The sequence below is a fragment of the Bidens hawaiensis genome, unplaced genomic scaffold, assembly GCF_021521415.1.
Source record: "Bidens hawaiensis isolate Kalapana, Puna unplaced genomic scaffold, B.hawaiensis_p1.1 tig00025350_1, whole genome shotgun sequence".
Taxonomy (NCBI): domain Eukaryota; kingdom Viridiplantae; phylum Streptophyta; class Magnoliopsida; order Asterales; family Asteraceae; genus Bidens; species Bidens hawaiensis.
Genome location: NW_027505053.1, coordinates 4930 through 77018, shown reverse-complemented (window position 1 = coordinate 77018; position 72089 = coordinate 4930). Strand labels below are relative to the sequence as shown.

The following is a 72089-nucleotide window of genomic DNA, read 5'->3' as shown; positions in this document are numbered from 1 at the left end:
GGGACGTCTGCGCAATAACCAACTGCTCCAGCAGGGCCCACCATGCTCAGAGAACCTTACGCGCAGTACGCCAGCTGTACCCGCAGGGAAAGCCTCCCAATGGCGAAGTACCCCGCCTGTTCCCGCAGCTGCGGATACAAGCCATCAGGGAAGGCTACCCGCACTAACAGCAAGGCTACACGCACAAGGCATTCGCTACTTCAGTAGTCACATGAAGGAATGAGCAAGGCGGGAATACTCCCGCCTAAATGAGCCAGTCCGTATGCTTCTGGAAGGTCTTTCGTACTATACCTACTAAGGTATGGGCGGAACAGACAATTTGACCAGAGCAGCCCATGAACCAATCACAGGGTGACAGCTCACCGACAACAATACGAGGAGGAGCACCCTCTAGTACTGTTTGTCACTATTAGCCGCTGCCTACTCACCAACCCTTACGATGGGACGTGCGCAGCCTACAGTTGGTGGAACAGTGCGTAGCCGGCAGTAAAGGAACAGTATACAGCCGACCTTTACTGTTGGCCGTAGCCTATCCACCAACCAGCATGGCCTGTGCGTAGTCCACTGTTGGTAGAACAGGAATACTATTCAGCCGGCTGTACCTTCTAGGAAACCTACCTTCGGCTATAAATGCTCCAACACCTTGGAATGGTAAGGACATCATCTGATATCTCAATCTTATCTAGCAATCTCTTAATATACACTTATATTCAGAGCAATCTAGTCTGATTCTCACGCCGGAGGGTGGTCACAAGGAGGAACCCCCCATTCTCAGTGACGAGCTTACGGTGTCTGTTTTGCAGGTCCCCTGAAGAACAACCTTCTCTGCTGGACCTCATCCTCGTGGGAAACATTACTTAACCCCCAGATTATCTGTAATCTGCCCGTGGGTTCACTTAGTGTTTCTTCATTGGCGCCATCCGTGCATAAAAGCTAGAACTAATTTAGTTTTTTCAAAATTTCTGAAGAAATGGTTAACGTTACTCCGGTCCCAAGGCCAGTAACCGACCAAGAAACCCCGGTAACCACAACCCCAGCAACTGGGGGGAACACCGGCGGTTATACAAATCTTACGAACACTACCCCGACTACCCAAGCCGGGGCAAGTGCAGTAAATATTCCACTGGGGTTCACTGATGCCCAGTTGGAAAAACGAACGAGGGCCCCTCGCCAAACACTAGATCAAGTGAAGGCGTGGGCCGAAGCACGTCAGAGAGAGTTCCAAGCTGAATTGGATGAACGCTTGCGTTCAGTTCAACAGGCTGACGAATTCGGCAGTACTCGCCAACAGCTCAATATGAACAGCGAGTGCGAGTACTCAGACGAGGAGAGAGAAGAATCCGATACCGACGCAAACCCTCGCCATAAGGCGAAAGGGAAGCGTAAGGAAACGGACTTCCAGCCGAAAAGGAATTTTGGGGAAGCTTTTAAACCAACGAATGCGGAGAGAAACCCGCGTGACTTCTCCAAAACCTTTAGGCCAACTGCTACAAATGCAGGAAAGTCAAAGTTCGCAAGGGACATTGCGGAAGCAATCGCCCCGAGAAGTGCCAAACAAATGTCCAACATTGGCACTTATGATGGTCTATCCGACCCAGACGACCACTTGAACAGATTCATTGCGGGGGCAACCGTCAGTAACTGGACGGAACCCACGTGGTGTTATATGTTCCAGATGACTCTGGTTGGAGCGGCCAGGGCATGGTTTGATCGTTTACCGGTCCACCACATATATGACTGGGCGGACTTTCAGAACAAGTTCAGCCAGCACTTCAGCCAACAGAGGAAATATACTGAAGAACAGTGGACGATCCTCAACTGCGTTAGAGAGGAGGATGAATCTTTATTAGACTTCATCACCCGCTTCAACTCCAAAAAGCTAAGTCTCGGCAACATAAGTGAAGATCTTGTTCGCGCCGCTTTCATCCAAGGCGCCGAATACCCGGAGCTTATCCGCACATTGACGGGTAAGGATGGCATGCCATCAACATGGGATGCCATCATGACGGCGGCCAAGCGCTTTGCCGAGACGGAGAAGCAACTGGGAAGGGATCTTCCCCAGAGTACACACCTCTACACGCAGAGGACAAGAGAGAACAATGTCCGGATCGCCCGGCAAAACAAAAAGAGGAAGCTAGGTATCTGGCAGTCAAGGGTAAACTTTGACACCTCATCCAGCTCTCACCCTCTTGTTGGCGGAAGAAATCACACACACCCTTCAAGCCAAAAACACCGGTGGACGCCACTCACCAAAAGCGTCACGGAGATATTTGCCACTGAAAAACTACCGTGGCCAAAAGCTCCAATGATCCGGCACCGACCTAATGCGGATCAGAGTAAATCCTGTGACTTCCACGGGACAAAAGGTCATGGTACGGAAGAGTGTACATCCTTGAAGGATATTGTTGAAGCATTCGTCAAGGATGGAAGACTGGCACACCTGGTGGTATCAATCAAGAAGGGAGGACGGAACGACAACCGGTACCGAGGCAACGGACGAAAGCCCGTTGACATCAGCATCAACATGGTTCATGGTAATATCAGAGGAAGAAAAAGGCGAACGATAGAACCATGTGCGTGGAAGGAAGCTGAGGTGCGCTTCCCGCGAGTGCCAGGAGGACCCAGCAAAGAAGGCCCTATCGTCATCAAAAGCCAGCTGGGGCACTACATCACCTCCCGCACTCTTGCTGACAACGGCGCCTCGTCAACGGTGATGTACAGGCAGTTCTTCGACAAGTTAGATGACGAAGACAAGGAACGCCTGGAAACGATCTGCGCCTCGATGGAAGGGTTTGATGGCAGCACAAACACCCCCTGGGTATCCTATCTTTCCCCGTCACTCTTACGGATGGGAAACACTCCCGCACAGAAGATGTGGACTTTGTCGTGATGAGGAAGCCACACCACACATACGACATTCTCTTCGGGAGAGACGGGATGGCAAGATTCAACGCCGTGGTATCCTCAGTCCACGGCATGATGGGATGGCCAACAGCTGAGGGTGTAGCGATGATCACCGGCATTCCCCAGGTATGCATCGCATCTGTCTCATCTAAACCCAAATCAAAGATGGCTAAACCAACCATCACCGAACCAGAAAGATGGGCCTTCAACGGCAAATACCCGGACCAGGCCGTCTCCATTGGCCCAACAATTGTTTATCCCATACGCACCAAGCGCTTATTACAAAAGAACGCTGACATCTTCGCGTGGACACCAGCTGACATGACTGGTGTACCCCGAAGTAAGGCAGAGCATAAGCTCAAATGCGATCCGGCTGTTACGCCGATCGTACAAAAGCGCAGAGTAATGGGGCCAGAACAAACTAACGCGTGTAGAACCCAAGTCAAGGAACTCCTTGACGCAGGCATCGTACGCGTTAGTAGATATCAAACTTGGGTTGCAAATCCCGTTATGGTACCGAAGAATAACAAACAATGGCGCATGTGCATAGATTTCAAAGACTTGAACAAAGCATGCCCCAAAGATTGTTATCCGTTACCTGAAATTGATCTTAAGGTGGACTCGTTGGCACCATTCCGCCTTAAATGCTTCCTGGACGCGTATAAGGGGTACCATCAAATCCACATGGCCGTTGATGATCAGGACAATACCGCTTTTCGGACGCCCGATGGCACATTTTGTTACCAAATGATGCCATTCGGACTTAAGAATGCCGGGTCCACATACCAACGCCTGATGGACAGCCAGTTTCATGCCCAAATTGGGAGGAACTTGGAAGTCTACATGGATGACTTGGTCATCAAAAGCCCTGACCCAGAAGCGATGTTGAAAGACATCGAAGAAACTTTCAACACGCTCAGGAAGATAAACATGAAGCTCAACCCGAGCAAGTGTGCCTTTGGAATGGAAGAAGGGAAGTTCTTGGGGGTCATCGTCACTAAAGATGGCTTCAGAGCGAACCCTGAAAAGGTCGAAGCCATTATCAAAATGGAATCACCTACCACCATCAAACAGGCTCAGACACTGAATGGACGACTAGTGGCACTTAATCGCTTTTTGGCAAACCACGCGGATAAGTCGTTTCCCTTCGTGTCAACATTGAGAAACTGTTTAAAGAAAACGCACTTCCGCTGGACACCAGAAGCGGAAGCAGCTTTTCAGGAGATTCGGTCACGCTTGATCGAACTCCCAACGCTGACAGCACCAAAAGCGGGAGAGGAGTTAATCCTATACCTTTCCGCAACTGATAGAGCAACCGGGGCAGTCCTGCTAGTAGAACGAAAAGGCGTCCAGATGCCAATCTATTATGTCAGCCGTATCCTAACAGACGTAGAAACCCGGTACTCTACCCTCGAAAAATTAGTCTTAGCACTTATACACGCTTCACGCAGGCTAAGACGATATTTCCAGGGTCACCCAATCACCATTCTCTCCAACTTCAAACTTGCAAACGTTCTAGGCAAACCCGAGTTATCGGGATGCCTAGCCAAATGGGCAATTGAGTTGGGGGAATACGCGATAAAATATAAGCCAAGACCAGCCATAAAAGGCCAGGTTCTGGCCGACTTTATTGCAGAAGTGCCTGTATCGCGGGAAAAGAGTGCCAGGAAGAGGCTCAACCCTCTCCAGCACAAGACATCAATGATGTCTGGCGACTCTACACTGATGGAGCAGCCAGTAACGAGGGTTCAGGCGCAGGGCTAAAACTAACCAACCCAGCGGGCCAAGAATACACTTACGCTATTCGACTGGATTTTCCAAGTACGAATAACGAAGCCGAGTATGAGGCATTCTTGGCTGGGCTGAGAATTGCGCGTAAGATGGGAGTGAAAAACTTGGAAGCCCACGCGGATTCCATGTTAGTAGCCAATCAAATCAACGGGACGTACACGGCCGTGAACGACACAATGGCCCTGTACCTCGCACAAGCAAAATCCCTTATGCGCGATTTCAACGACTGCAAAGTCATACACGTCAAGCGAAGTGAAAACAAATCTTCGGATGCGTTAAGCAAGCTTGCATCATTAGCCTTCACCCACTTAGGAAAGGATATCCGCATTGAACTCCTCGAGACACCTTCGGTCCCGCACAAGGAAATTTGTGTCATCCAAACCGGCATGGAAACGTGGATGACACCAATAATAAAATACCTTGCGGCAGGTACACTACCAGAATCCAAAACACAGGCAAGAAAACTACGCTGTAAAGCACTGAACTATCAACTCATCGATGACATCCTTTACAGACGTAACTTTCTTGGCCCACTCTTAAGATGCGTGGACAACCAAGATGCTGACTACCTCCTAAGGGAAGTACACGAAGGCATCTGTGGAGTACACGCAGGTCCCCGCACTGTTGTAGCTAAGCTAAACAACGCGGGATACTTTTGGCCGGGGATGCATACGGATGCACTGGCATACATCAGAAAATGCAGGTCTTGCCAGCTTTACGCACCCAACACGCACCGCCCGAAGAATGAACTTGTTCCAGTCACTTCTTCATGGCCATTTCAGAAGTGGGCCATCGATGTGACAGGCCCATTTCCTACAGCAGCAGGAAATGTTCAGTTCCTAGTGGTAGCCATCGACTACTTCACCAAGTGGATAGAAGCAAAACCTTTAGCCCAAACAACCGCGAAACATATCAAAAAATTTATTTGGGAATTTATTATTTGTCGTTTTGGACTTCCACGGAATTTGGTGAGCGATAACGGCACCAACTTTGCTGACAAGAAGCTACAACAGTGGCTGAAAGAACTTCAAATCACCCACACCTTTACCTCAGTGGCACACCCGCAAGGTAATGGTGAGGTGGAAAGAGCAAATAAGAGCATCGTCGAAGGCATAAAGAAAAGACTCTTGGAACACAGATCCGGCTGGGTGGACGAGCTTCCGCACGTCCTTTGGGCAAACAGAACGCTGAAGAAGGCCAGTACGGGAGAAACCCCGTTCAGTCTCACTTATGGCACTGAAGCCATGGTCCCGGTCGAAATTGGTTTACCCTCACCAAGGGTCTTGATTCAGCCAGAAGACAATGATGTGGAAAGACGGTTGGACCTTATGCTAACCGAGGAACGCAGAGACTTAGCCGCAGTGCGTGAAGAGAACTACAAGCGACAAATGCAAAAGTACTACAACACGCGGGTAAAACTCTGCAACTTCAATGTAGGAGACTACATACTGCGTAACAACGAGGCTTCGAACCAAGAACGCCCAGGAAAGCTGGCCCCGGTCTGGGAAGGGCCATACATTATCAAAGAAGTCCTGGGAAAGGGCGCATACCGGCTCGAAAGGCTCGATGGCACTCCCATCCCAAGAACATGGAATGGAGCTCAATTACGCAAATGTTATATGTAGATCAATTCCAAACTTGTAAAGAAAAGGCCTAGAGCCACTTCTAATGGAGATGATTCTCCTTTCACAATGTGTTGATAGCCTTACCTTTATACTTATGAACTTCCCACACTGGTGCCGGTATTCACCGCATAAATGGGGGAAGAAGTAAGTCGTTACGTGTGGAAGGCGGCGAAACCCGCATAAACACAACGCTAAAAATAAGGAAAACCTACACGCAGGTCAGATGTAAGTAAAGTTTAGCCATCCTTGTAAGTGCAAGTGACGGTCTTACCCGCACAATCACGAACAAGGAAGCAAAACTTCAACCTATCATCTACCACGTTCAAAGGTTAACTTATTCTGAACACTTAGAAAATTTCAAAGGAAAAGATGAGGAAAACTTCCACGCAGGTCAGATATAAGTAAAGTTAAGCCATCCTACTAAGTGTAAGTGACGGTCATACCCGCACAATCATGAAAGAAGAAGCGAAACAAACTTATAATTTACCACGTTAAAAAGTTAACTTATCTAAGTACTAAAGAAATTACTAAGTTAGATCAAAACATGCGTAAAATAAACAAGGCAAAGAACAAACACAATCTTTATTTCATCAAATTCAAATATTACAAAGATAGCTATACAAAAGCAAAAATCTACGCTAATGGTGGAAAGGGATCTTCAGAATCAAGCTTCAGGACCACTTCCACTTGGACCCGCTCCATCAGTAGAGCGTGATGGTTCAAGGAAGGCTTTAAGTATAGCTAGCCCATCATCAGCAGCAGCAACTTCGTTTACCTTCTCCACCACCGGATGCGGGAAGGCGGCATACTGGTTCACTGCCTGGTCGTAAATAGCTTCAGTATCCACATCATACAAAGGGAAGTTGGAAGGTGGGATGCCTTTCTCAACGAACCCTAGACCAAGCAGGAAGCCGGCATTTTCCCCATCCTCATGAGAAGCGTTGAGGGCTGTGCTCATAGCATCGTTATAAGACGTCTCTGAGAAGACTCGATGCACAACATACAAAGAAAAAAATACAAGTATCAGAACCTTTTCTATTTACAAAGAAAAGCGTGAGGACATGAAGTTAAACATACCTGAGATAACGCTTCTCGAAGAAGCCATTCCTTGGCAACCAGAGCTTCTTGGAGGGCAGCTTGAGCTTCGTTACGGGCACGTTCGGCTTCACTCTTGTTGAGGTTGGCAAGCAACACATCTTTAGCCGCAGCCTCTTCGACGCCCTTTAGCTTACGCTCGGTATGGTCAAGCACCCCCCTCTGGTCCAAGATTTCTTGAAGCTTCTTAGCGTCCTCCATCGCCAAGGCATCATGAGCCTGCTGGAGAGCCTCTAATTTGACTCTAAGCTCTTCATTATCCAGGCGTAGAGGCTCAGCAACAGCTTCAGCCTTGGTGGCCCTTTCAGTCGCGTTCCTAGCAGTCTCCTTAGCCAGCCGAAGCTGTTCATTAACAGCTTGGGCAGCCTTGGAGCGAGCCTCGAGACGGGCCTGAACCTCGACTTCAAGGGCCTTGAACGCCTTCTCCTTCTCCACCGCCGCGGCGGAAAGCCTCCTATTCTCCTCCCGGACAGCCCGCGCCTGAGCTACTTCCTGAAGGCGAGCTACTTTTAACTTGTCGTTTTCACGACAAAGCAGCTCGACGCGCGGCTGCATCCGGGCTAGGAGAACCCGAAGCTCATTGCTTAGCCTACCCTCCTGGTAGCTAGCCATGGCTTCCCCCAACGCACCACTGGGAGCAGCGTGACGAGCCCACTCCACGCACTCCACAGGTGTGCGAAGGGTTGTTCCTCGGCGAATGTTCCATCGTGGAACATACACTTCATTGGAATCCGACACTGCAAAAAACAAAGAGCAGTTAGGAAAAGATGATTGAAAAATATAAAATAGGCCAAAAGAACCCTACGCACCTATAGGGTCAATAACAGGCCGATAGCCGCCAAACCCATCACCTGAACCCAAGGGAAATCCATCCAAGAGGTCAGGCAGATGGGAAGGTGGCAGAGTTTGGCGATACGCCCCATGCATACCTGAAGGATCGGCCGTCGTTGCCGATGACGGAGGAGGCATGGTGGCGGCCGCCGCGGTGGCCGCTGCAGAATCCGCAGCAATATTAACCGCCGGCTCGGTGAAAGATGCTGTAAAAATAGCACTCACAGCCGGCGGTGAACTCATCACAGCTGGAACAGTCGGCTCAAAGGAGTGAGCGACTGAACCAGCGGATGCAGGCGCAGGCGCCTGGGTCGACGCCTCAGGTAGGCTGACCAAGCCTACCGTCATTGGCGGAGAGGTACTCCTCTGCGCTCCACCCTGGAATGCGTCAATGTCACACCCGGCCCTGAGCGGCGGAAACAGCCGGGCGCGCGCGAGTGGGGATTGATAATTAAGCACGGGCCATTGCAAACATTCAAAGTAAGATTTTCATTGCGCATGAAATGTTTAATACAAATACATTACATTGTTTAAAAATTACATAAAAACATCCAAGTATGAAAACTGTTGAAGATTTCCACGCCATATCCCCTTGCGCGGCGGGAACAACCGCGCGCATCGAAGGGATAGAACTAAAATCTTCCAAAAAGCTAGTTTTAGATGTTCAGCGTGAGGTGCTCTAAGTGTGACTCCATGCGTTACCTAGTTATCTCCTGAAAGACACGTAAAACATTTGAATCAGTATAAACTGAGTGAGTTCACAAGTTTTAGTAACTTGATAATTCGTATTGCATCACAGTCTTGATAAAAATCATTCTGAAACATAATTCTGATAGCATCATTGAAACACATGCTTAGTAAAACATAGTTCTGATAACGTATTCTGATAAAATCGTTCCGCGGGCTACGCGCGAACATTTCTGGGAACCGTGCTCGTCTGTGTAAGTGGCGCTGCCACTACGAGCGAAATAAGTAATACCGTCCCGCGGGTTACGCGCGGACACTTCTGAAAAACCGTGCTCGTCTGTGTAAGTGGCGCTGCCACTACGAGCGAAATAATACCGTCCCGCGGGTTACGCGCGGACGTTGTGCCGGAAAACAAGGCGCTCGTCTGCGTAAGAGGAGCGACCTCTACGAGCGGGCTCAATCCCATAGTACTGCCCCGTGACATGCTAGGCACTCGTCTGTGTAAGAGGTGCGACCCCTACGAGTGGGTGGATCAAACCAGCAGTCCCTACCCTTAGAGTTCCAATGGTAAAGTGATCACTTACTCGAATCGCACTCTCATCGAAAACCATAGATAACCGTTTGCATTGCTCGTAAATATACCATAATGAAACATTATTTAAACACATAATTGCTTGCATTGCTTGTAAGAGTATCATGATAAAACATAATTTAGGTACGTGTCCCTCGCCCCGAAAACAGTTTAAAAATAGTGAAAACAGTGAAAAATAGGGGCTGTGAGACTCACCTGTGGTTCTTGTTAAGGGATTAATCGAGATTCGGGTTTTCTTGGTGTTGGCCTCGGAATTGAAGGTCTAGAATACGATTAAATAACAAGTATATATATTAAGATCAAGAAATAGGAGAATATAAGGGTTGGAAAGTAGATCTCAGGGTTATAATCTCGGCTTACCTAGTAACAGGAACGGAATTGAAAAATCAAACGGATGCTTGGACGATGATTAGTGCAATTTGCAGTTTTAAGAGAGAAGTTTGAAGTGTGTTTGGGTGATAATTTGGGTTACATATTTATAGGCAAGATTTAGGGGAACACAATCCCTTGCTTTAGGGGATTGTAATCTTTTCATATCTAGGTGTAATGATGATAAAGTATGGAAATTATTATTATTTATTTAAAAGTGGGGGAGTGGATAAAAGATTCTGATTTGATTTGGACAGGGCATGCAGGTCTGTGGTTGGTGGGAGTAGGGTGGCTGACAGTTGACTTTTCATGTTACAGTGTGCTTTTTCAGGTGCTTTTGTCAGTGTACAGTTAAAAAGTAGAAATCTCTGAAACACGCAACTGTTTCCTTTTTGGGCGGGAATAATCCCTTATATCCGGAGATTAGGCTAAGTGTTCTGCGCGTATAGCTTTGTGCGCATAGCTTTCTGCGTGAAGGACATTTCTTTGCTGCGGGTAGGTACGTAACCTTCTCGCAGTCAGAGTCATTGAGTTTCATTCGTAGATTCTCCAGGTGGTCTTGGTATTTCAACATAGTGATCAGTTATGTTGAAGTCAATTCCATCTTGGAGCTTCAGACAAACTAACTCTCAATGTTCCCGCCATGCGGGGAGGTTAGTTCTCCTTCCGCACGCGCATAAACGATTTAGGATGCACCCGCCTTAGCATCATGCGGGACGGTCAACCCATTAGACAACATAAAGTTAAGTTACATGAAAACATAAAGCCAAAACATTCGCGCATGGCGCATATAACATATGCCCACGCTGGTTCTTACATCGCGCGCTCGCGCAGGGCGCACATAACGTGCCCGCGCTGACTCTAACATAGCGCGCTCGCGCAGGGCGCACATAACACATGCCCGCGCTGATTCTAATATAGCGCGCATAATATTCACAATCACCTAATTATTAGGTTGATTACTTAGTTTATAGGGTTGGGAGATTACCGGGTGTCACATTTTCCCCCTGTTAAGAGAATTTCGTCCCGAAATTTAGGAAACGTCGCTGGCAGAAGCCATGCTCTGAAAGAGGTGTGGGTATTTCTTGCGTATTTGATCTTCTCTTTCCCAAGTGAATTCAGGCCCACGCCTTGAGTTCCATTGAACCTTTACTAACTTGATTCTGCTTCTGCGTAACTTTTGTTCTTTCCAATCGGTTACTGCTATAGGTTCTTCTACGAAGTGCAGTTGTTTGTCGATGTGAATCTCTTCCAACGGCAAAATCAACGTTTCGTCAGATAAGCACTTTTTGAGGTTGGATACATGGAACGTATCATGAACTCCACTGAGTTCGGCGGGTAAACGGAGTTTATAAGCAACCGGACCGATCCTTTCCAGGATCTCAAATGGTCCAATGTAGCGCGGATTCAACTTTCCTCGCTTGCCGAAACGGGGGACTCCTTTCCATGGAGAGACTTTCAAAAGTACTCTATCCCCTACTTGAAACTCCAACGGTTTCCTTCGCACATCTGCGTAGCTCTTCTGTCTGTCGCGCGCTGTCTTAAGGCGATCCCGTATCTGAAAAATCTTGTCTGTTGTTTCTTGGATCAATTCTAGACCAGTCATTTGCTTGTCACCCACTTCAGCCCAGCACAGTGGGGATCTACACTTGCGCCCATACAAAGCTTCAAACGGCGCAGCCTTGAGGCTTGTGTGATAACTGTTGTTGTAAGAAAATTCAACCAATGGGAGGTGAGTATCCCAGCTACCTCCGAAATCGATTGCGCACGCGCGCAGCATATCTTCCAATGTCTGGATTGTTCGCTCGCTTTGCCCATCCTTTTGGGGATGATATGCCGTACTCATGTCAAGACGAGTACCTAAAGCCCCTTGTAACGATCTCCAAAACCTTGAGGTAAACCGACTATCTCTATCAGAAATGATGGACACTGGGACTCCATGTTTTGAAACTACTTCTCGAATATACAATCGGGCTAACTTTTCCATCTTATCGGTTTCCTTGATCGGCAGGAAGTGCGCTGACTTAGTTAGCCGATCTACAATAACCCAGATCGTGTCATAACCCCCAGGTGTCCTTGGCAGTTTGGTGATGAAGTCCATAGAGATTTGTTCCCACTTCCACATGGGAATTTCTGGCTGCTGAAGTAACCCCGACGGCTTCTGGTATTCAGCCTTTACCTTCGAACACGTCAGGCACTTACTGACATACGTCGCGATGGCGCCTTTAAGATTGGGCCACCAATACAGCACTTTAACATCTTGGTACATCTTGTCTGCGCCAGGATGTACGGAATACCGCGTCTTGTGAGCTTCGTTTAATACTTGCTCGCGCAATCCTCCCTTGAGAGGGACCCATATGCGGTTAGCAAAATATCGAGTGTCGTTCTCTTTGAGCTCCAAATCCTTAATCATACCCCCAAGGGATTCGTTTTTAACAAACTCTGGTTTCAAGGCTTCTTGCTGAGCGTCTCGGATGCGGGTAGAGAGATCTGCGCGAATGGTCAACCTTAGAGCCTTGACTCGTAGCGTTTTTATTCACTCCTTCCTACTTAGCGCGTCTACTACCACATTCGCCTTTCCAGGGTGGTACTTAATTTCACAATCATAATCATTCAACAACTCCACCCATCTTCGTTGCCTCATGTTTAAATCCTTTTGATCAAATATATGTTGAAGGCTCTTGTGATCCGTAAAGATTATACACTTTGTACCATAGAGGTAATGGCGCCAAATCTTTAGCGCGAAGACAACCGCTCCAAGTTCCAGATCATGCGTTGTGTAGTTCTTTTCATTGGCCTTGAGTTGGCGCGAGGCATACGCTATGACTTTGTCTCGCTGCATAAGGACACATCCGAGTCCCTGATGTGAAGCGTCGCAGTAAACGACGATGTCATCCGTCCCCTCGGGCAGAGACAAAATTGGCGCACTACATAACTTCTGTTTCAACATTTGAAATGCCGCTTCCTGATTTTCGCCCCAAACATTCTTCTTGTCTTTCTGAGTTAGCGCGGTCAGAGGTAGAGCTATCTTGGAGAAGTTCTCAATGAAGCGTCGATAGTAGCCAGCTAGTCCTAGGAATTGCCTCACCTCAGTTGGGGTTTTTGGCGCTTCCCAGTTTTCGATGGCCTTGACCTTGGAAGGATCGACGTGTATTCCTTTCTCGTTTACAACGTGACCGAGAAAGTAAACTTCTCTAAGCCAAAACTCACACTTGGAAAACTTCGCGTACAACTTTTCCTTCCTCAACAATTCCAAAATCAATCTCAGGTGTCACTCATGCTCGGCCTTGGTCCGAGAGTAAATCAGAATATCATCTATAAACACAATCACAAACTTGTCCAAGTATGGTTTGCACACGCGGTTCATCAGATCCATGAATACAGCCAGCGCATTAGTTAGCCCGAAAGGCATCACTAAGAACTCATAATGGCCGTATCTAGTTCGGAAGGCTGTTTTCGGCACATCTTCCTCATGGACCCTAAGTTGGTGGTATCCGGACCGTAGATCTATCTTCGAATAATAACTGGATCCCTGCAACTGGTCAAATAAGTCGTCAATCCTCGGTAAGGGGTACCGATTCTTAACTGTCAGCTTGTTCAGCTCCCTATAGTCAATACACATTCTGAACGAACCATCCTTCTTCTTAACAAACAGTACTGGAGCTCCCCAAGGTGAAAAGCTTGGGCATATGAAACCCTTATCCAATAGTTCCTGTAACTGATTGGATAGCTCTTGCATCTCAGATGGAGCTAATCGATAAGGCGCTCGAGCTACTGGCGCAGCTCCTGGGACTAAATCAATAGGAAATTCGACTTGTCGCGGCGGCGGTAATCCGGGCAAATCTTTAGGAAAAACTTCTGGAAATTCGCGCACTACTGGTAAGTCTTCAATTCTTCGCTCATCTCCTTTCTTCTCTACTACATGCGCCAGGAAGGCGTAGCACCCTTTCCTTAGGCACTTGCGCGCCTTTAGGCACGAAATCAGTTTTGTCGCAACTCCCCTTCTTTCCCCTTGAATTACCAAGGTTTCTCCGTTCAACAGTGGGACCCGAACCTGCTTCTCATGGCAGATAACCTCCGCGTGGTTCTCGACTAACCAATCCATACCTACCACCATGTCAAAACTTCCCAAGTCTATTGGCAACAAGTTAATATTGAACCCGTGACCTCCCATGACTATTACACATTGTTCAGTTCTTTCGTTCGCGCATAACTGCCTACCATTGGCTAGTTCTATAGTATAAGGTGTGTCTAGCCTACTGGTTGCTAGGCCTAGGGAGTCTTTAAACTCAGCGGATATAAAACTTAGGTCAGCGCCAGTATCAAATAAGACAGATGCAAAATGGCCGTTAAGCAAAAACGTACCGGTTACCACATTCGGCTCTTCTTTAGCTTCACCCGCGCCGATCACAAAAGCTCTCCCGCGAGCTTGGTTTCCCCTTTGCGGGCAATCCCGACTGAAATGCCCTGGCTTTCCGCATGCGTAGCAGTTGTCACTGGCTCCAGCTTCCTTAGCACGGCAATTCACCGTCTTGTGCCCTGACCTGTTACACTTGGCGCACATGACGCTCGCGCATTCACCCTCGTGGTGAAACTTGCATTTGTTGCACCATGGGTAAGGCCCGCTGTATCCTTTCCTTGATGGCTCCGCGGCTTGGATCGCGTAAACCCTTGCGCTCTCCTGCTTCTTGAATGGTGGCTGCTTGGAGTCGGACCCTCGGTGGTGAGAGTTCCATTTCCTCTTGGAGTCAGAGGTTCGCTGCTCGTTTCCGCGCGTAGTCAACATACCCGCACGGACCGTATCCCTTGTAAGGGTGATGGCCCGCGCTACCGCCTCATCAAAGGTTGGAGGCGCTGCGGCGTTGAGCGGAACCCTAACAACAGGAGGTAACCCAAAGATATATCTCTCGATCTTCTTTTCCTCCGTGTTTGCCATGTCTGGCACCAACTGGCAAAGCTCGTTGAACCGGTTGTTGTAGGCATCGATATCCGTTCCTACCATGGTGTGGTTCCAGAATTCCTGCTGCAGACTCTGAATTTCTGCGCGAGAGCAGAACTTTCTCATCATCATTTCCTTCAGTTCTTCCCAGGTCTTGTGAAGAGCAACTTCTCGCCCCAAAGTCTTCACTTGAAGCTTCCACCAAGACGAAGCTGCTTCTTGGAACATGCAGGTCGCGTAAAGGACCTTCTGGTTCTCACTACATCCGCTAATGGAGAAAACTGTCTCCATCTTGTCAATCCAGTTGTAGAGCCCAATGGCCCCTTCTGTGCCCTTGAATGGCCAAGGCCTACAGGCCATAAATGTCTTATAGGAGCACCCTTTGTCCAAGTCTCCTGATTCGGGTTCTGGGGTCTCGTTCTGACGACCCTGACTAGATTCGGCCTTGCTGGCCTCATGTGTCGCGATCGCCTGCGCGATTATTTCCGCGAGTTCCTCGGGTGTCATGGTAATTCCCTTGGCTCTAGTTGGAGGCATTCTCGCTTTAAAAGAGTGAAAATATATCAAACTTAGCGCATGTACTCTGAGCACATAATGTTCTTATCTTTATTCACTAGACACTGTGTGACCCGTGTTCCTAAGTGTGTGTATAGTTTCTTTTGAAAATATTTTCTTTGAAAATATTTCATGCGATTCCCCAACGGTTATAGTCTAGGTTAAAACTTCTTTTCCTAGTTCGCTATAACCAGTGCTCTGATACCAATCTGTCACACCCGGCCCTGAGCGGCGGAAACAGCCGGGCGCGCGCGAGTGGGGATTGATAATTAAGCACGGGCCATTGCAAACATTCAAAGTAAGATTTTCATTGCGCATGAAATGTTTAATACAAATACATTACATTGTTTAAAAATTACATAAAAACATCCAAGTATGAAAACTGTTGAAGATTTCCACGCCATATCCCCTTGCGCGGCGGGAACAACCGCGCGCATCGAAGGGATAGAACTAAAATCTTCCAAAAAGCTAGTTTTAGATGTTCAGCGTGAGGTGCTCTAAGTGTGACTCCATGCGTTACCTAGTTATCTCCTGAAAGACACGTAAAACATTTGAATCAGTATAAACTGAGTGAGTTCACAAGTTTTAGTAACTTGATAATTCGTATTGCATCACAGTCTTGATAAAAATCATTCTGAAACATAATTCTGATAGCATCATTGAAACACATGCTTAGTAAAACATAGTTCTGATAACGTATTCTGATAAAATCGTTCCGCGGGCTACGCGCGAACATTTCTGGGAACCGTGCTCGTCTGTGTAAGTGGCGCTGCCACTACGAGCGAAATAAGTAATACCGTCCCGCGGGTTACGCGCGGACACTTCTGAAAAATCGTGCTCGTCTGTGTAAGTGGCGCTGCCACTACGAGCGAAATAATACCGTCCCGCGGGTTACGCGCGGACGTTGTGCCGGAAAACAAGGCGCTCGTCTGCGTAAGAGGAGCGACCTCTACGAGCGGGCTCAATCCCATAGTACTGCCCCGTGACATGCTAGGCACTCGTCTGTGTAAGAGGTGCGACCCCTACGAGTGGGTGGATCAAACCAGCAGTCCCTACCCTTAGAGTTCCAATGGTAAAGTGATCACTTACTCGAATCGCACTCTCATCGAAAACCATAGATAACCGTTAGCATTGCTCGTAAATATACCATAATGAAACATTATTTAAACACATAATTGCTTGCATTGCTTGTAAGAGTATCATGATAAAACATAATTTAGGTACGTGTCCCTCGCCCCGAAAACAGTTTAAAAATAGTGAAAACAGTGAAAAATAGGGGCTGTGAGACTCACCTGTGGTTCTTGTTAAGGGATTAATCGAGATTCGGGTTTTCTTGGTGTTGGCCTCGGAATTGAAGGTCTAGAATACGATTAAATAACAAGTATATATATTAAGATCAAGAAATAGAAGAATATAAGGGTTGGAAAGTAGATCTCAGGGTTATAATCTCGGCTTACCTAGTAACAGGAACGGAATTGAAAAATCAAACGGATGCTTGGACGATGATTAGTGCAATTTGCAGTTTTAAGAGAGAAGTTTGAAGTGTGTTTGGGTGATAATTTGGGTTACATATTTATAGGCAAGATTTAGGGGAACACAATCCCTTGCTTTAGGGGATTGTAATCTTTTCATATCTAGGTGTAATGATGATAAAGTATGGAAATTATTATTATTTATTTAAAAGTGGGGGAGTGGATAAAAGATTCTGATTTGATTTGGACAGGGCATGCAGGTCTGTGGTTGGTGGGAGTAGGGTGGCTGACAGTTGACTTTTCATGTTACAGTGTGCTTTTTCAGGTGCTTTTGTCAGTGTACAGTTAAAAAGTAGAAATCTCTGAAACACGCAACTGTTTCCTTTTTGGGCGGGAATAATCCCTTATATCCGGAGATTAGGCTAAGTGTTCTGCGCGTATAGCTTTGTGCGCATAGCTTTCTGCGTGAAGGACATTTCTTTGCTGCGGGTAGGTACGTAACCTTCTCGCAGTCAGAGACATTGAGTTTCATTTGTAGATTCTCCAGGTGGTCTTGGTATTTCAACATAGTGATCAGTTATGTTGAAGTCAATTCCATCTTGGAGCTTCAGACAAACTAACTCTCAATGTTCCCGCCATGCGGGGAGGTTAGTTCTCCTTCCGCACGCGCATAAACGATTTAGGATGCACCCGCCTTAGCATCATGCGGGACGGTCAACCCATTAGACAACATAAAGTTAAGTTACATGAAAACATAAAGCCAAAACATTCGCGCATGGCGCATATAACATATGCCCACGCTGGTTCTTACATATAGCGCTCGCGCAGGGCGCACATAACGTGCCCGCGCTGACTCTAACATAGCGCGCTCGCGCAGGGCGCACATAACACATGCCCGCGCTGATTCTAATATAGCGCGCATAATATTCACAATCACCTAATTATTAGGTTGATTACTTAGTTTATAGGGTTGGGAGATTACCGGGTGTCACAGTCAACATCCACGCCTGCGTAAAGAAGATAAGTGTTAAAAGGACATTAAACTATGAAGCTAAAGATGAAGGAAGTTTGTACTTACGGGTTTTCTTGAGCCTAAAGGTACGGAGAGGCTGGGACGAACCCGATGGAGCCGGCCTCTTCACGCCGGTCACCGTCGTCATCCTGGGCTCTTCGGTGAGAGTTGTCACAGCCTTCGGAATGGTGATCTTATCACCACCGGGATTCCCCGCCACATCTTCGCTCTCGGTCTCCGAGTCAGACCGAGGCGCTGGATCGGCTGTGGAGGCCACCTTCTCCTTCCCCTTCCCGCCGGCAGCCTTCTTCTTCCGCACCAACGGAGGACCATCTGCGGATTCCTCATCAGAACATACGATTAGAGGAATTCCAGCAGAGGTTTCAACATTGAGGGGTCGAGGGTCGAATAGCGCCTTACCTGGCCGACGGGAGCTAAGGATCTCATGGCCTTGCGGATAGACCTCCACGAACCGATCCGCCGTTTGTTCTAGGATGGGCAACTCGTTCTCGTCCAGAGCACGAGTACCCATCCGAGCGGGACCGTCAGCCTCCCGCGGGTTCAGGAGCGACTGCAAGTCGTTCCCCTCTGAAATAAACAGGAAAGAAGTTAGAAGAAATTCAGAATCAACAAAAAGAAATAAAGCATACCGTAAGGAACAGAGTTCGAACCGTATTCGAGGACGATCGGAATCTTTCGCGCATCCGCCTCCTTCCACACCCGGCTCATCCCCAACATCACCATCCCGGACTCCGCAAACCGGTAAACCGGAGATTGGACCCGGGATATCTTCGAAACCATTCCGCCTCCTCGTAGTTGGAGGCGTGAAGGCTGGGAAGTACTTGCCCGTTCTTGAATTTCATGGCAATGGGGATGGCGCGAGCGGATATGAAGAAGAACTCCCGCTTCCACGCGCGAAGACTGCGCTCGTTTCGCAAATCTTCAAACCCTTGATCCGGGTTATCAACGTGTACCACCCCTGGATGCACCTCCAAGTGTAGAAGGTCATCAGGCGGTCAACATAGGGCTCAATGCCCAAAATCCGGCACACCCACTCGAAATGGCGAATCTTGGCGATCGCCATGGGGTGCAACTCGGTCAAATGAACACCGTGCCTCTCAAGGACACGGTAAACAAACTTTGTCAATGGGAACCTAAGATTCCCATAAACAAAGAATGCAGCATAAACCCCGATCTTGCCTCTGGGGGCATCGTACACCGTCTGATGGGGTTCAGGAAACTAAGGCTCGAGAGACTCGAGCATGAACTTCCTGACGACGTACCGATACAGATCGCCAGGTAGAGCACACTGGCACTCGCCAGCAGTACTCTTGTCGTCAGCTGTAGACTCGAGATCACGAGACATCTTGAAAAAGAAGAAAACGATTTCGGGAGAATGCTTGCCTGAAAAGGTGAGTATTCGCCGGAAATCGCAAAGAAGATGAAGAGAAGAGTGAAAGTGTAGATTACAAAGAACCCTCTCCCCCTTTATATACTAATCGCAATTAATGCGATGAAATTAATGCGGAAGAGAGAGAAAACGAAGGTGCAATGAAACTATGACACGTGGCAAAAAGCAAGCTGGCAACAGCTGTTGACAGGACGCATACCATTAATTTCGCGGCCACGCGCCCGAAAAATCGCGCCCACGCGCCTGAAAAAGCGTCTGGAATGACCATGTACTGTCACGTCACCATAACTTCCTGCACGTCCTGACACAGTCAGAAGAAACCGTTGCACGACGTGTCAGAGGTTTGGACTGTTCTTATCCTTCCACCAACTCTTCGAATTTCAAAATTCAAAATTCAAAAAGATTCAAAAGTAAGCGGGAAAATACCCCTTACCTTGGCAACCAAGTAACTGTAAGACAGGTGCGGGTACAGTGTTAAGGCAAAACCCTTCACATACTTAGCACCTGCAAGGAATTGAAGCCAAGAATTCCTCGGCAACCAAGTAACCGTAAGACGGATGCGGGTACAGTGTTAAGGCAAAACCCTTCACATACTTAGCACCCGCAGGGAATTGACGCCAGGAATACCTTGGAAGTAAAGTAACCGTAAGACAAGTGCGGGTACAGTGTCAAGGCAAAACCCTTCACATACTTAGCACTCTGCAGGGAATTCAAACCAAGAAGGATCTTCTGGGCCATGCTGGCGGGAACGAGAATAACATCCCCGCATGACGGGAACGTTGAGAACTATATTGTTCGAAACTCCATGATGGGATTGGTGGTTTTAGCATAATTGATCAGTATGTTGAAAACTACCAAAACCCCACGGAGAATCCACACAAGTGGGACTCAACGCTCCTGACGTACGAGGAGGTTACAAACCTACCCGCTTCACACCCAAAGATCAAGCAGAAAAGTCAGGAATTTCTGCGTGACATCAGGAAAACCGCGGGAAGAATCACCACGGAAAACCGAAAAACTAAACCCTTTTCAAAAACTCCTTGCTAAGTCCAAAAGTTCACCTCACTTATTAATAATTCATGAGAAGAACATTGGACTGGGGGGACTTGAAGAGGTAGGTCCCAGCAGAGCCCAGTTGGACCCGCAAGACTCACCTTGAATAGGGACGTCTGCGCAATAACCAACTGCTCCAGCAGGGCCCACCATGCTCAGAGAACCTTACGCGCAGTACGCCAGCTGTACCCGCAGGGAAAGCCTCCCAATGGCGAAGTACCCCGCCTGTTCCCGCAGCTGCGGATACAAGCCATCAGGGAAGGCTACCCGCACTAACAGCAAGGCTACACGCACAAGGCATTCGCTACTTCAGTAGTCACATGAAGGAATGAGCAAGGCGGGAATACTCCCGCCTAAATGAGCCAGTCCGTATGCTTCTGGAAGGTCTTTCGTACTATACCTACTAAGGTATGGGCGGAACAGACAATTTGACCAGAGCAGCCCATGAACCAATCACAGGGTGACAGCTCACCGACAACAATACGAGGATGAGCACCCTCTAGTACTGTTTGTCACTATTAGCCGCTGCCTACTCACCAACCCTTACGATGGGACGTGCGCAGCCTACAGTTGGTGGAACAGTGCGTAGCCGGCAGTAAAGGAACAGTATACAGCCGACCTTTACTGTTGGCCGTAGCCTATCCACCAACCAGCATGGCCTGTGCGTAGTCCACTGTTGGTAGAACATGAATACTATTCAGCCGGCTGTACCTTCTAGGAAACCTACCTTCGGCTATAAATACTCCAACACCTTGGAATGGTAAGGACATCATCTGATATCTCAATCTTATCTAGCAATCTCTTAATATACACTTATATTCAGAGCAATCTAGTCTGATTCTCACGCCGGAGGGTGGTCACAAGGAGGAACCCCCCCCCCCTTCTCAGTGACGAGCTTACGGTGTCTGTTTTGCAGGTCCCCTGAAGAACAACCTTCTCTGCTGGACCTCATCCTCGTGGAAACATTACTTAACCCCCAGATTATCTATAATCTGCCCGTGGGTTCACTTAGTGTTTCTTCAGATATAATTTCTTCCAAAACTTGATAAAAAGTAAAAGCAAAGAAATAGGAAAAATTGGTAAACAATGTGTCAATATCAATCTATATAGGCATGGGTGACAAAGGCTGAAACAGTGACGAAGGAATCAGAATTCATAAATCAAACCAGACCAAAACAAAAACGTCAGAATTGGGTCAAGGGCGGTGGACAGGATCTCATACATACATATATTCAACCTTCTAGTGGTATATCTATATCATGGTCTAGTTGGGGTCCATTTCAAGCCGACTTGTCCTTTTGCAATGGCTGCTCACAGCAGATCGGAAGCTGGTTGGTTTATTGTGCGTACGTACACAAGGATGGATGCAGTACAACTGTACAATATAAGCATGTAGTGACGTAGCTATTAAATTTTTATAAATTTTAATTAATATTTTTAAAAAGGTGACCGCAAATCTGGTTACTGTTTTAGTAGCGTTATAAACATAAACAATAGGGGAACATATGTTCTCTCTCTTCCTTTCTCACTATGGAGTGATGAGCATATCATATCGGGTGCTGGCTGAACTATGTAATTTCGGTACTCATTTTTTAAGGTTTCGGGATCTATACGATACTTTTATTTTCGCTGGAACTGATACCTATTTTTGACGATTTGTGGTACTCACCATATTTCTCGTAGAGAAGACATGTGCACACCCATGACAATAGACGTCTTGGTCTTTATCTCCCCACCATGTTTGTAGCTTGGGCTCGCCTTCTCCCCCTCTCTTTCACGGAGTCAACATATATCTCATACTCTCATTGGAGACGCCCTTAGGCAACCGAACGTTCAGTGAACCGTTCTAGCGAATTTCGTTTGCGCTCGTTTATATAATAAAAAAAATGCATCTCCTAATCGTTAGTGCTTGTTTAAGTTAATTCATTTACATTTGTGTTTATATCCGCATGTTTATGTTAATTTTTTTATATTTGTGTTTATATCAATTTGTTTATGTTCATTTATGGAAATAATTTATGTTTATATCCATTCATTTATCTTTATGTTACTTCATTTGCGTACATCTTTATTATGTTTGTTTAAATGTTCATTTAAATAACTGCTATTGTATCTAATCTGGTACAAATTTGATTTTTCATAATCTACAACCCTTTGTTTAGGCGTGCCTCCTTATCAACCCATTAGATTTTAGAACCTAATTGATTTACAGATTTAATCAGCCCATACATTTGTAGTTGGTCTTCTTTTTCAATGGCATGAGGATGATGGTTAAGACTTATGTGATGTTTGTTTTATGAAAAAACTTTTTTTTACCTCTTCTAACATTTTTACTAACTTCATAAACCATCTTCGAATTTTAATTTACATGACAATTAGTGATAAACAAGGTCGTCTTCTCTATCTCCTGTTCTTTGTCTACGACTCTTTGGTAATAAACTTAATTGAATTTATAAATATCACGAAGTTAAAAATCTAAATTTGGGAAAACTCATATGGGAAATTCCCTAAATGATTCTTTTATAGTGAGAGATACTAATATAGAACCTTGTTTTTTAAAACTGTATCAAAATATCATTAAAAATTTGTCCCCAACGTCAAATTTGGTTTAATTTATGACGGTTTTTAAAAAACCCAATAAAAAAAGCCACCTGTTAAAATTAACAAAATTAATGAATTCCTAACAATTTTTTTTACTTTTATTCCTTGTAAACTTTTTACCACTTTTTATTATTATGTCATCTTCTACAACACTTCTTCTTTCTCCTATAGCCTCTCTCTTCACTTATATCATCTTCTCCCAGACAGCAATCTCCTCATCCATCCTCTCTCTAAATAAATAAATAAAAACATAGATAATAATATTTTACACAACTTGGGGAGCATCATTGACGGATTTTGGGGCGACATCGCTACCCTCAAACTTAGGCGGTGGTGACGGATTCCGACCGGCGGGAAGAGAAGAATGAATCATTTCCCCAAAGTATATCCTTATCTTCCTCCGTCAACGACAACTAAATCAAAGAAGAAATATGATACCTTATTTTCTTTTTTGTGTCTCCGGCGAACACGTTGCCTGGAACTTTCTTGTAGTTGGTCGCCTGTGACGGAGCATTGTGAACACAAAACAGACGTCGTCGACTAAATTGTAATCAATTTGATTGGAGCCGCTAGGTTTAGTGAAACATGGTGATTTATTATGGGCCGACACCCCACCAATACACCGCATATAGCTCTATACTGGGCGTATTGGTTGGTTTTTCTAGAAAAAAACCACCAAATTTGTCTTATTATGTTTTTTTGTCTGAAGATCAGAAGGGACGCGCTGCCTCTAATATATATATATTTTTTAATTTATTATTTGTTATTATTATTGTTATTATTATTATTATTTTTATTTTTATTATTATTGTTGTTATTATTATTACTGTTATAATTCTGATGAGGGTGCTGTGACATCTTAGATTTTTCGTATTTGTATTCATTTAAGTTTAAACCGATTCGGGATCGTGATTCGGATCTTTCGAACTATTTAAAACTTGTATTTATTGGTATTTAACTTGGTTTGACTTATTTTATAATTTCATAACTTTCAATTATACTAAATGTCCCTTAGAAACCTTTAAAATCGCTTAAAAAGACTAAAAATCGCATTTTCAGGAACTACAGGCTAAAGTCAACATCTTTGACTAGTCAATTTCTCATGATTCTGGTCGGAACCGACTTTCGGTCTAGAAGACTTTTATTTTTGTAACAAAATTTTAAAGCTACTGACCAAAACCCGACTTCCGACTCGCACAGAATCTGGTCAGTACCAGCTCGTTTAAACGCTTAATTTAACATAACCAGAGTTCTAAGCATCCGTTTGGATTGATTCCAGCGGCATTTTAGAACACGAAACTTTGAGATATGATAATATAAGTAAAGACGAAATTAATGTCGCTGGAATCGATCCAAACTGATGTTTAGAACCCCGGTTATGTTAATAACAACAATAATAATAAATAATAATAATAACAATAATAACAAATAATAAATTAAAAAAATTAATATCAGAGGCGGCGTATAGGGCTATACGCCCCTTCTGATATACGCCGCTTCTGATATTCAAACAAAAAACATAATAAGACAAAATTAGTGGTTTTTTCTAGAAAAACCAACCAATACATAGAACTATACGAGACGTATTGGTTGGTTTTTTTAGCAAAAGAGGGGTGGCTGTAGAAAACCCCTTTATTATTGGTTGTTCAAAACTAGTCATCTGGACAACAAAATATGGTGTTGACAACCTTTTTTAAAGGACAAATCTGGAATGTGAATGTAATCTGAAATGTGAATGTAATAAGGGATATTTAGAGAACCTCTCATTTGAAAACGATCATTTATGGAATTTTCCCATATTATATTTGTTTATGTTTTAGATAATTTATTGTGACGATTATACCCTTAACAGATTAAAAAAACCTTTTTTAGTTTGATTAATAGTTACACTTTCGCCACAGCTCTTATCAATCATAGATGATGTAAATCAATGGCTATAACTAGTTCTTTAAGTTCTTAATTAAAATGGAGTTCTTAAAGGATACTATATATATGTATATATATATATAGTGCATTGCTCATCAACATTTTTGTTTATCAAAGTTATTTTTAAGCGTGCTACATGTTTAATTTAAAGGTAATTAACTAGGGAACGAAGACACTCACGTAGAATGTACCTTTTGGATATTTTACGAATTAAGCTATGTTATTGTTGTTGTTTGGAATTATGTAATTTGATCTTTTGAACTTTATACTTGAATGGTTGAATGAAATTAATTAAATAAATTATTGTTACTTAATAGTGTCATGTGTTCATGAACAATCAACGTCACGCTCCGGCATGTTTCGCTACTTTGGTCGGGGTATGACAAGAGAGGCTGCTTCCAGAAAGACTCCGACTCTGATACAAGCAACATAAAAAACATACATGCACCGATAACAAAAATGGTGAACGATTTTCAAGGTAAAAAACACCCCACATATGATATCGTAGAACACGTATAATATCATATAACACATATAGATATTAAAACAGGAAAACCATCACTAGCAAAGTCCGCCTACATGTAAAAGAAACTAAGCCTTAGCCTTAATCCTACGTCTTCACAACCTCCTATCATGGACCATGTCTTCTAAGTGGTGCATCTCTAACAAATCATGCCTAATCCGCTCCTTCCAGGTCTTATGTTTGCCTCTATTCCTCCTCCCCTCTACATTGGTGGTATCTGATGATCGTCGTTCGAGTCATGTAAAAATCTAATTAACCAAAGTAGCTAGGGTAAGTCAGGTATCGTATCCACGAGGAGTATGTGGTTAGTGTAACGTGTGATCAATTTCTAAAACTGTGAAGTAGCTATTAAGAGTGCTAATCAAACTAGCAACGATTTAGTTTTTAATGTAAAAAACAATTTTTTTTAAGCTCAAACTATTCATAAAAGCAAATCACACCAGGGGTTCAAGCATGCAACAAAACAGTAATCTCATGTCATTTAACAAATTAATTGCCAATAATCAAATCAGGTTGGTTAACTAGTTAAACCTTAGGCATCCACAATCGCTAGCACACGACACTGGTTAGCAAATAATCCCTGCCATTGTGACTCAATTAAGGGCAATTGTATGCTTCATCGTATTCAAACTAATCAAAACAACCCTATGAACAAGTATCACAACAACTGGCAAAGTAATCGTTATGATCGAAGTAAACCTAAACCGATGAATGCACAATAATACCAAACATCATGCTCATAGATCAATAACAGACAATTACAATTAGTTTGTTCTTAAAATATGAGAAAACTGTAAAAATACAATACTCTATATCCTGGGTATGATTCGAGAAGATTAGCCACTCATTGTCTTCATTAGATCTTCAATTATGATGAGGAAAGACATTAGGATTGATCAAGAGGTGATTGGTTACCCTGAAATTCACTAAAAATTGCATAACAGCGGCTGAAAGTCGTGATAACTGATTAGGGTTTGTAAAATAGAAGATATAGGTCAAAACCTGTTTTTCACGTTTTTATGTCCATCGCATATCGCGATGGACATATACCCATTTCTTCACAATACACGACCAAAGATAACTTCATTTTTGGATTCTCCTCGTTGAGAAACCCAAAATTCATATATTATGGATCCCGTAACTCATTTTCTAACCCAAGATATGCTCGTTTTACGTCTTGACGTTTTGATGTCTACCCATCTTGTTTATTTTTAGCATCGGCATATGATTTCTCATCCAGACTCCTCCTGAATCCTTCTAACACTTCTCAAGACTTCAAATCATGCTCCGGTCTTCCCGATATATCATTCCATGCTCGTACAAGTCTCCAATTTAGCATCTTTAACGATCAATGATCTGAAATACAAAAGCGCGTATGGAGTACCAAAGTTCTAACAATAAATTCAATAAAACTACACAATGTATACAAACTACCCGACCATCAGTCTCTAATGCTCTAACTGGCGCCGCTATCAGCCTTCTCTTCACATGCCCAAACCATCTCAATCGCTTCTCCTTTAATTTATCTGATATACTAGTCGCTCCTAGTTTTTTCTAGAAAACCTCATTTCTTATTCGGTCCAACATTGCGTGCCCACACATCCACCTCAACATCCTCATCTCTGCTACATCCATCTTGCGCGCTTGTGTTTTCTTGATAGCCCAATAGTCTATCCCAGATAACATAACACTACAACCCTATAGATTTTTCCTTTTAATTTAATTGGGAATCTCCTATCGCACAATATTCCAGTGCTTGCTTTCCACCTACACCAGCCAGCCTGAATGCGATGGGCAACGCTACTATCTATCTCTCCATCACTTTGTACAAATGATCCTAAATAATTGAATTTAGTTGCCCGTTGAACCACTTGACCCCCGATAATGATATTGCCTTCCTCGTGGCCCTAGCACCACTAAAATCACAATAGAGGTACTATGTCTAAGAGAGACTAATCCTCAATCCTTTGTTCTCTAAAACTGTTTGTCATTCTTCTAACCTCGCATTGAGGCTTTGTTTTGTTTCTGTAACTAACACAATGTCATCTTCGAAAAGCATGCACCATGGAACTGTCTCGTGAATCGACTTAGACAACTTATCCAACACGATTGCGAAAAGAAACGGACTCAAAGCTGTCCTACCTCGATAGAGAGGAAATTGGTATCCCCTATAGGTGCTCAGACACTTGTTTTTTTTTTATTACACATATCTTTAATTATGTCTATATACCTTCCCGGAATCCTTATAATCTCCAACCTCTCCTAAATCAGTATACGTAGCATACTGCCATATGTCTTTTCTAGGTCAATGAAAACCATATGTAGATCCCGCTTTTTCTCCATATATTTTTCCATCATTCTCCTTAAGATGTGTATTGCTTCCGTAGTTTATCTCCCTGGCATGAATCCATATTGGTTTACCATTACCTGGGTTTCTCTTCTAATTCTATTCTCGATTACCCTCTCCCATAATTTTATAGCATGGCTTAGCAGTTTAATCCCTCTGTAATTCCCACAATATTGAACATCTCGTTTGTTCTTGTATAAAGGCACTACTACACTACTCCTCTATTGATCTGCCATTTTTCCATATCTGAAAATAAGGTTGAAAATAGTAGTTAGCCATTGAACAGTTTAATCTCCCAAACATATCCACACTTCAATCGTTATGCTCCCCACAACCTTAGCCCTTCTCATATTTGAAAGTGCTCTCCTCACCTCACCAGTCACCATGTGTTATACTCCGTTCGCGCCTTTGAGTAGTGGTGGAGGGGACTCTGTATTAGTTGTTTTAACCCCCTGATGCTTCGACATTATTTATTTGGTGTTTGTGGTCTACTTGAAGATGAAAACTTTTTATTTCAAAATTTGTTTTGTTTTGTTTTTGTCATACCCCATTAAGCGATTTGCGGAAGTGTAAAACGGAAATGTAACAGATACAACCAGTATCAAATACATTGTTCATAAAGAAACATTACTAACTAATTTACAATAGTTTACATTGTTCTAACTTCTTTTACAAACTAGGTGTCACAATCAAAACTAGTCCGTCTAAGGCTTCACTTTTAACTTGAATGCTTGTACCAGATTGCATATCATAGATCACAACTCAAACAGATAGCACATAAGCATTTTACTCCACGTTTCTGAATACATGAAAAACACGTTAAAATAGGTCAACTACAAATAGTTGGTGAGTTTAATAAGTTTTAACGAAATCAGTTCTGCGTACCACACAGTCATAGCTTGTAGGTACGTGCGTATGTAAGAAAATGTAATAACGTTTATATATGTGTATCTATATCTTTGTATGCATATATATATATATGTGTGTGTGTGTGTGTGTGTGTGTAAGTTTATAATAAAATTTGAAATTACGATAAAATCGTGACTGTTCGTTCGTAATACGTGCCTTCGTTTTCCGCGTAACATCAACCATTGCCCCCCCCCCCTTTTCGCCCACAACGGTTCCCCGTAAATTCAACCACGATGGCCCCTTTCGCCCACAATAGTTCCACGTAAACTTAAATATTACACAGTATATACACAAATAATTAGTATTTTCTACACACAGTATTTCCTACATCTATTCATCTAATATGTATACACAGATATTTATATTTATATATATACACAAATGTAGTATTTATCATGTATCACCAATCAACGTGGCCCCCTTTCCGCCATAACATATATAATCACAATATTTTCTTGACACTCATGTCATAATCAAGTTAGTTCGTTTAATAAGTTGCAGCAGAACTTGGCTCGTAGGCCATACTCAACTTTAATTTATAAGTTGCAGCAGAACTTGGCTCGTTGGACATACTCAACTTTAATTTATAAGTTGCAGCAGAACTTGGCTCGTAGGCCATACTTAACTTTAGTTAATAAGTTGCAGCAGAACTTGACTGATAGGCCATACTCAACTTTAATTTATAAGTTGCAGCAGAACTTGGCTCATAGGCCATACTCAACTTTAATTTATAAGCAGCATAACTTGGCTCATAGGCCATACTCAACTTGAATTTATAAGTTGCAGCAGAACTTGGCTCGTAGGCCATACTCAACTTTGGTTTATTACTATTGTGGTTCCCCTATAGTCCCATGATTATCACAGACCACGTTATCCCTATGGTCATCATAGACCACGTTATTTCCCCAACCTGTTGTGTTTAGCATTATATAGCGTATTTGTATAAACAGGTTGCCACGTATGATTTCATTATGTTTTGGCATTCGTAGTATTTCCATTTAATATATCAATCACGATAATAATCACCTTTCATCAGCACGTAAGTTATCATTATGTTTGTAGGGACTTTTCATATATGAAGGTTCAGGTATTTAACGTTCTGAACCGTTTTCAGATAGATAATGCATATAAACATGCTTTTCATCCCAAAAGTTCGTAAAACAGTTTAAAGGGTGCGGTCATGAAACTCACGGTTTTGTAGGCACTCAGTGCGAGGTCAGCTCGGGGTTCGTTTCCCTTGCTATCAGTTAGTCCCTATAATCAATATTATAATAATATTAATATTAATATTTTAATATTATTATAATCTTAATACTAAAATGGGCTGTATAACTAGTCTGGGTGTGGCTGTAACACCCAGAAAGTGTCTATAGGCTTAGATTGTGATGTTGTTTAATGTCTAATGTTTAAAATCAAACCTGGCTCAGTTTTCCGTTTCACCAGCTGGGCCAAGTTGCTCGTTTATGTGTTTGGAAAACAGTTATGGGGAAGTAAACTTGGGTAAACGTGTTGGTTGCTAAAATGATTCAGTTATAAAGAAAGATCACGTATTAGGGGTCTGGATTTGCTACGGGGCTCGTTTCCGTTTATTTAGTTTGATTTGGAGAAAAATGCGCACAATCTATCCAAATTGTTCGGATTTCTCACAAAAAGTTCGTTTTTACATAATTAGTCCGAAATTATGATTTTTGATCATTCTTGATGTTCTAATATTCCAACAAGGTTCGTTAATCACGAACTTGCCGGTTTTCCTCAGAATTGAATTTGTTTAATTTTCAAATTAGCATAATTAATTATCCGTTAATCATTAGATCATGAAAATTTAGACACTTATCAAATAAAATATGTATATTTTTATAAAAATATTTTTGGAATTATTTACTGATTTATAAATTTAAAAAAATCATTTTATGTGCTATAATTAGCCCGAAAATCATCCGTTTATACCAAATGATTTCTGAAAAATCTGCCAAAATTCCTGAGTGACCAAAACACTTCCCAAAATAATCTGTAGCAATTTCAGAAGCAAACAATCTTGCCAAATATTATTTTCGAGCCGAAAACGACTATGATAATCCGAATGAACACAAATACATAAAACCTACCTAGGGTTTTCCAAATGACCCCAAATTTCATATATGATCATAATATATCAAATCTGAGTTCTCCAAAAAATTTCATAATTTTTCAAGCAAATTAACTATTTTCCCAAATAAACGCCCTAATTCGATAATAAATTCACCAAATATTCTCGGATGGTCGAAAAATTACCAAATTTGAACAGAGACTCAATGATATGGTCCCTGATGTCCCTGAAAAATTTCATGACCTAAAAATATTCACATCATAATCAAATCCTAAATAGCCCGTAATCGAACATTTCGGCATTACCTTTGCGGTTTTCGTTCGTTTTCGCTCTCTTATGCAAGTTTCTGGGTTCTTGTGCTTCTAAGTAAGCTAGGTACAGGTCCTATATCACAAACCAAGCATGTATCATCAACATAAAAACCTCAAAATTTAGGGTTTCAGTTAGGGCTTTAAACCGAACTTTTGAATCGTAAAAACGTCGTTTAAACCCTTTAATCCGTGTTTATGGCCAAAAAAGATTATGATTTTGATTCCAACCATGTGTATGATCAAAACATGTTTTTTGGACCATTTTTATGATTTTTGCACGGTTAGGAATGATTTTTAGCAATCAAACTACGTTTATATGAATTCAAACATGTTTAAGTATGTATAAATTTGATGAAAATAAGAGTTTACCTTAGATTTTTGTTTTGGTTATGAAAGAGCAGCAGGCTGGAGTTTATTTTCTGGAAATTTGGTCAACAAAAATATCTAACATTCTTATTGAGGAAGGAACCTCCTAATATTAATAAACTATGAGGTATATTTTCATGAATTACGGCCGGAGATGTTTGGGCCCAATTTTCTGGCCCACTTCCTCGTTTTGCGTGTCCGGACATTAAATCTCGAGTCCTAATTTATTTCGGGTTCGTTTTTTGGTGCAAAAATTTTATCGGGTAGAACAAACAGTGCGAAACGCATGTTTTTCGGCAAATATCTTGTTAATTTATAAAAACATAGTATTTTTTGTAAAAATACAAAATATTTTCACGGATAGCTTAAAACATTCCCACTAATTATTTTGTAAGTCTTTTTTGGCTTAACGGATGATACAATGCTTGCTTTGCAACCAAGAGGGCCACCAAGGCTGAAGCTGTTGCTGAGCCTCTACGCGTGGAGAATGAGGAGCTTAAAGCCAAATTAGAGGCTCTCCAGCAGGCTCATGATGCCTTGGCGATGGAAGACGCCAAAAAGCTCCAGGAGATCTTGGACCAGAGGGGGGTGCTTGACCATACTGAGCGGAAGCTAAAGGGCGTCGAAGAGGCTGCGGCTAAAGAAGTGTTGCTTGCCAACCTCAACAAGAGTGAAGCCGAACGCGCCCGTAACGAAGCTCAAGCTGCCCTCCAGGAGGCTCTGGTTGCCAAGGAATGGCTTCTTCGAGAAGCGTTGTCTCAGGTATGCTTTCCATGTCTTTACGCTTTTCTTTGTAAATAGAAAAGGTTCTGATACTTGTATATTTTCTTTTTTGTAGGTTGTGCATCGGGTCTTCGCATATACGTCTTATGACGATGCTATGAGCGCAGCCCTCAACGCTTCTCATGAGGATGGGGAAAAGGCCGGCTTCCTGCTTGGTCTAGGGTTCGTTGAGAAAGGCATCCCGCCTTCCAACTTCCCTTTGTATAATGTTGATACTGAAGCTGTTTACGACCAAGCAGTGAATCAGTATGCCGCCTTCCCGCATCCGGTGGTGGAGAAGGTGAACCAAGTTGCTGCTGCTGATGATGGGCTAGCTATCCTTAAAGCTTTCCTTGAACTGCCACGCTCTACTGATGGTGCTGGTCCAAGTGGAAGTGGCCCTGAAGCTTGATCCTGAAGATCCCTTCCCACTGTTAGGATAGGTTTAGCTTGTATAGCTTTATATTCTTGTAGGCGGGTAGTTACCCGGCCATTCTTGTAATGAATATTATGAAATATAAATCTTTGTGCGGGTAAGACCGCTACTTTCACTGGATTCCTTGCTTTATAAACGTTATATGACTTGCATACTTTAGTTTAAATTAGCAATTTTCCAAGTGTTTAGAATAAGTTAACCTTTGAACGTGGTAGATAATAGGTTGAAGTTTTGCTTCCTCTTTCGTGATTGTGCGGGTAGGACCGTCACTTGCACTTAGTAGGATGGCTAAACTTTACCTACATCTGACCTGCGTGGAGGTTTTCCTCATCTTTTTAGAAATTTTCTAAGTGTTTAGAATAAGTTAACCTTTGAACGTGGTAGATAATAGGTTGAAGTTTTGCTTCCTCTTTTGTGATTGTGCGGGTAGGACCGTCACTTGCACTTAGTAGGATGGCTAAACTCTACCTATATCTGACCTGCGTAGAGGTTTCCTCATCCTTTTGTTAGAAATTCTCTGTTTTGAATAAGTTAACCGTTCGACGCGCGGTTGTCAATAGGTTCGGTTTCCTCTCATGATTTGTGCGGTTAGGACCGGCACTTTCATTTAGTTGACCAAAGTTTACCTATGACTGACCTGCGTGAAGGTTTGCCGTTTTTTGGGTTTATGCGGGTTTTGCCGCCTTCCCCACACAACGACTTTCACACTTATGTATGCGGTGAAAACCGGCATCAGTGTTGAATAAATTAACCGTTCGACGCGCGGTTGTTAATAGGTTAGTGTTCAGTTTCCTCTATCATGATTCATGCGGATAGACCGGCACTTTCATTTAGTGGGATGACTGAACTTTACCCTTAACTGACCTGCGTGAAGGTTTCCGTTTTTTGGGTTTATGCGGGTTTTGCCGCCTTCCCCACGCAACGACTTTCACACATGTATGCGGTGAAGACCGGCATATCCGTGTGGAAAGTTAAGTATAAATGTAAATTATCAGCGTCGATGTTCTAAGGAGAATCATTTCCATTATAAGTGGCTCTGGGCCTTTTCTTTACAAATTTGGAATTGATCTACATGCAAACTGTGTAATTGAGCTCCCTTCCATGTTGTTGGGATGGGAGTACCATCGAGCCGATATGCACCTGGTTCGGGATCTCATTGTTTACGCAGTATGTAGTCTCCAACATTGAAGCTGCAATTTTATTCGTGTTTTTCCCCAGCTGGGGTTCCACACGCATCAGCCTGCTCAGCGTTCATTGCGCCACGAGGTGCGCGAGCGTCCCATCTCTGACAAATGCTTCGACCATGTCCTTTACGTCTGTGCATTCTTCAGTGTTGTGGCCTTTTGTCCTGTGAAAATCACAGTATTTGCTCCGATCAGCATTGTGACGATGTCGGATTATTGGAGCCTTTGGCCATGGGAGCTCCTCAGTGGCGAATATCTCGGTGACGCTTTTGGTGAGTGGCGTCCATCTGGAGTTCTGGTTCGACCGTACGTTATCCCTTCCGCCTAACCGATGTTGCAAGCCGGATGAGGTGTCAAAGTTTACCCTTGACTGCCAAATGCCTAGCTTCCGCTTTTTGTTTAATCGGGCGGTAAGGACGTTGTCTTCTCTTGTTTTCTGGGTGTAGAGGTTTGTGCTCTGTGGGAGATCTCTACCCAGTTGCTTCTCCGTTTTCACAAAGCGTTTAGCTGCTGTCATGATGGCATCCCATGTGGATGGCATGCCATCTTTACCCGTTAAGGTGCGGATGAGCTCTGGGTCGTTCGCGCCCTGGATGAAAGCAGCGCGAACAAGATCTTCGCTGATATTACCCAGACTAAGCTTCTTTGAGTTGAAGCGAGTGATGAAGTCTAGCAAAGATTCATCTTCCTCTCGAATGCATTTGAGGATTGTCCATTGCTCCTCGGTATACTTTCTTTGCTGGCTGAAGTGTTGGCTAAACTTTTGCTGGAAGTCTTCCCAACCGTAGATGTGGTGGACCGGTAGACGATCGAACCACGCTCTAGCAGCCCCAACAAGCGTCATTTGGAACATGTAACACCACGTAGGTTCCGTCCAACTACTGACGGTTGCCCCCGCTATGAACCTGTTCAAATGATCGTCCGGATCAGATATACCATCGTAAGTGCCGATGTTGGACATCTGTTTGGCACTTTTTGGGGCGATTGCTTCCGCAATGTCCCTTGCAAATTTGGACGTTCCCGCATTTGCCACAGTTGGTCTGAATGTTTTGGAGAAGTCACGTGGATTTCCACCTGTGTTTTTTGGTTTGAAGGCTTCTCCAAAACGCCTTCTCGGTTGGGAGTCCGTTTCCTTACGCTTCCCTTTTGCCCTATGGCGAGGGTTCGCGTCGGTGTCGGATTCCTCCGAGTCATCGTCCAAGTATTCTTCGAATTCGCCAGCCTGTTGGACGGAACGCAAGCATTCGTCCAACTCAGCTTGGAATTCCTTCTGACGTGCCTCCGCCCATGCCTTAACTTCATCGAGTGTTTGGCGGGGGAGTCTTGTTCGTTTCTCTAACTGGGTATCGGTGAATCCCAGTGAGCGATTATTTACTGCACTTGCCCCAGCTTGGGTAACTGGGGTAGTGTTCGTAAAATTTACTTCACTTTCCCCGGCTTGGGTAACCGGGGTAGTGTTTGTAAAGACTCTGTAGCCGGTATTCCCCCCAGTAGCTGGGGTTGTGGTTACCGGAGTTTCTTTAACCATCTTTCCAGAAGTTTGAAAAAACTGAAAAGAAATGAAGTTCTAGCTTTTATGCACGGATGGCGCCAATGAAGAAACACTAACCGGACCCCGGGCAGATTACGGGTAACCTTGGGGTTAGATAGATGTTTCCCACGAGGGGTTAGACCCAGAAAAGATGGTTCTTCTGATAACCTGCAAAACAGACACCGTGAGCTTGTCACTGAGAAGGGGGGGTTCCTCCTTGTGACCACCCTCCGGCGTAAGAATCAGACTAAATTGCTCTTTAAATATAAATGTATATTAAGAGATTGCTAGAGCAGATATCAGGTATAATTTGTAGTATATGATGATAATATGATAAGATGAGATGATCATACCATTTGGGGTATTTATAGCCGAAGGTAGGTTTCCAAGGAGGTGTGGCCGGCTGAATAGTATTCCTGTTCTACCAACTGTGGCCTACGCACGTGCCCTGCTGGTAGTTGGTGGGTAGGCAGCGGCTGATAGTGACCAGGCCTGCTGTGTACTATTCCTTTTCCACCAACTGCCGGCTATGCACGTGGTATGACAGGAGTTGGTGAGTAGGCAGCGGCTAATAGTGACATACAATACAAGAGCATGCTGCTCGCCATACTGTTATCAATAAGCTGTCGTATCTTTGGTCAGATCTTTTGCCCATACATCGTCAGGTACAGTACAGAAGATCTTCCCGTATCGTACGGACTGGCTTAGTTGGGCGGGAGTATTCCCCCTCCATGAAGAGGTAGGTCCCAGCAGAGCCCAGTTGGACCCGCAAGACTCACCTTGAAGAGAGACGTCTGCGCAGAAACCAACTGGATCCACAGGATCCACCATGCTCAGAGACGTGACGTCCTTACGCGCAGTACGCAAGCTGTTCCCGCAGGAAATGCCTCCCAATGGTGAAGGACTCTGCCTGTTCCCGCAGCTGCGGATACAAGCCATCAGGGAAGGCCACCCGCGCAGCAGGGCTACACGCACAAGGCACTTAGCTCTCAATCATTCAGTTGTCACCTGAAGGAATGAGCAAAGCCGGGAACAATCCCGCACAAAGGTGGGAGGGGGAATACTCCCGCCCAACTAAGCCAGTCCGTACGATACGGGAAGATCTTCTGTACTGTACCTGACGAGGTATGGGCAAAAGATCTGACCAAAGATACGACAGCTTATTGACAACAGTATGGCGAGCAGCATGCTCTTGTACTGTATGTCACTATTAGCCGCTGCCTACTAACCAACTCCTGTCATACCACGTGTATAGCCGGCAGTTGGTGGAAAAGGAATAGTACACAGCAGGCCTGGTCACTATCAGCCGCTGCCTACCCACCAACTACCAGCAGGGCACGTGCGTAGGCCACAGTTGGTAGAACAGGAATACTATTCAGCCGGCCACACCTCCTTGGAAACCTACCTTCGGCTATAAATACCCCAAATGGTATGATCATCTCATCTTATCATATTATCATCATATACTACATATTATACCTGATATCTGCTCTAGCAATCTCTTAATATACATTTATATTTAAAGAGCAATCTAGTCTGATTCTTACGCCGGAGGGTGGTCACAAGGAGGAACCCCCCTTCTCAGTGACAAGCTCACGGTGTCTGTTTTGCAGGTTATCAGAAGAACCATCTTTTCTGGGTCTAACCCCTCGTGGGAAACATCTATCTAACCCCAAGGTTACCCGTAATCTGCCCGGGGTCCTGTTAGTGTTTCTTCACACATGAATATCATCGTCTTGTTTCCTCCCGCCACTAAAACCCCCTTGAAAACCGCCCAAACCCACACAGTAAAACCCTAGCTATTCAATTCATCATCACACTTCCACTATAATGCGATGGTGACATCCGGTGACGTACAGGAGATTGTCTTAAAGCTCTCATCCGATAAAGCCAAACCTCGCGAAGTAATTAGTGTTTTCATTTAATTATCCATTTCGAGCAATTTGTTATTGTTACTGTAACCGTATACTTCGTTTAGTCTGATTTTGTATGCCTTTTGAGTTCAGGAAGGGATTAAGTTGTTAAACACATGGCTAGAAGGAGAACGCCAGATCCAATTTTGTCGATATTTAGGCCGAAATACGTCCATGCTCAAACCGCATGAGGTACCACACGGTAAGACCACCAATTTAATAATAATGCATTGTATACTGATAGTATCTAGGTATCAATGCACACTGCACACACTAGAGTAGAGATATGTTAGTGTTGTATGGATCTGTATGAGAACGATACATTGGGAGTTGAATGCGGTTTTTGTTTTGTTGCAGCCGAAACATGGCCGTTTCTCGTTAAGTTGCTCACTAAAGCTATATCATTGGAGGTACATGCAAGCAAGAAGCGTTTGCCAAAACTGGCGTTTGCTAAGACTCTTAGAGTCGTCGTACAGCGAGCAGAAGATGGTATGTATTTGACTATTTGATTAGGCTACATGTTTGCATATTTAAAAATCATCTGGCCTGATGTAGTTCCACCATGGTACTAGTATTTTATTTGTGTCTTTTCTTTTAAGCTAATGTTCCCTGAAATCATTTACTTACCAATTTCTGATACCGACATTTTAGATACTTCACAATGGAAAAAATACATGTTGATAATGATAGTCGATAAGGTCTCCATGTTACTTTACTTCTTTGATCACCCAACTGTTAATTCAGTAATACTCGAGGTTAATAAATTACATCACAATTGAATCTAGATCGAGTGGAATGGAGAAACAAGTGAAATCTGAAGTGCAGTACTTTTAGTTTCATAAGATTTTTGCAGTAGTAGGATTAACATGTTTGGAATTGCAGTATTGCACCTTATGTTATTAAGTGCATTTCATATGGTAAAATCTTGTTTTATTTGATGTACTGACAGGTAAAAGTTTGCATCTTCTATCTGTGGCAAAATTGCTTTTTAATCATATATGGGAAATTTTAAAAGATGTTCCAAGCTTTCAATCAGAGTATGGAATTATTCTACGGCATCTTTTAGCAGTTAAACACCTTCAGTTTCACTTGAGGAAGCGTGTGTACTCCAGTGAGTACCTATATCTAATTTTGATAAATAAATATTTTCCTTAAACTCATCTCTTCATTTACCATGATTTTCAAGGTCTGGTGCTTCTGTATATGGGAAAGGTTGAGATAGGCTTGAGTGAGCTCAGTTACGGACAATCAAATCCCAAAGAGGAAGTCTTTCGGTTGGTCCTCACTCTACATTCACTTCTTGATAGTCCTCCTGGAGATTTTTCTGATGATCTTCGCGAAGGAATAATGAAAGGTTTTATTGAGATTTTCTCCAATTTAAGGTAAAAAAAAAGGGTATTTGACATTCTTTTCTCATAGGCTTGTAAACGAACAGAACGTTCAGTAAACCTTTCATGAGCCATTCGGTAGGAAGTTCGTTTATGTTCATTTATTTAACAAATGAGCATGAATAATCTTTTTTGTTCATTTAGTTAGACGAACGAACATGAAAACATGTCTTGTTCGTTCATTCATGTTCTCTTACAGTCGTTCATTTAACTCGTATGTGTTCATTCATTTACATCATTTATATTTGTTAATTTACGTCTGTTTAAGTTTGGTTGCATACGTTTGTTAATATATTCATATAAAGTTTTTAGTCACATTACAATTTAGTCTAGTTTTAATAACATTATAGGCTCAACACATTGTTGTTCACATTTGGTTTTAGCTCAGTTATGTTTGTTCGTTTATGTTCAGCTATATTTGTTAAATGAACACAAACATATATTTTCTTAACAAACGAACACGAAAACCTTGTTTGTTTAATTGTTCATGTTTGATTTTGATTATTTGTTTGGCTAAGTTAACTGAACAAACACGAACATGCGCTGTTCGTGTTTTTTTGGTTTGTTTACAAGCCTAACTTTATATTCATAACACAGAGCATGATTTCGTTTTCTTATCAGGGACGAGGGGAAGGTTCTGAGGAAACTGGTTGAGTGTATCAATACATATTTAATAAGGGATGGTCCAAATATGGGCAGTAAATCCTTAGAAATTCATGATGCTGTACATCAATTTCTTTTTCGTGTTTGGGTAACTACCCATGATCGTGGTCTGAAGGTGGTTTAGTTTTTTTTTTATAAAAGCTTTGTTTACAGTATAACATGTACATGTATGAAATAAGTCTATGATTCTCTTTTTCTTTCACAGGACGCACTTGTTTTATACGCAAGGTTACAATTAAAGCTAGCAAGAGGGGCCACTGATGGCACTGTTTTGCTGGAGCAACTCTTGGATATAATAGGAAAGGAACTTGATCAAATTAACGCATCCACTACCAGTTTGCCATGGTAGATTCTGTTTCTAAGTACTTTGTCATCATCGTCGTCATCATCATCATCATCTTTACTAGATAGTCTAGATGTGGCAAAACGGGCGGGTAGGTTTGACCCAAAACGTTGTTGTTACTTTATTATTGATATTTTTTAAAAAGTAGTTATTAACTATTAAAAATGCTATGAAAGCTCTGCTACCAGGACAATAATCTTTTGAATCTGAATATAGCAAATTAAGAGGTTGTAAGCATCTAAATACATTATGGTCTACGGGTCAGTTTTGACCTGATCCAGTTTAAGTAAATTTGACCCAATGGATGAAATTGCCTACCTATAGTTTTTACTGAAGTATTTATGGTTAAGTTAACGCAATTTATGCAGGAATGATACAACCAGGGATGATAAGCGAGGCACCTTGACAAACTCACAGTCTAGCTTGCTGGAGCTTGCGGCTGTTGTCTTTTGTCGGGTCAGTAATCTATGATTTTTTGAAACTTCAAGTTTTTAAAGTTGCTTATTTTTTTTTTGTTTGAAATGCAAAGACCCTAGAAGTTCTTATTAAGATCTGCAAATATTTGTTTGGGTCATTGATTATGAAGTTATTGATTCTAGTTCATACTTTTCTTTTATGCTACTACCGAAATATTGTTTATAACTTTATATATCGAAAAGGGCTAATTGCATAAAAAGTTGACCACATTTTTTTGGCTACAAGAGTCAATGTTGTCTGACCTGTTGGCCATAATAAACATGGCTGTTGCTCTGTCTGAAAACTTGTTATCTTAGGTAAATAAAACTAACTTTTGAAACTTTAATTTTTTTTTACCATTATAAAATAATTTGGTTAAACAAAACCAAAATCAGACCAAAGCTGGCTATGTTTTATGCAATTAGTCCCATCTGAAAGTATTCTTTTTATAGGGTCTGATTTTGTGATGGCATTTGGAGTCTTAAAGTTTTAGGGGCGTCACGGTCTAGTTTTTGCGGTTTTTACGGTGAACCGTGAACCAAACAGTTAGTAATGGTTACTTATTTTTGTAAACCAAAACCAAACCGTAGAACTCTTAAACCGAAGCAAACCAAACCATTGGTAATGGTTTGGTTCACGGTTTGGGATCGTTGGGGTTTTATACAAGATATCCAAAATAAGCGATTTTGGAGTTTGGGCATAACTAACAAAACATAGGTACATAATCATTTTGGAAGGAACATAGCCAATTTCAACATTAGTGACATAAATGCAGTTACATAAAACAAAACCTATGGGCATAAATCTGCTTACGAGAATTTCATAACATGAACAAACACGATTTACTATGTTGGAAACTTGGAATTTAGATAATGCACAAAGGGTTGGCTCACTATACTAGTTAAAACAATTATCAGAATGCGAAAATGGGCTTAGCGCACTTTTTATTTGCAATAACTTAGATAGAGTTAAAACAATTTAGTTATATAATATTTCAACATTTTAATTTAAATAATTCATACGGTCTGGTTTTATATGGTTGATTTTGGTATAAACCGTAAACCAAACCGTTTGCTAAGGTTTAGAAGTATTGAAACCGACCGACCGAAAGTTAATTAAAAAAACCGACCGTGAAACCAAACCGATGACCAGTTTGGGTGGTTTCACGGTTTGAAACCGAACCGTGAACACCCCTAATAAGTTTAATCTTTGCACCTCTTATTTCAACTTCCAAATATGGTTACAAGTACGTCCGTAAATTCTTTTATAAAAGTGACGTGCTTTAACCTTTTCAGGCATGCCTTTTCTCATGTAAAGCTCCTGGAGCTGATAAACGATCCAGAAGGGAAAATGCTGCTGTTTATTTACACGAACAAATCATTAAAGGAAAATGGTCCTGGTAAGGCCATTTGCTCTATGGAGTGCTTTTGTTTGAGGATTTACCTTTACTTTATATCAGGGCTGACATGAAGGTCGATTAACCGCTGACCTTATCAATATGTTGATGGGCTTATGAGAAAAGTGCACAATGACATATGTTACTACTAAAAGTGTTCATTGATTTAATTTATGTTGTAATGCTTTTTTTGTTTATGGTAATATAAGCTGATTAAAACAGTTTGTGATTCTGCTTGTATGACAGGAATGCAGCATTTTGCTTCCTTGTTCACAACTACTCTAGTCGTGTTAAGCACGATCATTTACTCTACTGGTTTGAAGGATTATCTACAAACTTTGAGAGGTAAATCTGCATACTGTTTATTCCTAGTTTCTTCTATTAATCTGCATACTGTTTATTCCTAGTTTCTTCTATTTATCTTATCCTTTCCTTGATTAAACCAAATTGCATCTATACTTAGGTGTATAATCTGTATTGGCAGTGCTAATGTATTCACAAACACACCACACATTGCTAATCTATTGGAAATTCATTTAGAGGTTACCGAAGGTTAATATTATTTTGTACGCAGTCTATATATTATCACAATATTTTAGATGACTGAACTGTATGCATAACATAAGCTATTGCCTTTTGGAGTTGGCTACTATCACATTTGGTTTAGGAGATGGTGCTTTTAAAAATGTTAATGTGTCTGTATAAGTGCATGCGCTTACTGCTTTTTATTGTATAAAGGGCTTACCCCACCGCAATAGGCTCCTGCGTATGCGCAGGGTCTGGGGAGGGCCCAAATTGCTTTGTGATCTGATGTACGCAGCCTTACCCTACACTTTATGTGCAAGAGGCTGTTTCCAAGGCTTGAACCCGTGACCTCTAGGTCACAAAGCAGCAACATTACCAGTTGCTTAAAGGCCTGCCCTCCTTTTATTGTATAATGATAACAACATATTGAGTATAATGAAAATTTTAACGCATAGGGAGATGAAGCTAATAATTTTGCTTCTGACATAAGTTGCAGCGTTATCTTTTTGTATATGTCTCAAAATTGTGCTATTGCTACTTAATATTTGAGCTTTAATGCACTTTTGCAGGTAATCTAAAATACATATTGCTTGTATATTAACTTTTCTGGTTTGTTGCAGAATAATGAATGCTGCAACTTTGGAACATGCTTATGATAACCTACTGTGGACCCTACGGTATTCCCGTATTTTAAGCTATGTGGTTGCTTTAGATGACTGAACAACTTGAATCATACACAAACTTCCCAGATTCTAATACATTCTAAGCTTTTGATTCTCGACAGTCTTGTTTTTAACTCTTATCAGCAGTGTGTAGAAATATGTCCAGACTACAATACCCAGAAAAACAGGGCCAAGACTGGACTAAATCAAATCGAACAGATACAACTATATCTGGTTCGGTTTTGGTTCTAGGGTTTTCGGAAAACGGGTTGTTATGGTATATATTCAAAATCTGGTTATAGATAATTTTAGACTTTTAGTTATTAACCTTGAAACAAAGGTGTTGGATGTTTATATATTTTAAACTATAAAACCCAAGTTTATATCTGGTTTTGTTGCAACAAACACCCGTAGTCTTTATTGTTTTCTATTCTCTCTTAAACTCAACTTTTTTGCATTTCTAGGAGTCTTCAAGGACTATCATCGGTACTGCTAAGTCCTTTATATGGAGTAGATTGCTCAGGAAAATTGGAATCCACCAACAATCAGGTGTGGTGCAACTTCTTCCATGTTATTCAAGAATTTAGATGAATGTTGAAATAATATGTTTCTCTTTATCATATTTGACATGCTAATTTCATAAAGAAACACTTTTTTGGACAAAAGATGTTTGGGTCAATCCCACCTGCCCAGACCAATAGACTTCTGATTTGACCTGTTAGCCAGCTGCCCATTTCGCTACCTGTACTTATGATGTCGGGTCACTGTCTAACTTTGCCTTTTAGTCATTAACATGTTCCTGTGCTATTTGGGTTGATGTAACTGAATCCAGAAGTGAAACTCTTGTGTTGTGTCAGATACGTGCCTTTTTCAACCTCTTTAATATCTTCTATTTCATGATCCTAATGGCTTGCTGTTAGATTAATTGCAATGTTTCTGTTTCAACAATAAAGTTTTCAGCTGACATAATTCCATCTTTTTGTATAAGTTTTAGATACCATATACCATTTTTTTTCGGTTTGTTTCACATCTCTTTATCATACACCGTGTAATCTTCATTCATGAGTGTTTTGTAAAAGTTAATGCTGCGTTTTATTGAAGCTTTGGAACACAATATTATGCTCATGTTTTTTTCTTTTATTTTTCTTTTTTTTTGTTTTTTTTGATTTTCAGTCTTTAATAATCAACTTAGTTTTGCAGAATTCTCAGTTGTACCGAGGTTGGCATACAATATGGAACACTCTACTACGCGGTTTACCAATGTTCAATAATGTTTCATCACTTGTAAGTGTTTCAAGTGTTTGCTTTTAGTTAATGATGCCATCTCTTTCTTTATCTGATGATGCCAATAATGTTTTACCCATTGAATGAATTTATCATTATTGAAAGACATTATATTTATTTTGATGCTGATATTGTGCTATAAGCCACTGCTTATCTTTTTATTTCTGTTTTTTTCAGGCAGATGCTGCTCTTATACTTCTTGGAAATATTAACTTGAGTGTAAGTATTATGCCTGATGAAATTGCATTTTTCATTTCTTTTATTGATTTATTCATCTATGAATTTTATGTTAATTTTGGGGTTTACTGTATTCTCTCAGGACCCAATGAACAACTTTATTGTAGCTAATGATGCATGGGACCTACACTTGTTTAAAAGTTCTCCATCAGTGTAAGCTATTCGTTTCTGGACCTAGCTATGTTTCTTTTTGTTTGTGTAACCATATGCTCATTTTTTACCAATATTTTTAATCGTCAAAGAAACGTCCTGTTTTATTCAGCATTTTATTTCTTTAGTGCTTGCATTGTTATTGCAAGTAATATTTATGCAGTAATGCCTTGTGTTCAGTCTTCATCATAGCTGTTGATTTGTGGGTGTCTACAATATGTGCACTCTCTTGTTATTGATTCTCAAATTTCTATGGCTTATTAACTTGTGATTACCATAACTTCATAAATATATGGTTCAAGTTTGACTATTTTTAAGCTTTAGTATTGTTAATAATTTATTGCAGTTATGATTCATTTTGAAGTTGAAGTTTTACTTTAATCATTAGCTCTTTGATGCCTATGGAAATCACCCTGTTTCTTTATCAATTATCATGTTCTCATTTGTGCTTTTTATGGTAAACAGGTCTCTTTTACGTTTCATTTCAGGATATTTTTCAAAGAAAGGATCTCATGTAAGTGGTTCTGGGCTTCAGGCTAGTTGCTTTAAGATACTTATAATAGATATACAATCTTACTTCCTTTTGTATGTTGTGTAGGGTGACATACGGGATGTTTTACATTTAAGAAAAAACCTCTTAAGAACAGTTATGGGCTTACTTACCTGGAAGGTTTGTTTGTTTTTTTTGTTTTTTTTTTCCAAATAATGTGCAGTCTAGTTCTTTTTTTGTGTCTCTGTTAAATGCTTGTTTATATTTTATAAGCTAAGAATTTTCTACTGAATGCTGATTTTTTCTATTAACTTAAAATGATAAAAATCATTTGCGTGAAGTTTTCTGAACTTATTTGATTTATATCTCCTTATAATTTTTTTTGAGCTTTAAAAGCAGGTCTTACATTCTAACAATATACGATTTACAGTTGTGATACCCATAAATGACTTTCTTTTTTATTAAGAACTTTTTAGAAAGCAATAATGTGATGCTTTGTGACAACTGACAAGGACGACTTAATAGCAAATCTTAAAACTTCAGTGTTGCACTTGCAGTGTGTCTATAAGCTGTTGTTGGATGAACATTTGTACACCAATCTGTGGTTTAATTTACATTAATCGAAAAGATAATATTAAATTCTATTATAATTAATTGTTGGCACCATTTTATTCAGGAACACTTGGTTTTCAATGAGCATATGGTTGTATTGTTGCCTGCAGCTGTATACTCTCTGTGTGCTGGTTCTGCTTGTTTTGCACATTGTGATAAAGGATCTCCTTTGGCTCATCTTCTTGTAGATATCCCTGTATCCACTGATGACAGCCCAGAGGTATATTGATCTTTTTTCATCTTGCATGTTGATATATGTTGATAATTTCTTTCCAAATCATCAAAATTTCATGATTATCTAGATATTTATTAAATACATCTCAATAAATATGCTAGTTAAACTAAGAATATGAACCAGCGATAGAATAGTCAATAAAAGGATGTATATAGTTTGTTTTTCAACTTTTAACACCTGTATATTTATCTGCATCTGTTCATTTATTTTTACAGTGAAGTATTAACAGTTTTCTTAAAATCTTATAACATTTGACTACTTTGACCAGCAAATCTGAACATATAGCTCTTTACAGAATCAAAAACTGGAGCAACATGATTTGTTTGATTGCTCTGTGGCAGTGCTTGCTGAAATGTGTCTTGATTCTCATGCAGAGGTTTTATTCTTTCACTTTATCATACTCTTTCTTTACATAAATGTGTTTACCTGGTGGGCCCAGAGAAATGTTTCTTTGGCTGTGTCAGCACCTAATAATAGTAGAGGCGACCATTTTAAACCTATTTACCTTGAAATTAGTACGAGTCGTGAGTAAACTTTAAATTTTGGTCAAAAATGAAATGGGTGAAATCGGTTGGACAGGCTAACTAGTAACTTGAATAGTGTTGAAGTTCCTACAACATTTTGAATTGCTTTATTCATAACTGTGTTAGCATTTCAACAGTATTGTCTCGTAATCATATTCAATATACATTAGTTATTAATAGATTTTAATAAAATAGGGACAGAAGAATGTTTTCTGTTCAACCCAACCTGATCCACATTGACCAGTATTGAAATTTATATGTCTGACCCGAACCTGCTCTGATCCAATTGGACATGTTGAAAGTGACTTGAATAGGGTTTAAGTTCCTTCAACATTTTAAATTGCTTTATTCATAAAAACTGTAGTCTCATAGTTGTATTTAATACATTATTTATTAAAAAAATTTAATTAAACAGGGGCAAAAGAATGTTTGCTGGTCAACCCAACCTGATCCACTTTGACCTGTATTAAAAATTACCAGTATCCAATGTGATTAAGTGTGTACATGATTTCAGATCACTTTATCATTATAAAATAGATTACCATATTTATAATATTGATAGTTCAATAAAAGGGGCACATAACTGTGTTTGCGGGACCCAACCTGCCCAAAATGCCCATTTGCCACCTTAAATGTATATTTACCATTTTTACTATTTTTCAGGTAGCACAATCTTCATCTTACCAGAAGGTGCGTCTTCCCTGTCATTTGAGGGACTCACTGCTTCATGAAATGGGGCTCGACATTCTTGAAGTTATCAAAAGTAAAGAGATTGGAAAAATGGCCCTTTCAGATGTTTTCTTCATTTGTGCTCTATTGTCTAATTTTCTATATGGTTCATATGCTTTAAGGTATGTTTCAACCTTCATGAATATTGGTTTTAAAGGTCATTCACTTGTAATGCTTACATATGGTAACAACTATTCATTTTTTTTGTGGCACATGGTGGTGGCCTAGAGGCGGAAAATATGACCTGTTTATTTATAACGAGTCAAATTGGGTTGCGTTCTGTCTCAAATGGGTAGGCCTGTAAACGAATGATACGTTCAGTGAACTGTTCGGTGGGAAGTTGGCTTATGTTTGTTTATTTAATAAACGAATGAACATGAACAATTTTTTTTGTTCATTTAGTTAAACGAAGGGAAATGAACACCTATCTCGTTTGATGTTTTGTTTATGTTTGTGAACTTTCTTTCATTTACGCTCGTTTATGCCCGTTCGTTTTTGTTCATTCGTATACGTGTTTTTTAGGTTTGTTCGTTTACGTTTGTTTATATATTCATTTAAATTTTCGTGTCCACTACAAATTAGTCTGGTTTTATGTACTTAAATTATCACCCATTTTAATTTAGTCTAGTTTTATTATTTTTAGGGCCCAATGGATTGACGTTCACTTTTACTTTTAATTGGTGTGTCTTCATATGTTCTTCATATCTTCAGTTATGCTCATTCAGTCGTTCGTCTGTGTTGGTTTGCGTTCGTGAACCGTTCGTTTATACTATCAACAAACATAATTCATAAATCAACACTGAAGTACTGAACACACTCATTCTCTTAACGAATGAGCACTAACCAGAAAACCTTGTTCGTTTAGTTGTTATGTTTGATCATTTGTTTGGTTAAAGTTAAATGAAGAAACATGAACACTCTGTTCGTGTTCGTTTGGTCCATTTACAAGCCTACAAATGGACAAACTTAGTAAAATAGCTTAAAACTGGAACTGGTCAAATGGGTCAAACGGGCTGAAAGTTTACCAAAATATTCTTTTAATAAACACACCCTTTAAAATCTTCATATTTTGTGTTGTTTACTTTGTCAGATTGAAAGAAGAAAAAGCCTCTTTCCTCAATGAAACTGGTCAATATATTCTACAAATGCTGTGTCATGCTGTTTTCCTTATTGAAAAATACTCCAGTGAGATACGATCGGGTTGTGTTGGCTCAAATGTTGGTCTTGATAACATGGACTCTCTATCAACTTCCTTAAAAGGTTTTATAAGCTCACCACTCTTTACCTGTCAAGAGTGTGATTCCACATTGTATGATTCTATTATCCAATCAATCATGAGACTTTTGAAGGCTTTGACTAAACTTTATCAAGGGCTTTTTGATGACACAAATAATCTTCAGTCTGGTTGGTCAAATCCAGATATTTTTGATCAGCAATCTCATTTGTTAAAGGGCGATAAAACAGCGGTTTTTGACATGGAGTTGGATGCAAATGATGATTATAATGATGTTGATATTATTCGTAGCGGAGAGCATTCCCGATCGTCTCCTGCACTAAACTTGAAGCTGAATATTATATCTTTGGTCTCAAGCTTTTTTTTGATTCTTCCAGTTGCCTCATGGGATGCTTTGTTCAACTTGATGTTGATAGAAAACGATCAAAGGGTAAATTTGTAAATTAATATTTGTTTTTTTTCTTATACATGATCTAATATTCAGTTTTTTATTGTCTAGCTGATGGAATGCCTTCTGCTTAACCTTTGCCAACATCCTTGCTGGTCATCTTGTCAAGGGTTTTCTGACATGGTACGCTTTGTATAGATCATATCAGTTTATTTGATTCGGTTTTCAATTTCTTTTTCGCCCTAGCTGAAAACAGAACCGATCTGAAATAGAAATGTGTCTGATCGAACCGAATCCAACTGATTAAACCAATTCATTCGGTTCGGTTATCCGATTAAAGCGGTTATTTTCCAGTTTGTTCAATTGAATTGGGTTAGGTTATCTGGATAAGAAAAATTTGTGGAACAGATAATGGAACCCAAAACTGACTTCACAACTCGGATAGAATTTACAATTCGGTTCATTTGTTTACGTATACGGTTCATTTTTGAGTTTTTTCGGTTTTATTTGCAAACCCCTTCTAGAAATAGCATTTTTGATCTATATACTTATAAATGGGTTGATTTGGATTATGACACACTTATCTATAGTTTAGAAGTTGTGAACAAAAGAGTCAAACCAACCCTACCCTTTGAGACATATAAAACATTACCCACTTTAATCTGCTACATCACCCGCCTTATCCCCTCACTGCCACCCATACTGATTCTGTATGCCTGTGAGCGAGGATAGTAAAAAGCTTGTGACTTCTGTCCATAAAATATACACATGTCAACATTTTTATTAATGCGGGTTTGCAGGTTTCAGCACTGGACAAAATGGTTGATATGCTTTTTGATATGAAGCTTCATCCTACCAAGATACTATCTGTTATCTGTGGCTTGTTACAAATATTGGTGTCTTTAAATAAAGTTCAGAAGGAAGAAGCTACTAATTCTATTAATTCAGGATTATCTGAACAGGTTTTTTGCACAAACTTACATCATTAATATTCCAATAGACTAAATGTATAAATGATAAATTCTTGAATCTACAGGTTGCCTTCCCTAACTGCTTTTCTACAATTTTTAATGTTTTACAGGACGCATCACGAGTTTCCTTGGAGTTAATTCTAGAAAATGATTCTCAGAGTTTGGTACCATTGGGTGACCTTGTTAACAAAATTGCAGAAAATGATCAATTTGATTGGTGTGGCCGTGTTAAGCTCATTGATTGCATATGCGATTTTGTATCACTTAATCCTCAAATTGGCCAGGTACTTATGGTTGTCCTGCCTCCAGAAATATAGATTTCCCTTGTAGTACCTTTCGGGGATTTGATGTTTTGATTCATCTAGTCTTTTCTGGGTATCAGTGGGATTTGAGGTGACAAAATTGGCGGGCTGGATATTGGGTCAAACGGGTGTTGGTTGAAACCCGTATGTTTTGTACTAGGTATACTTATGTCAAAATTCTTCCAAGTCAACTATAAATAACTGGAGTCAAATATGATTACAAAAGCATAATGTTTCAATAATAATTTGACTTTTGAATAATTGATATCGGAAGTTTTAGTGCATCGAAAATACATCTTTTCCTGTTTGACCCATTATTTGACCAGTTAGATACAACAGAAACTGGTGTCATTCCTTTCTTTTTAAAAATTTCAACTTATTATTTATTATTAGCGCCATCACAATTTATGCCATATGTATGTGTTTTAATTAGACCATGATCGAGAAGCTGCTACTGATGCTCAGAGATCCCGACTTTCGTGTTCGGTTTTCTTTATCAAGAAGAATTGGTGTTCTTTTCCAAACATGGGATGGCCATGATGAGCTCTTCCTAGATATACTGTATGATGCCAAGTATATATTTGTTTCATACTTTTATTTTGCAAATTTCATGTTAGAATGCTTGCATTATTTTGGTAAATTTGAGGCAGGAAACATGGATGATCTTGATTGCATTGCTTTAGAGTATGTTTGCGATTAGAAAAAAGATTCACGCAGCAAAACGAGCCTAGATGTTACATTCATTGCATACAGTTACCATAATTATGTAATTTGTTTCATGCAGTAGCTACATAGTTACATCATGAATTAAGTTTCTTCATGTTCAGGTCAAATTTTAGTGTGATATTGGTGGTGCTATTTAAGGATAAGCTTGTTAAAGCGAATGAAGTTTTAGCTGCTGGTCATCAACCTCAACCTATGATGGAAACCATCATTGTTACCCTCGGGCATGTTGCCCTGCATAGTGAGAAAATTGAGTTGGAGGTAATTTTCTTTTATATAAGTAGAAAGAATTATTAAATAATAGAACTATGATACATTAAAACACAGCTAGGAATAACTTGATAGCCATGGGGTGGTTTTTGCTAGTCGTGCTTGAAAACGAACACAATTGTGAAATTTTTTAACTGACCTTTTTTTCCCTTTCCAATTGCTTTCTGGGATCTTTGATTTATGTGATAATATAACCATTTGGCAGTCCATAAGTTCTTTTAACTGATTTTTTTTATCCTTAGTTTCTATGTATGGATGTGGTCAAGGGTGCTTCTGTTGACTTTATTAATTTGTGATCCTGCATGCAGGCTGTTTTTATGATCTGTGTTATTGCTGCAATTGATTCTTCTCAGAGGTATTATTTTTCTACCATTCGTGAACTGTTAGGCGGAAGTTCGTTTATGTTCGCTTATTTAATAAACGAATGAACATGGACACATGCCTTGTTCGTTCGTTTATTTTCGTGAACGCTTGGCTATGTTTGTTCATTTATTTTTTTTGGCTTATGTTCACTTATTTTCGTGAACAATTTAGTCTAGTTTTAACAACCTTTTAGGCGCAACACATTGTTGTTCACATTTACTTATAATTGGTTTTAGCTCTGTAATGCCCGTTCATCTATATACAGTTATGTTCGTACGTTTATATTGTTAATGAACACAAACACGTTCATTTTCTTAACGAATGAACATGAACAAGAAAACCCTGTTCATTTAATTATTCGTGTTTGATCGTTTTATCGGTTTAAGTTAATTGTACGAACACGAACATACTGCGTTCGTGTTCATTTGGTTTCTTTACACGCCTAATGTTTTTTCGTTTGGAATGGCTTTGTTTCTATGGTTTTAATTTAAAATGGTTTTTCTATAGGGAACTGGTTGGTGCAGTACTTGATAATCTATCTCAAAAACTACACTACAGCTCTAGATCAGAGGTTATTTTGACAGTTTTTTTTACTCGTTTATTAACTGCATTTAAACATTGGGACGCTTAGATTTTATTTTTGCATTTTCTGCAGTACATTGGAGAGCTTATTGCACCAATTCTTTTCTTTTGGGTCCAATGTGGTGTGAGCTTAGCTGCACTAGTTGAGGTTTTATTATTAAAACTATTTCATTTAAAGCATTATTATTGAGTTTACATGTAATCTCATTTAATTATACAGACACGTGAACTTTTTGTTCTCAATGTGGAAGCTAGTAATTTCATTCAGTATATATCTCATTGGCTCCTTCCAGCTTTGATTTTGTATAATGACATTTCCAGTTTGAACTGGGTTGCCAAGGTAGGATTTCTCAACTTAATTTATATTTTCTCTTTTCAGATGTTGCTGAGATATATTTTTTATATTTACTTTTTTGTTGTTTTAGCATTTAAATTATCTTAAGACATGACCCACTCAATAAAAAATATATTATTTTTTAGGTAAATATCTTATTAAGCAAGTATTAACTTTATAGTAGATTGTCATATTTAAAAGTTTCATATGTATAGTATTGCTTCTAGTTAATATATAATCTAATTAAGATATGAACTTTTTAGTTGAAGAAATAGAAGTTGAAACAAACCAATAGATTTAAGAGTTCGCAAACAAGATTATTATAAACTTAATTATAAATATTTTGGTAGAATTTTACAAAGCTTTTTATAAAAATATGTTATAATGTATTATTGTAAGTATTTATCGAGCCAAGTTGAATGCTTAGGCAATTAAGTATTCAGACATGAAGAGCAATTTGAATACATCATGTTTAACATATCCAACTGAATATATCAGAAGCCTTCATACTAATGGTTTATAAATTCGACAGTTGAATAATGTTTGCATTTGTTTTGAGTTGACTTTCTCTCTGCTTGCAGGTTGCGGGTCAACCGGCTGCATCTCTTATTAGGAGTCACTTTGTAGCTATCTTTTCCATATGTATAGCATTGCATTGTAGTAAAAGGCCTGGGTGGGAATCTGGTACATCTGTTCTTCGGAGTACAATGTTAAGTATCTCTGGGATATCAGAAAACGAGCGCGACATGCTTATCAAGAAACACATGGTTAGTTTGCTACTTTACTTTTGATTACAGTTTTTTTAATAGGTTTGCTGTTGTATATGGAGCAATTTTATTTCATTATCCAACTGAACCATTCAGCAGGAAGTTTGCTTATTTGATAAATGAACGAACATGAACACATGTTTTGTTCGTTCATTTATGTTTTCTCATTTGAACTCATTTATTTTTGTTCTTTTACTTGTATTTATGCTTGATAGTGTTATTAGTATATTCACTTAAATTATTTAGGCCCATTAGAAGTTACTAGTTTCACTAACCTTTTAGGCTGGACACATTGTTGGTCACATTTGTTTTTAATTAACTCGCTTATGTTCGTTCATCTATTTTCAGTTATGTTCGTTCATCTACGTTCGTGAACTGTTATTTTATGCTGTCATCAAATGAACATACACGAACACATTCATTTTCGTGACGAACCAACATGAACAAGAAAACTCTTTTCGTATAGTTATTCGTGTTCGACTGTTTGTTTGGTTAAAGTTAAATGAGCGAACAAGAACATGTTCCCTTCGTGTTTGTTCGGTTTGTTTACATGCCTATCAACAATAATATAACTTTCTGAATAAACTGATTTTGGAGGTTTTATTTGTTAAAAATACACTTTGGGTTAACATTTGATCCATTTTGACCTATTTTACCTGTTTTTTTATGTTAGTATTTCTTCAATTATGATTTGATCCGTTTTAGATATATTTATTTCGGCAAAGCAAAAAATGAAAGTCTAATCTAAATACCATCTTAAAAAGTTTTATTTTACCCACCTTTTGACCTATTTTCTTAATTGAATCTCAACTAAATTTTTAGTATTATATATACTCATACAGGACATTTATAACTTTCTTGATTGTAAGTTGTAGCACCAACTGTTATTGAATTGCAGGTTTCTATTGTCAGTCACATACTATCACTTGCTTCTCGGTTATCAGAACCTGCATTACCTTTCTTTTCCAAGGATACAATTCAACGTGCTATTCAAACAGTTGTTGATGGTTTCTTGAACATGTAACAGTTGCAAATGTTTATTTATTCTTTACAATATCAAATTATCAGTTTATGCTGTCTAACCATTATCTATGTTGTTTTGTAGGGAAGAATCTCCTAGCATATTTGTAGTGGATAAAATTAACATTTTTCGCCCTGATAGAGTGTTTATGGTGATACTCTTGTTGATATAAAATAAATTATACCTTTTTCGTGATTAATTTTATAATTTACTTAACCACAATTATCTTCTTGTTTTGCAGTTCATACTTGAAATTCATCAAAAAGTTACTGCTTCTACTCACCATAGGCACAGATGTAATAGGTTGTCTGGGATCGAGGTGCTTGTTAATGTTCTTGGGCATAGAGCTGCAACACCAAGCACATCCAAGTGAGTTTAGACTTTTTTTTTGTGTGGGTCGGTTTTGCGCTCTTATTGTAAGAACATAGTTTATGGTTTTTCAACTGTGTTTAATGCGCTACTGTGCATAAAAGTGTGGAGATCGAGAATGTTTGCTGGTCGATTGAAAGTGAACTAAAAACATGTTTCAATTCAAGCCTGTTTTGATCATTACTCTGAAAAACTGCTTTATGATTATGCAGTTATCTTTTCAACTTGGTGGGCCAATTCATTGATTGTGGTCCTTTGCAAGATCAGTGTTGTCAGATTATTTCCGAATTACTCAGAACTATTAAGATTAACCAATCCAGATATGGTATTGATGTTCTAGGTGAACAACTTCAGGTTCATATCATAACATCTTGTTTTCCTACCTGATTTTCTATACTGGTTGTTACTTATCATCATTTCTTAACTTGCAGTTTCTGGTATCTAAGTTAGTTGAGTGTTGCATTCCTTCAAAATCTGATATAAAAAATTCTCTCACTCAACCGTCCGAGGCTTTGTTACTGCTTGATCAGCTTGTTATGGATTCTGATCCATCTCTTCATAAGCATATCAAAGTAAGTTAGTTTAGTTGGGACTAAGCAGGCTTGTTTAGTCCAGATTGAAATGGGTTAGGTCGGCTGAAAAAACATGTTTTTCTCATTTATTTTATGAATCGTATAAAGTTAGTTAGTTTGTTTAAGGTGACTGCAAAACTACACTAACACTACAAGAATCTGTTTTGTTTTTTTATAAAATGAATTATAAGGTTTTATGCATTTTGAATACACTTTGGGTAAGTTTCAACCCACCTAGTGGACTGGTTCTGCCCATGTGGTTTGTTTCCACTTTAGCTAATTTTTAAAAATTTATCTTGTTCAGGAACTTGGGCCATTTCCTGAATTTGATACATTTGATAAAATACGAGTGTTTCAGCTTGAACGTTGCATAGATTACTCTGCAAGAGACCATTTATCAGAGGTATTGTCACTTATTATTTCTTTTGATTAATTTAATTTGTGTTGACTGTTCTCTGCAGTATTTCTTTCCCAAAGTTTTTTCCTTTCTTAATGCTTTTGTTTCTTTATTTCTTTTTACAGCTTGTTAGGGGATCTAGTCATCTTCCACCGCGGTTGGTTATTTGCAGGTTTTTTTCTATCTGACATATTTCAATGGAAAAGTTTGGTTTTTGAGATATATAGCCAATTCTAATGGTTTATTTCATTGCATTAAATTTTCAAGGACACCAACTTAATTGCAAGCTTGCTCATTACAAAAATAAGTAAAAAAAAAAGTGTAAAGGGATGTCCTGGGTGTGCATGAAACCGAAAAAATTATTTGTAATCGAACTCAAACAAAAACCAATGGTTTGGTTTTATGTTTCTGTAAAACCGATTTTTTGGTCCGGTTTCGGTTATGCATTTAATTTGAACCGAAAAAACTGAAACAAAGCGAAGTTTTGGATTTTCTTTTTTTTGTTTGGAATTTTAAGTTATAAAGAATTTATTAAATAGTGTAACCCATATATTTGAGCCCAATGGATAATATTCATTTAATTATCAATTAAAAAAAAATCTAGGCCCAAATTTATTATTTTGACCCACTTTTTTTCAGCCCAAAACTTTCAAGCTCAAATAGTAAAACTGATAAACCAATAACCCAAAAAACCGAAGCGAACGGTTTTCAAAAGTTAAAAGACTGAATGGTTTTTGGTTTGGTTTATCTCAAAACCAACGTATGCACACCCCTACTTGCTTTGGCCAAGTAATTGTCTGACCCTGTTAGTTAAATATTTGTAGTCTTAAAGCTCTGCACAGTATCATGTTCACTGGATTTCAACGTGAAAAGAACGCACAGCCATTTTTCGGAGATGAATTTTGGCAATATGACAATGAAATTGTACATGCTGTTTGGACTCTAGTCCGAATGGCCAGTTCAGATGCAACAAACAGTTTTGGACAATATGTTTCTGACTTTTTATCACTGGTATTGTTAATAACTCTATTTATTTTAGTTTAATTATATTTTTCCTGCATTGTATTACACCTTTGAGATATCCTCAAATGATAAAGAAGTCTGTTCTGTTAATTCTGCCTTCAGATTGGTATAGGGGACCCGCATCGTGTTGTTTTCCATCTTCCTGGAGATTCAAACCGGATGCATGTTTGCAGGCCTCTTTATTCTGACAGTGGCAGCGGGTTTAATTTTCATATGGATTCAGGTTTATCTGAAGAACTGTTGATTGCAGTAATGCAGCTTTTGAAAAAGAATTTAATGGATGAATCTGTTGAGATAATCGAGATGGCATCTCAAGCATTACGTGTAAGTCATATACATCGCATGCAAATTTATTTTAATAAAGCATATTTATTGAAACAATGACATCGGGAGTTTAAAATAAGTTCAAGAGTGAGCATGAATAGTATTACTTTTGTTTGTATATATTTAAGTATAAATAATCCCATTTTGTAAGTACAATAAAACAGCTTAACTAAATTTGTATGCATTTATTTTTATAAATAAAATAATTTAGCTATAATAATTTAGAGTACATATATCTATTATTTAGTTTTAGAAAGCTTGGTGTATACGTGAAATTACCGAGTACTCTTCTAGTCTTCTTTAAAAACTTGTATAAGATATGCTTAAAATATTTGGTTTATTTTAATCTTTTGTATATTCATTAACATACACAACCATTGACCAGGGGATACTTTCAACTGAAAGGGGTGACCGAGCTTTACTATCACTTAGTTCTTATGAGAGGTCTGTACTTGAGGTAATAGCAATAGTTTGTCTTTTTATAATTCTACCCATGCCAATACTTATTGGTTTAATTTCAATTCTGTTTTGTTTATCTATATGAACACTTTTTAGTTTTGTATTAATGTGTTCACTGGGTAAAATTGTAGGTTCACTCCAAGGGTGTTAACACAGAACTAGTTCGGAGTTCTTTAGTGGATCTGGAGAGGAAGTTTAATGGTACAGTCTTCATTTCACAAAATTTTCCTTTTCTGTAATTGTATTATGGTTTTATTATTGTTAACATTGTAATCTATTTATTACTACTGTTAGGTCAAGACATTTCAATTGAAAAGACTGCTACTTGGGTGACTAGTGGCAAAACATTTGAGACATGGATCTGTCAGCTCGTTTACGTCCTTATTTCTTTTTGTGATGATACTATCTTAAGGTACCAATTTGGGTGATATTTTTTATTTAATGGGTCAAATGGGTTTAATTGTTTAGCTCAACCGAAAATGGGTCAATTAGGTCGAACTTTGGTCAGACTGCATTCAAAATGCATAAAACCTTCTAAGTTGTTTTACTCCCAGAGTCCCAAAATTATTGTCCACAAACAAAAAACAGCACAATTTAAGATACGTATAGTTAATGTAGGCTTCTATTTATTTTACCCTTAATGCATTTAAGATACAGTTTGATAAGTGTAAAATGGTCATATTAGTTAATTTTAACTATTCATTTTGAAATGACACATATTGTGGGACAAGTTAAAGCAGTAACGTGGACGCTGTTAATAGGACGCTGGGAGTATTCTAAGGATACACTTTTTTTTAATAATACAGTTTCTAATCTTAATAATAAGTTACATGGACGATTCCTGTGGTTTGTCAATATTTCACTTTTGGTCCCTAACTTTATAATTTACATCTTTAAAGAGGAAAAAATAGTTTGTTAATATTTGAATGGTATGTATAATAGGTTATGCCAAGATATTGTGTTGCTGAAAGCTGAAGTTGCAGAGCTTCTTCTGTCAAATGTTATGGTTAATCTTGCAAAGAGGAAGAATTTAGACACTGATCTTTGCAAGCTGATTTCTGTAAAGGTTATCTACTTAGTTTCCCAGTTTTTCAATTTCAGCATGGTTTGACCAAGATTAATATACAGTACACACATGGATATTTACATGTAGTATAATATCCATTTGCCTTATGGCATAGTCATGACAAGGTGATGTTCTTATATTCAGGTGATGGAAGAAATATTTACCGAGTCAAATAACTTGATAAGATCAGTTCAGGTTATTTTGGACGCACTCAATGAACTTCGACTTTGTCATGTAATGGAGAGAGCTGCTTCTGTTCCATCTAAAACCGAAGGCACAAAGGTAAAACATTATTAGAAACATTATTTTTAATATTATATTGTCTTGCTAGTTGCCTCCATTACTCTTTAGTTACTAAAGTTTGATTCTGCAGCACGTAAAGTCATCTGGTTATAGCTCTAGATCCTGTAATACACCACATAAGGCAAAGGACCATACTGTAACATCTAGTCAACCACTGGCATCTACTTTGACTTGGGAAAAGGTTAACGTATTCTATGAATTTATTGAACCCAATGTTATCTATACTTGAATTCATGATTTATTTGTGACGTTTCATATTTTTCAGGTTTATTGGCTTCCAATTGACTACCTTGTTGTCGCTAAGTCAGCCATTGTGAGTTAGTTTCATTGTTAAGTATCAGCTACAGAGGGGGCAGTTTCAACTTGTTTTCATAGAAATACGCCAATTAGGGTTGTACTTTGTTGATAATGGGTCAAAACCGGAAAATTCTTGTTACCGGTTTTGGAACCGATATTGAAACTGGTTTGAAAAGAACTGGCCAGGAACCGACCCGAACCGTAGAGTTAAAACCGGTCAAAAACCGGTAAAAGCCAATCTTTGATCTTTCTTAAACTGGTTCCAACCTGAATCGGTTTCGGAACCGATATTGAAACTGGTTTGACAAGAACCGGTTGAAAACTGGCCCAAACCGTAAGGGATGAAAGTTGAAACTGGGCTGTAACCATTTGGTTTCAAACCAATTAGGGTTTCAACTTGTTTTCATAGAAATACGCCAATTAGGGTTGTACTTCGTTGATAACGGGTCAAAACAGGAAAATTCTTGTTACTGGTTTTGGAACCGATATTGAAACTGGTTTGACAAGAACCGGCTAGGAACCGACCCGAACCGTAGCGGTAAAACCGGTCAAAACCCGGTTTCAAACCGGTAAAAGCCAATCTTTGACCTTTCTTAAACCGGTTCCAACCCGAATCGGTTTCGGAACCGATATTGAAACTGGTTTGACAAGAACCGGTTGAAAACTGGCCCAAACCGTAAGGGTTGAAAGTTGAAACTGGGCTGTAACCATTTGGTTTCAAACCAGTCAAAACCCAGTTTCAAACTTGTCATACCCGATCTTTGACCTTTTTCGAACCGGCTCCAACCCGAATGGTTCCAACAAAAACCTGTATTGACTTTTGTTGACCCAAACTGGAACCGGTTTGAGAAGAAAACCAAAATTTTAGCACCTTTTAGCAGTTTATTAAGAATTTAAGATGCTTGCAACGTCTCAACTTGTTTAATTCAAAATTCATATTTCATACATTAGTTATTTACACTTAAATAAAGAATGGACTATAGAAATGTTGACAGGTGGACCCAACCTGACCCAATCCATTTGGCCCAAACATAAACTTACCCGATTTAACCCATTACTCAACCAGCTGACCCATTTATACAACCCTCATGATGTTTAATTTTCTGTAACTTAATAAAAAGTGATCCTTTTTTTTTTCTAGTGTCACTACTTTGTGACTTGATTTTATTATTAATTGTTAGGGATGTGGCTCATATTTCACCGCAGTATTGTATGTGGAGCATTGGTGTCAAGAGCATTTTAATTGTCTTACATTAGGGAGTCCGGATTTTTCCCATTCAGAGATGGTAAGTTAATTTTCTTTTCGATATTATATATAATATTACTACGTTATAGAATGTGTTATGATACATCATTAGTGATCTTTTTATTATGGTCATCAGCTGCCTCACCACATAGAAATTCTAGTCTCAGCAGTTACTCAAATAAATGAACCAGACAGTTTGTATGGAATCATCCAGTCACACAAGGTACAGTAATCAATCTTAGACTTGAGCTTACTCCTTTGTTTTAAAAGTAGTATGTGTAATGTCTCACTTTTATCAGTAGAGGTGGCAAATGAACGTGCTAAAACGTGTTCTTTATTTTGTACAGGTCATGTTGGGCTGACTCGTAACACTTTTTGTCTATTCTTTCAATAGTTTGTGTGAGCTAGGGGTGTGCATGAAACCAACAAAACGGAACCTCAAACGAATACTATGGTTTAATTTTACGTTTTCATAAAAACCCAACTTTCTGTTCGGTTTTGGTTTTGCCTGTAATTAAAACCAAAAAACAGAACCAAATTTATGGTTTTTCATTTTTATTTTGAATTTTAGTAATGAAGATATATTTAATAAGTAGTGTAACCTAAATATTTTTAGCGCAGATATATAATAATCAATTAATTGTTAAATCAATTTAGGCCCAAATTCATTATTTAGGCCCAAAAAACTAACCCTCGCACAATCCTAGTGTGGGAATTTGACAACTATATTATTTATACATAATCAAAATTTTAATAATGATTTAGGAGGTTTTATGCAATAAAATAATACTTTGGGTGACTTCGACCCATTTTTGTATAAGCTATTTTTATTTAAGCTTTTGACAATTTGACCCATTAGAAGTAAAACGTTATTGGAATTGACCATGACCCTTCGTATAATTATGTCAACTTCGCCACCTTTGTCTATCGGCATCTTGATCAACCATGTATTGTTTTTAAGTTGTCTTTTTATGATGTATAGCTCACATCACAAATAATCACCTTTGAGCATGAGGGTAATTGGAGTAAAGCTCTAGAGTATTACGACCTACAAGTACGGTCTGAAGCTTCGATTGAGATGGGTAAGTCTTCCCTAGAGGTTCTACCTGGAAACTTTCATCCGTCTTTACCTTTATCGTCCTGTAAATCAGATGATGAAATGAGGCAAAGAAAACCACACAAAGGGGTAATTAAGTCCTTACAGCAAACTGGTTGCACTCATGTGTTGGATATGTATTCACAAGGGTTAATGTTACGGAAAGGTCGGATTCAGGATGACTTGGAATTCAATGAGCTACAGGTTTGTCTTAACTTTCAATGATATAATTTGTTTTACTTTCGTGATATCTATTTCTTCTTGTTTTAATTTATTTGTGTATGATGATGTTTTCACTTTCTTTGTAGTTTGAAGCTGCTTGGCGTGCAGGAAATTGGGATTTTTCTGTACTGTACACAGGCTCTAATTCTCCTAACTCAAATCAACAAATCAAACACAATCATTTTAACCAAAAACTGCACGGGTATAAAATATGTTTAATTTTTGAAATATGTGACAAAGTCCTTAATATGAATCTTGTTGTCATGCGTTGAACTTTTTCTCATGCTATAATCTTTCTACAATTAAGTGCAACTTGCTGATTGATCCACCTTCCATGAGTGATGTATTTGATTTGTTTCATAGCATTTTTGTATCTATTAGATTATTTATTTGTGCATGATTTCAAATATTGTTAGCAATTATAGCCATTGAACTTTCTTATCCGAATTTTAGGTATTGAGGTACATGTTTAGGATTAAATCGTCTGTAGAAAGAACTTTCCACACTCTGGCAATGAGAGTTTTGTTGTCTTTAAAGTTTAAATAGTGAAAAATTAAATAAAAACTTGCTTATAGGATTTGTGGGATAAACGTCATGCTATTTGGAATTTTTGGATATATTAAATCTTTTCTACATGTTAGGCGCATGCATTGATCATGCCTGTATATTTGCGTAATCTCTTTGCATATCTTTATTTGTTGAAATCATAAAGCACATATGCTCTTAGTTCTGAAAAGTTGTATCATTTTACAATCTGGGGTGCTAGCTGTTTGAGGGCTTTCAAGGAGGGAGATATCAATGAGTTTAATCTGAATCTGAAGGAATCTAAGCAGGTATTCAAGGGTTCGTATTGCAGGTGGATGAAGTATGGTTTTCTGAAGTTCAATTTTTAACTTGATTTTTGGTTCATTTTAGGAGCTTTTGTTTTCTATCTACCATGCAAGTGAGGAGAGCACGGAGTATATATATTCAACCATTGTGAAGCTTCAGGTATGTGATTCTCAACGATTACACAGTCTGTGTGCAATTTAATAAGGCTTGTTGACATATCTACCAGTTAAGTGGCATTATTGCCTATATGTATTATATAATATTATGACATTATTAGTTTACTTTAATTAAAAATTATCTGCCCCACAATTGCTCTTAAAGTATGTCCAAAGCCTTCTGGTCATTTTTTTTGGTTACTTTGTATAGTATAATGTAACGACATGGTAGAATTAATATAAAATAAGGGAGTGAGATATCACTTCTTAGTATACTTGAGTTGAAATTGTAAAGCATATAAACAAGGAAGAGATATATCATATTGGTAACTTTGTTAGTACACTTGAGTTAAACATCGAGTTTAAATGAACTTTTCTTTATTATAAGTTATTGTGGTCTTTTTGGCAGATTTTTTGTCATCTTGGACTGGCCTGGGATTTGCGATGGGCATCGCTAGATGGAAAAACAGATAACCACACCGAGACACAGAAATCTTCATCTGGACCGTTTACTCCCAACATGGACCAGGTATCATTTGCCAGTTTCTGGTATGATGCATTTAAGTACAACCCTTGTTTGCCCATTCCTTTATATGAAAAGTTAACACACCAGTTATTATCATTACAAAAGCAATCTTTATTATAATTTGAGCAGACATGAACATGCGTGAGAGAACTTGAGAAATCTAATGAGTTGAGTTGTTTTCTGTAGTTATCATGGTTAAATAAAGAATGGAGCTGCATTCTAGACCGTGCACAGTTACAAATGAACTTATTAGAACTATTCATTTCATTCCGAAAAGTAATGCTTCAAATTTTAAGCTGCAAGGACTGTACGGTTCAACATCTGTTGGAGTCTGCATCTATTCTTCGTAAGGTATGTTCTTATACTGTACTGACTTAATAAAACGCAAGACTAATTCTTTATAAAAAAATGTGATCGGCAAATGATATTTATCACCATTTTGTAGGGATGTCGATTCTCTCATGCCGCTGCTGCATTGCATGAGTTTAAGTTCTTCTACATGGGCAACACTGGAGAAGATTCTAAACTTTATTGGCTTGGAAGGGTATGCGCTAATTTTAACCCTCTTCTGTATTTTTGTAACATCACGTTAATCCATAGGCCTGCAAACGTATCGAATGAACACGAAGGGAGCATGCTCATGTTTGTTTGCTTATTTAACTTTAACCGAACAAACGATTGAACACGAACAATCAATCGAACAAAATTTTCTTGTTCGTGTTTGTTTATGTTTGTTCGGGAAAAGTATACTGCAATGCAGGGTTCACAAAACATAACTTAACATAGATAATCACACATAACTCTGCTAAAACAACTAAAAGTAAATGTGAACTATGCGTTGGGGCTAAAGAGTCAAACTATACTTATTTGTAACGGGCCTAAAAATTTAAATGAATATATTAACGAGCCTAAAAGACCGACCTAAAACAAGCTTAAACTCCTAAACATAACTGAACTTAAAACGAATTAAAGCAAACACTCACGAACATAAACTAACGGACGTCATGTCCGTTCGTTCAACTAAATGAACAAAAGAATTTGTTCATGTTCATTTGTTTATTAAATAAACAAACACAAACGAACTTCCCGCCGAATGGTTCACTGATTGTTTGGTAGAACAACAGTCAACTTTTGGACAAAGCTTGTGTGGCGTGTATCAAAGTGTATCCAGTTTTGACTCAATCCACTTAATTTTGGCAGGTTGAAGAAGCAAAGTTACTGCGTGCCCAAGGTCAGCATGAGATGGCAATTAATCTTGCAAAATATATATCTGAAAATTGCAAGGTGAACGAGGAAGCTGCTGATGTGTATCGCCTAGTTGGCAAGTGGTTGGCTGAAACACGCTCTAGCAAGTTAGTTATATACTACACCTCTTATTCGTTTTCACTTCTCTTCATACTTGTTTTTTTTTCAGATAGTCATTATAATTATTTTAATCATGTTAATTATTATAACAACCGACATGGCCTGTTTGGGTTGACTACTTTTTTTGTTTGACCTGTTAGATATAAAGCATAATCCAAAACGAGCATTGAATGCAGTTCTAACTTTGCTGTTAATCTTTGTGTTGTAGCTCAAGGACTATATTGGATAAGTATCTAAAAAGTGCTGTTAATCTTGCTACTGATAACACGGCTGCAGACAAAAAGTCTATTGCAAGAAAAGCCCAAACGCATTTTCATCTTGCTCATTATGCCGATGCTCTTTTTCGTAATTATGAGGAAAGACTCATTTCTAACGAGTGGCAAGCGGCTATGCGTTTGAGAAAACATAAGGTCGGTTATACTCTTTTTTCAATTATATTAGTGTGCTAAGTATGATTACAAAAACTATTTTATTATAATATCAGTTCAGTTTTATACATAAAGCGATTTAGAAGGTTGTGTACACTAAAAATACCCTTTGGATGATTAACTGAAAGAACATGAAAGGAGTATGCTTGTGTGCGTTCGTTTAACTTTAACCGAACAAACAATCGAACACGAACAATTAAGCGAACACAGTTATTTTGTTTGTGTTAGGTTCGTAAAGAAAATGAACATGCTAATGCCTGTTTATGTTCTTTTGTTAAATTTATAAACGAATGATTCACAAACATAAACAAACGAACATAACTGAACATAGATGAACGAACGCAACTGAGCTCAAATCAGTTAATTGTAATTCGAAAATGAATGTGTTGGGCCTAAAAAATTACTAAAACTTTACTAAGCTGTAATGTGCAAAAAGATTTTAAGTGAATATATTAACAAACGTAAACGAACGACCTTAAACAAATGTAAACTAACAAACTTATATGAATGTTAACGAATGAACATAAACAAACTTAAATGAACATTTACAACATAAATGAACAAACAAGACACATGTTGATGCCCATTCGTTGCCGAACGGTTTCACGTATTGTTCACTGAACGTTCTGTTCACTTATAGGACTACTAAGTAAATGGGTCGAAATTGCACCTTAAATTTAATAAAAGGAAGTTTTGGTTTAGCGTTACATAATCACAAGCGTTAACAAATGCGCAATCTTGTAGACCAAAGAGCTGGAGGCACTATATAGACGATTCAAGAGTTCATCCAAGGCAAGTGAACATTTACACACTTCTCTTTTAAGTCATCAATGGGCTACATATGGTTTTCATCTTTTTCATTATGGTTTTCATCTTTTTCATTAATGTTTGTAGGGAGAGAAAGCAGAGTATACAGTAAAAATACAGGAGTTGCAAAAACAACTTGCAATGGATAAAGAGGAGGCTGAGAAGTTGCAGGTAGAAAATCAATCACATGACAGTTGGCACTCATTGATTTCAAAATTCTGTATGCTTAAATATAATGTTTATACATGTGTGTGTGTGTGTGCACTGTCTAATATTTTAACTGTGTTACCTTATTACATTTTTCAGCAAGATAGGGATAACTTTCTCAGTGTAGCATTGGAAGGGTATAAACGATGTCTCGTCATTGGTGACAAGTATGATGTACGAGTGGTATGATCTTATTCCTATCTCTCTCCAATACAAATGCATATATTTTGGTTTATATATATATATTGAAGGTGCATATATATTTGTTATTTTGCATCTTGATGAATGATCAATGTGTGCATCAGGTCTTCCGACTTGTATCTCTTTGGTTTAGTTTATCCACAAGACAAATTGTTGTAGATGGAATGATCAGCACAATCAATGAGGTACACAAAGAATGAAAATATTTATTAGTTGCTGTTATCAACCTATACACAGTTGATTTAAGATTCATATACTATATATATGCTTATTATATAGGTACAATCTTACAAGTTTGTACCTCTAGTATATCAAATTGCTTCAAGGCTTGGTAGCTCAAAAGACAGCCAGGGGCCTAAAAGTTTTCAGGTTAGAGCTTGATGAATATCTGCAATGATTTTCATTTTGTTTTTTTTTAGTTTTCTTTATTTCATTTTTAGTTACCTTTTGTGCAGTTTGCTCTGGTTTCTCTATTAAAGAAAATGGCAATTGACCATCCATACCACACAATATTTCAGGTAGTTTACAACTTTCGGGTTCGCTAACGGATCAAAATGGATATTTTCTATATGTTACTCAAAATCTAAATAAATATCGAATGCCCTTATGCTTTCTTCTAGCTTTTGGCACTGGCAAATGGTGACCGCGTGAAGGACAAACAACGAAGTAGAAACTCATTTGTTGTGGATATGGATAAAAAGTATGCTGCAGAAAGCCTCTTAAAAGAGCTATCTTCTCACCATGGAGCTGTTATGCAACAGGCACCCCCCCTCCCGCCAGTTTTAATGTTTTTTTATTATTGCCAATCTTAAGAAAATCTACGGTAAATTATTTAAGTGATGGCTTGTGTTTATTATAGATGAAACAGATGGTAGAAATTTATATCAAGCTTGCTGAACTAGAAACAAAACGAGAGGTAATCTTTTGAATCCCATCTGATCCGTTTATGGAAGGGACTGTAAATATGATGACATGTTAGTGTAAATATGTTAGCATATCTAGTTTATGAACACAGGAAAGTTGCAACACTATTTAAGTACCAACAGTTATTTTTATCTGCCTTTTGAGGTTTATTACTTGCTGACTAGATTATGTTAACAGGATACGAATAAAAAGATTGCTCTACCAAGAGATATTCGCAGTGTTCGGCAACTTGAACTTGTAAGTGTTGTTTTTTCATCTATGAACATATATGGATTATGAAGATATACAACATTTAATAACGTTAACTGAATTCGTATTGAATACTCTCCTTATGTTTTTATTGGACTTGTAGGTCCCAGTAGTGACATCATCGTTTCCGGTTGATCCTAGTTGTCAATATAACGAAGGGTCTTTCCCTCATTTCAAAGGCTTAGCAGATTCAGTCATGTATGTTTACAAAGTGTGAATAGTATCTTCTTTTAACATATACTACTTTGTAGTTTTATTTATTTAAAACATACACAGGATCATGAATGGCATAAATGCTCCAAAAGTTGTTGAGTGCCTCGGTTCAGATGGTAAAAGATATCGCCAGCTAGCCAAATCTGGAAATGATGACCTCAGACAAGATGCTGTATGGATATAATTTCTCAATCTGTAACTGTTTCTTCATAATATATAACTAATGATGTCAAAAAAAGTATCATTAAGTAACCTAAGTTTAAGCCTGTTTACTGTTGTATTAAATTAAAATAAATGCATTGTAGGTAATGGAGCAGTTCTTTGCTTTGGTCAATACTTTCTTACAAAACCACAGGGATACATGGAAGAGGAGATTAGGGATAAGAACATACAAGGTGTTTTCATAAACTCATAGTCAATCTTTCTCTAAAAAATATTAACTTATTAATTTTTTTAGGATTGGAAACTTTAAAACTATACTAATGTTTTATGAAACAGGTGGTTCCTTTTACTCCAAGTGCTGGTGTTCTTGAGTGGGTTAATGGCACATTACCTTTAGGCGAATATCTTACAGGAAGGTCAGTGAATATATGTCTTTTTAATCCTCGAGTCAAGACTTGAAATTTGCATACCTCAAATTGTCTGCTTTTCAGTTCGAGAAGTGGTGGGGCCCATGGACGCTATGGCTTAGGAGATTGGTCATTTCCAAAATGCAGACAGCATATGGCTACAGTAAGTTGCTTTTGATCCTGTTTCATTTAATCATTTGATCATAATATTTTGCATTTTAATTTAAGTATTGGATGTCTCTTCAATCTTTGGTCATTTTTGTTTTTGCTGTAATGGATCTAAAACTTTGTACTAGTATATTCAGTATAAATTATGCTTATTTGTTTTAAAATATAGGAAAATAACAAGCGCAAGGCATTCCAGGAAGTTTGTGACAATTTCAGGTTGTGCATCAAAAAATTTATATTACCAATACTACTATATATGTATTTTTCATGTTTATGATTATAAATATTTGCAGACCAGTCATGCATCACTTTTTCCTAGAGAGATTTTTACATCCAGCTGATTGGTTTGAAAAGCGACTTGCATATACAAGAAGTGTTGCAGCTAGCTCAATGGTAGTTTATCTTTTTCTTTATTTATCAGTATCCTTGATTTTGTTCTTTCAAGTTCCATTAATTTGTTTGTAAACTCTTTAAGTTTATTTCGTAGTTTTCACCCACTTTGTTGCTTCCAAATACCCTTTTTATCTAATTTTTCTATAAATAATTAGTGTGCTAAGTATAACTTATATTTCATTAATAATCTGATTTTTCAAGTAAAATAAATTTATCAAGTTATGCGTATTAAGTGCACGCATTGGTTTGTCTTTCGGCCTGCTTTTCTTTATCCGTTAGAGATGAAACATAAACTGAATTGGCTATTAACTTTTTGTCCTAAATTTTTAGGTGGGCTACATTGTGGGCCTTGGAGACCGACATTCCATGAATATCTTAATTGACCAAGCAACAGCAGAAGTAGTCCACATTGACCTTGGTGTCGCCTTTGAACAAGGCTTGATGCTCAAAACACCTGAGCGGGTTCCTCTCTCTCTTTTTTCTGTTTATTATAATTATTATTTATATATTTATTATTTTCATTCCTTCTTTTTTTTTTCCTGATATACTATTGCGTAATGTGAATTGTGAGTAGGTCCCTTTTAGACTGACAAGAGACATTATTGATGGTATGGGGGTAACGGGCGTGGAAGGGGTTTTCAGAAGATGTTGTGAAGAAAATCTATCTGTTATGCGAACAAATAAAGAAGCTTTATTGACCATCATTGAAGTAAGTCATATATAGTAGAAATGACTATTTTGACCAATTCATAATTCGGGCTATGTCTTATCTCAAACTAAGGGTGCGCACGAAACCGAATCGTAACTGGATTAACTGATGTAATCTAACTGTAATAATCGAATCCAATCTGGTTTTGACAAAAACAGATTTTTTGGTTCCGTTTTGCTATCAAGCAAAAAAAATGAATTGGTAACTGGATTAAGCGATGTAACAGAACCGAAAAAGATGAATTGGTAACTGGATTCAGTTTTGCTATTCCGGTTATAGTTCGGTTTTTTAGTTTTTTTTTATTTGAGTTTTCTGTTGGGTTTTGCTATCAGCCAAAAACTAAAAAATCCGAACTGTAACCAGAATAGCTGACATAACTGAACCGAAATAACCAAACCCGATAAAAACGACAGCTTAGTTTTAAGTTTTCTATAAAACTGATTCTTCGATTTGGTTTTTGCTATCAACTAAAATCGAAAAAACCGAAACCAGACTAAAAGACTGAACTCGAAATTAAGTAATAATTAAATAATTAACAAAAAAAATTAGCTCAACGTTTTATGCCTAAATTCATTATTTTTAGTCATTTTTTGGCCCTAAAGTTTCAAGCCCAGGTGGTAAAACCAAAACCAAATTTAAAAAAAAAACTGAAAGTGAACGATTGTCGAAAAGGCAAAAACTCTGTTTTTTGTTCGATTAGCTTAAAACTGACCTATGTATACCCTTATCTCAAACAAGTAAAATGAAATATATTAGCTTAAACGGATATGTGCCATATGGTGTTCAAAGTATATACTTAATGCATTTTTTTTCTTCAAAATGTAAGATTCTTGCTAAAATAACTTAATTTTCTAACCGTCTTAAACGTGCACACTTAGTATATATAATTTTACTTTCATTTTTGACTCAAAACTGTAATTAAATATAATGCAGGTGTTTATCCATGATCCTTTGTACAAGTGGGCCCTATCACCTCTGAAGGCTTTGGAGCGCCAAAAGGTGCTTTATCAGCATTTTAATTCATACGTCCTGTATAATTAATTATCTATTTCCATGCAAGTATGTAACAATGTAAACTCATTTAACGATGCTAGGAAACCGATGATGATCTGGAAGCGAGTTTGGAGGACTCAGAAGAGCAATACGAGGGAAATAAAGATGCAACACGTGCTTTGCTGCGTGTTAAGCAGAAACTTGATGGATATGAAGAAGGTGAAATGAGAAGTGTACATGGACAGGTATATAATATCAATTTGTAAATTCACATTTAGGATAAACCTAGGATGGCTTATATTTAGGATGTTTGTGTTTGTTTTGTTAGGTTCAACAATTGATACAAGATGCAATCGATCCTGACCGGCTGTGTCATATGTTCCCGGGATGGGCATCTTGGTTGTAGTTAAGATCAATATGTGCTGTACATATTTTTTGTCCCGAGTTTACCCTTGTTCCCGTTTTGAGGTATTTTGTGCAGGCTATATGTTTTCCGTTTTACCTTGTTACCAACTCTTATGTAAGTAGTCATGTCTTGATGCATTAGATCAGTTTCTTGTTCCATTTTAAAATATACGAAACAGAGCTAGTTAAAATAGTTTTTAGTTTTGTATCATGATTTTTTTCATGTATTTACATGTCTGTTGATGTACGTTGTATGTTATATCCACTTAATGCGAACTTTAAAATCTACCTTTTTTTTAAAGCTAAAAAATAAAAATTTTCCAAGTGTAGCTGTGTAGCAGAAAATCAAATTAGTTATACATGGGCTTTATGATGTAAAGTCAGTTGTAGTGGAAAAATATAGTTCTCCAAATTAGTTAAAAAGAAGTTTCAATTAAGATGTTCTCAATAGCTTTGGTTCGCAATTATTTATATGTAAGTAGGTTGTCGTATCAAATGATACTGATCCCAAAAATAAGTGAGTGCAAATCAAATATCACACGTAGTTTATCCGTTTGGTACCGGTACCCTTAAAAGTATTAAAAAAAGTCCTAAAACGAATGATAGTAGTATAGAAAACAAAAAACAAATATCCATACCCTTACATATTATGTTTGGCAGGTATTTAGTACCTGCCAGTACTCGGTACATTGTTTTTTCTGGGTAAGAAGCAAGTAATGTGTGTGATATAAAACCTGTTAGAAAACTAGCTATTAGAAAGTTGTTATAAAACTTGTTGGTAAGAAAACTAGCAGCCATGAATTTAAATTAAATATTATAGTCGTTTCTTATAAAAAAAAAACTAGTTATAAGGTTAGCCGTTCCGAAACTAAAGTTAAATTTTAATAATTTAAAATAACGTGTTTAAAATTTGTTATATCAGCAATACAATTCGTAAAGGTACATCATATGATTTGTATAGGTTCATCTTACGATCGTATTGTATCACGAGTCATATAGTTGTCATATGGCTCAAATGACAGCTATACGATCAGTATAGTCAGTGGTGACAGATGTTGCTTGCCAATTTAAATCAAGTTGTTGGCCATGGTACATAGGTTTTGTCACTTTTTTTTAGTTTGTTTTCCCTTCACTATTTAAAAAAAAAACAGTATCTTTATAAAAAAAGTATTTGTAGTTTCAAAAATATTTACTGAACAAAAGTAATCGTTAATTAATCTCGTCTGAGTAAGTGTTTCGAGAAACTTATATGCCTTGTGAATTTTTGAAAATGTTTATTACACTTGTGTAGTTCTATTTAACCAACCCTAGGATACTTAAAAAAAATAATAATAAATCCTTATTTGCTATGCACTTTATAAGATCATTTCAAATACGAATTTACAAATCACATCAAATAAACTTAAAAAATGAAATTTGCCACGCTAGTAGTCTTATTATTAAGGTTTATTGGATTTTAATAATCCATATTGACTGGTATTGACCTATAATAATTCCTATTCATTTTATCGTCGCTGGCGGTCTCAATTTTAAAAAAATTGGCTGCCAATGATCCCCCGTTAAAAAGGACTTAATGACGTTATCTTTTTTCCGAATTTTAAACTAATGTTTTAGGGTTTTTGACCGGAAGAGGATACGAGTCGATTGATGTAAAACTTAATTCGAAATGGTGCTCCAAAACGCCGAAACAAT

At 38.9% G+C, this 72089-nt stretch overlaps 1 protein-coding gene across 1 annotated transcript; it reads left to right on the top strand.

Annotated features, from left to right (window-relative positions):
- The first annotated feature begins 37153 nt into the window (after positions 1-37153).
- LOC143610266 (serine/threonine-protein kinase ATM-like) lies at positions 37154-70431 on the top strand. Its single transcript, XM_077084794.1, has 79 exons — positions 37154-37222; positions 37325-37433; positions 37589-37720; positions 38181-38342; positions 38418-38613; positions 39241-39397; positions 39488-39627; positions 39994-40081; positions 41377-41480; positions 41724-41822; positions 42623-42679; positions 43129-43213; positions 43865-43948; positions 44126-44167; positions 44268-44338; positions 44801-44849; positions 44934-45005; positions 45502-45657; positions 45968-46048; positions 46860-47047; positions 48016-48589; positions 48659-48730; positions 49348-49509; positions 49629-49802; positions 50254-50381; positions 50648-50804; positions 51122-51168; positions 51684-51747; positions 51832-51906; positions 51979-52098; positions 52674-52859; positions 53758-53879; positions 53965-54031; positions 54122-54249; positions 54462-54603; positions 54681-54821; positions 55126-55224; positions 55344-55390; positions 56043-56229; positions 56344-56565; positions 56951-57022; positions 57156-57225; positions 57319-57436; positions 57967-58090; positions 58235-58372; positions 58464-58574; positions 58659-58706; positions 59872-59976; positions 60073-60159; positions 60919-61236; positions 61341-61456; positions 62021-62087; positions 62170-62244; positions 62650-62769; positions 62953-63117; positions 63212-63310; positions 63967-64118; positions 64340-64541; positions 65304-65355; positions 65458-65537; positions 65673-65756; positions 65879-65959; positions 66054-66143; positions 66230-66292; positions 66395-66535; positions 66634-66690; positions 66876-66935; positions 67051-67145; positions 67224-67332; positions 67466-67555; positions 67659-67738; positions 67814-67892; positions 68067-68113; positions 68191-68290; positions 68621-68752; positions 68865-68999; positions 69933-69998; positions 70094-70237; positions 70321-70431. Exons 1-79 carry the CDS (start codon positions 37154-37156, stop codon positions 70396-70398), a joined length of 9105 nt encoding a protein of 3034 aa, XP_076940909.1. The 3' UTR covers positions 70399-70431.
- Positions 70432-72089: the final 1658 nt, after the last annotated feature.

Excerpts from the sequence above, each read along its gene's own strand:
- LOC143610266 (XM_077084794.1), top strand. The coding sequence starts at position 37,154 with ATGGTGACATCCGGTGACGTACAGGAGATTGTCTTAAAGCTCTCATCC. Across the intron at positions 50,805-51,121 it reads GTGAGAAAATTGAGTTGGAG|GCTGTTTTTATGATCTGTGT; the intron begins GTAATTTTCTTT and ends TCCTGCATGCAG. Across the intron at positions 67,739-67,813 it reads GGCGAATATCTTACAGGAAG|TTCGAGAAGTGGTGGGGCCC; the intron begins GTCAGTGAATAT and ends TCTGCTTTTCAG.